Source organism: Tinamus guttatus, unplaced genomic scaffold (assembly GCF_059628265.1).
Source record: "Tinamus guttatus ecotype Peru unplaced genomic scaffold, ASM5962826v1 Tinamus_guttatus_pri_ptg000156l, whole genome shotgun sequence".
Taxonomy (NCBI): Eukaryota; Metazoa; Chordata; class Aves; order Tinamiformes; family Tinamidae; genus Tinamus; species Tinamus guttatus.
The window spans coordinates 3,447-75,535 of record NW_028288690.1 but is presented as its reverse complement, the minus strand read 5'-3'; positions in this window follow the sequence as shown (position 1 = coordinate 75,535).

Sequence of the window (72,089 nt, the reverse complement as noted above, 5' to 3'; positions counted from 1 at the left end):
TTTCACTGGCCATCAATTGCAACAGATGAGAACTGGTAAATTATTTCAAAATATATTTGTTGAGTGAAATACTTTTTACTGGAATTTCAGGGCCATCAGTATAATGATAATATTGGCAAGTTTGTTGTATGGAAGCTAAATACATTTTCCAGTGCGTGGCCTGGGTAGCTCTATGAATTGAAGGAGGGAGCAAAAACATGATGTGTTTCTTCATACAGCTCCAATAGCTATAACAGACCATGTATTCTATATTTTTGATACTTAATAAAGAGAATCTTTATTTTTGGATGCTAGCTACAGAGATTTACATTTTACATTTACTTGATTGCTTAACCACATAAGAATATATATCCTTTGAGTTCTTATTTATAATCTCTATTGGAAGACCAACCTCTGTAAGATTTTGCGCTGTCAGAGGGTTATCCTTTTGGATCCCTTAAAGATCTATAATTTTACAGATATTTTCCATTGAAGAAGTCTTTTCTGCTTGCTTCATTTCCTTGGGGGTATTGAGACTCAATAGCTGCATCACCAGTAAGGATGAGGAATCCAATATCTAAAATAAATTTAAAATGAAATTTCTTCTATAGCTTCCCTTCTTTGGTACCTGCTGATTTATGAACTTTACTGATAATTGTACTTCATGCAGTTTGCATGATGTGTTGCTTGCTGTGTATCTAGGCATATTATGGTTCTGGATATTGTTGAAGACTATCAGTTTTCTCTGAGGATAGCATTCAAATTCAAATAGGAATGGATTGTTTGTTAGTATTATCATTAATATTTATAGAAATCCTAATTACTCTGCTTATCAAAATGTAGCAGTAGCTATTGTGTCAGGTAACCTAAAGTATTAATAACTTTCCGACACTGAGCATGGAGAAGATGTTAGTTGTCGAAGCATATACATGCCATAAAGCACAGAATAATGCTCTTTATTTTTTCCACAGTATGCCATGGACTTGCAGCAGTACCAAACATAATAGGTGAAAGTAGAATTATGATTGAAAAGGAACACTGCAGCTTAGATCATCGTGGCTCAAAAAAACGGAAAGGACAATCATGTTTCTCAGTGCAAAGCCATCTTCCTTTTTATTATAGCGATGGAAAGCTATAGAATGGGTTGGAAAATCACTATGGAGAATTAACCCTGGTGTAACCACTTTGTTCCTGTCTGAACTCTCTCTGTCACTGTGTAACACTAAATGCGTATGCCTACTTCTGGAGTTTTGGATACTGAATGGCTGAATTTCTGCATTTTATTCACTTCATGGTCTAAAAACAGTTGCTTAAAACATGTTAACTATTGGTGAAATCTAGGTAGACTGTATTGATAGGTACCAACTAGATCAATTGGTTAATAGTCAGGAAGGAGACCCAGGAGGTGTTATGGCCCATCAAAACATATATAATCAGCTGAGCAACTCAGATTCCCTCTGTAAAGTAATGTGTCCACAACATGAATGTGTTTCACACTCTGTCCAGGCCTCTTATTTTAAACAATTTGTGGGTAAGGACAACTCAGATTTTTTAAATTAGGTGCTGAAAAAAATTTAATAACTTATGTCTAACCTCTGGGCACAGTGATATATTCTAATTTCATATATGTGGATGTATACAAATTCAGCATCTTGTGCTTGTGCACACTGAGATCTGTATGCACGTTTTTCAAAACACAGTTCTCTGATTTTTTTCTTTAAACTTCAGTTTCCAAGAAGTGAGTGTATGTTCTTTGACAGAAAATCACCAAGCTGTCAGATGGAGTTCATTTTATGAGAGTAATATGCATTCATTTTGGAGGAATAGTCCAGAGAATTTAAAAGACTTGTCAAATTTAATTCAATTCATTACTGATTAATATTAGATTGAGAAGTAACAGCAAATAAAATCATTTATGGAAATAAAATTAAAAAATACTTCTGCCTGTCTTTTGGGGCAACGATGTCATAACAAGCTATATATATTTGCTGTGAGAGTTTAGACTCTTATAGGAAATTCTTTGCAAATTCATGGGTACACTGACTGAAATGTTAGGGATTTAACATATTCAGTAGGATAAATGTAAGTAGGATAACATCACTGATTATCAAAAATTCATCGTCATATAGATTAATCCTGTCTGATACTTAAGGCATATGCAATAAGCCAAATAATATCTGAATGAACTATAACTTCATTCAGCTTAGTCACAATGTTGATGTTAAAATTATGCATCTAAAGTAAATAAACAAAAAAGTAAATTATTGCATTTTCTAGTTATATGAGCATACCAAGATTTATGGAGAAGATAAACAAGATAAAAGTTAATATTGTATTAATACATACAGGTCCCTGTAGACAAACCTATTATTTCAAGAGGTGGTAGATGTGAAACTGTAGGAGATAATTGACTTCAAAATGATACACAGACTCATGTAGTTCTAGGGTCTACCACTAACAAGAATGATGTTTACCACAGCATTTACAGACTCACAGAATGGTTGAGAAGGGACCTTTGGAGATCATCTAGTCTCAGAGTCTGTCTATCATGGTGGTACCTCAATCTGATTATTCCCAAATAATGAGTACCGTTTTTTGTGCTTTGTGTTTGTGTGTGTTATGTACATGAAATGTAGGTGATATTAAAAGAGAAGCTTTATACTACATGACAGCAAAGGCAATAAAAACATTAATTTACTACAAGATGTTACCCATGATTTCTTCTTTCTCTCTTAAACAGAGAAATTTGTGAAGCCAAGAAATACCTACAGAATTCAGTGCTTTGTATCTTCATTTAAAGTATTTGCATATGTAGAACAAAAATAAAAATAGGGAAATAATAATATGCACAATCTATTGAAGCATTATATGAAGAAAGATATTTTTCAATTTGAAATTCACCTACATAAATATAATAATAGTAATAATAAAGACTCTAAAAAGAAAAAAAAAGCCCACATATAAAATGAAGTGAAAAATCCTATTTGCAGGAAAGCATGCCAGTATTTCAGCATGCAAAATACTCTCATTTTAAGAAAAAACTGCACAGATTTATACATTATTCATGTCTGACTTTCAGCAGTCTACACATAAACCATACTTTCAGTGTTGTTTCACACACGAAGATAGGCTCACAATTTCTCATCTCCTATCCAGCCAGAAATGTCTCAGGCCGTACAGAGACTTGTTTTTTAGCACCACGGATAGTTCCACATATTCCTTCTGGGCTAAACATCACTTTCTTATCTTACTGAACAGGAAACATATGTTGCAGTCACACATCAGAGACTGTAAAACAGGATACCTTTTTTGTTGTTGTTAGCATATCTACCTCTTTGTTTCCAGCAGGTGGAGTGACTTCAAACGTCAAAAAACACAACAGGCTATTTTTTTTCATACTTGCTGAGAAAACACAGCAATTTTTTCCCCTCTAGGCTATATGTAAAACCAGAAAGCAACTCTTTTTTTTTTTTTTTTTTTTTTTAGCAATTTTCTTTGAGTAATAATGAGTTTTGGCTTGGTCAGCTTCTGGTGGCAAATGATCAGGTGGGTTAAGACCTTAAGGCAATTCCTGAACCTTTGCATTCAGCCCTGACTTCTCATTTAAAAATGAAAAATGTAGCTAGACATAAACCTTTAAGCCTGTGGAACTCTGGCCTCAGGCTGAGGATGAATCTGATAATTTATCTTAATCCACTCATATGCTAGCTTATTAACAGAAAGACAGATTTTCTGCATTGTTTATTACTGTGAAAGATGATTGCTGACAGACATTTCTCTAAAATGGTACTTTATTAAATGATTTAAAGTGTACCAATAGAAGCTGTTTTAACACTGTGTTACTATTTTCATAGCCATCAAAATATATAACCCTATAAGGCAGCGATCTAGAATTAAATAATATGAAAGCAATTATATTTATGTTAGAAATACCCACTTAAATGCACTGAGGAATAATAAACTGTTTAGATAATTAGAAAAAATAATAGACTATAAGAAACTATAGGAAGCAGACAATGAAAGACCATTCTCTCATAGATTCTATAGAAAAAGACAATCCTGTGAAGCTCTATTTGGTACTGCTGTATTCTGCACAGCTTGCTGATATGGGTATTCCAAAACACATTTTTGATCTGACTATCATATTGATCCACAGGATAGGTAAATTATTAGATATGAACAATCATGTACTGGGGATATGGGATCTCAAGCACCAAAGCTATGTAAACAGACGGTAGCATATGTTTTGATACAGAAAAAAAATCACTTGTCCCAGATGAAGTTTAATCCACTGTGTTTTGAAAGATGCTTTTCTGGGCTAGCACGGCAGTGCAGCCTTTAGGCCTAAGGCAGCTCATGTACAGCTCTGATGTTGTGTTCATATTTGCATCAGCCAGCCCCAGAGATAAAGCAGAGATAAGGTCTGACAACCCACTGGACATGAGCATATTTGACCATGGTTAATTATAAATAGCTGAATATACAGAATCTATTCTGATAAGGTAGCGTAGAAGAGCTTAACCATTTTGAAAAACAAATTAAGAAAAAAAAAAAAGGATATTCATAGCCAAATAGATTTATATTCCTTGTGCAAAATAGTACAATGATTGAACAATGTTTAGTTGTATGCTGTGCATGAGCAAAAATGTCACTAAATGTATAGTGCAATGTATCAAGTGATATTTAAGTGAACAGTAATCCTGTCCAAACTTTCAAGATTTTGGATTTTTCAGTTCTGGATAGTTGTATCAGGAGGTGGTCAGCAGTACATGGCTATCATAATGCCTGCACTGCTATCTGCATCACAGCATTAATACTGCCTTGGATTATTGGTTAGGAAGGACAGAATCCCTGATTAACGGGAGATGCAGAGAGTAGAGAAAGAGTAACAAACTTACAAGGAATTCTTTCTCAACACTCTTTTTTTAAATTTTATTTTATTTTATTTTATGACACTTTTTAAAAGGTATAACTTGGTCATATGTTTCTGCTTTTTAATATGCAATTCTTGATTTAGATTAATCAAGTAAATGATCCCAACCAACATTCTAGATTACAGTATGGGTCTTGGCCCTTTGACTTTGCTGGGAGTATTTATATGCTTTAAATTGCAAATATGGTCAAAGACCTTCCTATCCAAAAGTCCACTTATAAATGCAAATCAAATTAGTTCATTTATAGTTAAATATTTTTAGATTAAAAGGAAAAAAAAAGACATAAATATCTACTTGTTAATGAAGAAAACATGTCTAAAACTCTAGCAAGTTTGCCTTTTATATAATCCATTATGTGTCTGAAGAGCTTCTCATTTGTGTCTAAATTAGGAGAGATGCATTTAATAATATTTTGGGATTGTTTTCTAAGATCTAATATTAATTCCATGACATTTTAATGTTGCTGCATATTAATTCCAGAGTATACTACTCAGAAATTAATAAAAACATGGAAAATACAGTGGAGAAGGCCTTGATAGTCACTAGCCTATTCAAATACCCAATAGCAAAATCACTTATGTGTAAATATATTTATATGTATATCAAAAATACCAATTTGTTTAAAAATGTTTTTAAAAAGTAATCTGGGTATATTTAAAGAGACCATACACAGGGAATTCTAGGTGTGAATAACACCTAAAGAAATACATCACAAGGAGATAATTCTTGTTATGCATGCATGATGCCTCAGTATGCTACAATTGCTGTGTTGATTTGTAAATGTCATGAGGTAAAACCAAAATCTTTATTACTTTCTACAAGTGATATTAATTATTTAAAGTTTATGAAGAGCTTTTGAATGTAACTCATTTGTAAATACACTGCCTAAATGTTAGTAGTGTTACTATAAATTTACAGTGATAAAAGAAATCTAATTTTATTTCATTGATTTTCTAAAATGACAGCAACAAGCTGGATTTGTTCAACTATGTAAATGTTATTAGGTCACTTTTTTTTTTTTTTTTTTTTTTAAACCATCGTGCTCAGCTCTGGAAAAAAATACCTCTACACCCATGTTCGTATCCATGAGCAGGTAAGAAATGTAGGGCTTCTACAACAAATAAGGAAATATGGATATAGCTGAGGAATTCCCTGGAATATGAATTTTTCTGGAAACAACTGCAACCAAATTTCTGGAATAGTCCCTGAGCAGGGACTATTATAAACATCAATCAATCAATCAATCAATCAATCATAATTTGTCATTAAAGGTAAAGGGTTTTTCAGTACTAGAAATCAACAAGTTTTATTCTGAATAAGATAAAAGTATGACTCAGAAATATACATGTGGAATGAGTGCTACATATAAGTTATATTTTCTATAGTGCATAAGAGAAAACCTATATACTTATCATCGGACTAGGAAACACACTTTATCTTATAAATGTACCTGGAATCTACTGTAGAAGGAATATTTAATGGCAAATAGAGAAAGAATGGATTTTTGTAACTGTCAGTGAAATTCGCCCTGCTGACATAGAAAAATACCCCATCAATGTAAATGAAATAAAAAAGATACCATTTTGCAGTAGTGCCCATTCTGTTTGAACTTTTGTTGCTCTACTAATGGGGTTTTGTGTTCAAAATTTGCCTTTTGTAATCCATTTAGCAGAAGACAAGTACTCTCAACGCCCCACCTTTATGGCACTCTGAGCTTCACCAAGAAACTCATCAATATTGTATGGACTACATTGGTGAAACATGCATACATGTGAGGGAACAACAAAACAGAAAAAAAAATTCTTTTAAAAAATGAAAAAATAAGATCATGCTTCAACTTATGCTAATTAGCCATGCACATAAATTCTGGTTGTGGAAATAGGGAATGAGAAAATATGTTGTGATGTTCAGTCAGTTTTAGGAGGAAAAAACACTTTTTTTGTGTGTGAAGTATAGCTTTATTAAAATATTGTAAAATCTAAAAGCATTTTTTTTCTGAAATCAATCATGTAACATTGATATAATGACATATATTATTGAATTGCTCTTAAAATGAATTTCACGTGACTAGTATATGACTGGGGAGTTTTCTTACAACTAGGACATTAAAGGTGCAATTTTGATGCCAAGAAAATGGTGTGTAGTGCCATTTCAGTTGTCTAAAGTGTCTGTTGCTCCAGAAAAGCAAAGATTTGCTTTTCATCTGCTAGCCCCATGAACAAGATCAGACACTTTTAGAGTACTGACATGATGCATGGCAGCTGAATTTCATCCTAGGCTAACCAGCATTTACCTATCTAATCAAATACAGCTGTATAAATTCCATTAGTCAATGAAAAGAGAAGGTCACCTGTAGAGACTGGTTTCTTAAACAGATGGATGAATTGTCCCCCAGAAACACTTCTTTCTCTCTGCTGTGCATAGTGGAAGATGACATGACTATTTTGGACTAGAAGTCTCTTCTCTTGGTGTCTGGGGAGGTGAATCTCACTGTAAGATATCTTATGTGACCCTTACTGGGACATACTTACTCAAAATTCAGTTCACTGTTCTAAGTATAAGCTTCATAGTTTCTTAAAAAAAAAAAAAAGAAAAAGAAAAAAAAGGCCTTTTATATATAACTGCATTAAAATTTGATAGAATACAGTGTGCTTTGTATTGGAGGGGCAGTAATCAAACAAATATTCCTTCCTGTATGCCCACTTCAAGATTCCCTTCCAGATGTACCAGTATTTTACTGAACCACAATTATAATTATGGTACAAAAATACCACTGAAAAAACACTCTTTAGTGCAGTTACTAAATTTGGCGAAGCTACTTTTTAGACAAAGTATTTGTTTCTTCAGCATCTTTCTGTGCTTGCCAAACTGAACTTACTAATTTCTGGTTTTCTGTAAGAACCGATATCAAGAATGCATTTAATATTTATTTTCAAGCTTCCTTTATATTTTTATGCTTACATAATGTATAGCTGATTCCACCCTTGACTTTGTTTTGATACAGAGCTTACTAGCTAACACAACTCTCTACTCACAGGATACAAGTACGTCACAGATTTTCAATAATTTGTGTAAATTTTCAAGGTTTAGAGTATTCTCACACTGTGAGCGAGTATACAAAATTTGCTAGTGAGAGAACAACTACTTTTGCTCAGTTAACAAAATAATATGTGTTGACAAACCACAGTGATAGAGAGACAGAGATTAACTAAAAGGGCAATTAAAATGAATGAAAACAGTTGATGTATGAAATGTTTATTCATGTCGTCCTGAGCCTGAAAAGTGATAAAGTTATAGAGTTAGAATGCATAATTTTAACTGAGGTTTTAAAAATAAGTTAACAGAAAAAGACATGGTCTCTTAGATGAGTGCTGCATAAGGTGAAGTGCGCTGTGATATGATCTGGAGTGAAATGACCTTCACTTTTCAGTCAGACATATGGTAATTATTTTAACAGTATGGTCACAGCCTTTCCTAGCTGGGATATTTTTTTTTAATGATGTTCTGCCCTTTTTCCTCCTCTTATAGTTTTTAGTGAACTTCACATGTATTTCTGGATGAAACAGATGCTCAGGCAATGTTGAAATTTCCTAAATGACAGAATGAACATATACACAGACTTAGAGCTGAAGAATTAACAGTTTATTATCTGACTTTAGCCATTTATCTGAATGTATGCAGTTATCTTAAAACAGACAAAGAAAGAAACAAAAAAACACAGAGTTGTTGTTCTTCCTCTAAACTTTTGAAACATGCATTTTCATTTTGAAAATGAATAAGTTGTGGTAGCTTGTCCAAAAAAAATGAGGGTAGCTGGAGGGACAGGAACAATAAGCACTGGAATCCATAGGATAAATGTCCTGACAAAAAGTAAAAAAAGTGATTTGCGTCACCTGAAAAGGGCAGAGGGGTAGAGGGAGCGAAAGGAAAGGACAGGCAGAAATCACATGTTTAGGACAGGTTAATAATTCTGAGGCATAACCTCATATGGCACGGGAGTGAGGGCTAGGTCTTGGATTTCAAAGGAGAGTGGATTCATGTTAGTATAACAGCAAAAAGAAAAAGAGAAACTAATTTCACATAAGATTACATAGCACCTCATGTGACTGACTTCATACAAGTAGTGTGAGAAATCACCAAAGGAAACTCATGTTTGATGAACCTGATAGCCTTCTACGATGAGGTGACTAGCTGGATGGATAATGGGAGAGCCGTGGATGTTGTCTACCTTGATTTCAGCAAGACTTTCAACACAGTCTCCCATAGCATCTTCATATGAAAGCTCCGGAAGTGTGGACTGGACAAGCAGACAGTGAGGTGGATCAAGGACTGGCTGAATGGCAGAGCCCAGAGGGTGGTGATAAATTGGGCCGAGTCTGATTGGAGGCCTGTGGCCAGTGGTGTCCTGCAGGGGTCAGTACTGGGCTGGTGTTTTTCAACTTGTTCATCAATGACTTGGACGAGGACACAGAGAGCACCCTCAGCAAGTTCGCAGATGCCACCAAACTGGGAGGAGTGTCTGAGACTCCAAAGGGCTGTGCTGCCATTCAGAGAGCCCTAGATGGGATGGAGAGTTGGGCAGAAAGGAATCTTATGAGGTTCAACAAGGACAAGTGCAGGGTCCTGCATCTGGGGAGGAATAACCCCAGGCACCAGTACAGACTAGGGGTTGACCTGCTGAAAAGCAGCTCCTCGGAGAGCGATTTAGGAGTCCTGGTTGACAACAGGTTAACCATGAGTCAGCAATGTGCCCTCATGACCAAGAAGGCCAGTGGAATCCTGGCCTGCATCAGAAGGAATGTTGTCAGTAGGTCAAGGGAGGTGACCCTGCCCCGCTACTCAGCTCTGGTGCAACCACACCTGGACTATTGTGTGCACTTCTGGGCTCCCCAGTACAAGAAGGACATTGAGCTTATAGAGAGGGTCCAGCGTAGGACAATGAAGATGATTAAGGGACTGAAGCATTTGTCATATGAGGACAGATTAAACGATCTGGGCCTGTTTAGTCTGGAGAAGAGAAGGCTGAGAGGAGATTTGGTCAACACGTACCTGAGGGGTAAATGTAGGAAGGATGAGGCCAGGCTCTTCTCTGTGGTGGTCAGTGACAGGACAAGGAATAATGAGTGTAAGTTGAAACATAGGAAGTTTAATTTCCATATGAGGAGGAACTTCTTTCCTGTGAGGGTGACAGAGCACTGGAACAGGCTGCCCAGAGAGGTTGTGGAGTCTCCTTCTCTGGAGATTTTCAAAACCCGCCTGAATGCCACCCTGTGCCACATGCTCTAGGTTTCCCTGCTTGAGCAGGGGAGTGGGACTAGATGATCTCTAGAGGTCCCTTCCAACCTTAACCATTCTGTGATTCTGTGAAATCACAGGATGACAAGAAGTATAACCAAAATCTCTTCAGAAATATTTTAGTAGATTAGCATAGTATACAAATACAGTGACGTAAGAATATGCAAAATGGGAGAAAATTACCCATGCCCAAGCTTCTAGTGATAAGATATTTGACTTTCATATGCACTGCCTTTAATGCTTGAAAGAGCTTGTCACAAAATTATATCAATTTTTCACATGGTTGCATATCTACTACTCATTACATTAAAACTCATGCAATTACTAGTGCCCATGAACAGCTGTTATGTATAAAAAGGTGTGCTTTTTTCTTTTAGTCTGTGGAATGATAAATTGATTATGAATTTTTAAATGGGTATATCTTCAAAAAATGTAATTACAGAACTACTCTGAGAAACAAGATTGTACATCTTTGCTCAGATAGACTCTGTTAGCTGAAAATTTTGAAAGTAGTTGAAACTGCAAAGCTGAATACTGCCACCCAAGAAACACTCTGAAACGTGCTTATTCATCTAAGTTTTTGCAGTGAAAGGGAGATCTGGTTTTTCTAGATGAAAGTGGTAGCAGGAGGGATATAGATGAGTTGCTGCTAGAGATAGAAAAAGCAATGGAGGTAAACGTATCCCAAATAGCCTTCCTCCAATTTTTAAACAGTCTTTAGCTTCTCCATTAATTAATATACCAGTAGTCTTCATGGCATAGGCAACTTGGCCTAAAGCAAATATATGAAATATTTTCCTTAAGCAAGCATTAATGGGCATCACTGTGTGCACTCCTTTTTGTATGTATACGATTAGATTGGGGATCATTTCTTTTGCAGGAAGGAAAACTCAACTGGTCTATGAAGACAGGCACACATTTATGTTTCTTAATATTACTCCCTTAATCTGTTTAGATATTCAGGTAAACATTATTGAACTGGCTGCATATAAGTAACGTATATGACAAGTGGATATTGAGGTAGATTGAGGACTGGCTGAATGGCAGAGCCCAGAGGGTGGTAATAAATGGGGCCAAGTCCAGTAGGAGATCTGTGGCCAGTGGTGTCCCACAAGGGTCAGCACTGGGCCCAGTGCTGTTCAACCTGTTCATCAATGACTTGGACAAGGACGCAGAGTGCACCCTCAGCAAGTTTGCAGATGATACCAAGCAGGGAGGAGTGGCCGACACCCCCGAGGGCTGTGCTGCCATTCAGAGGGACCTAGACAGGATGGAGAGTTGGGCAGAAAGGAACCTCATGAGGTTCAACAAGGACAAGTGCAGGGTCCTGCATCTGGGGAGGAATAACCCCAGGCACCAGTACAGACTAGGGGTTGACCTGCTGAAAAGCAGCTCCACAGAGAGAGATTTGGGAGTCCTGGTTGACAACAAGTTAACCATGAGTCAGCAATGTGCCCTCATGACCAAGAAGGCCAATGGGATCCTGGCCTGCATCAGGAGGAGCATTGCCAGCAGGTCAAGGGAGGTGACCCTGCCCCTCTACTCAGCTCTGGTGCGACCGCACCTGGACTATTGTGTGCAGTTCTGGGCTCCCCAGTACAAGAAGGACATTGAGCTTATAGACAGGGTCCAGTATAGGGCAACAAAGGGACTGGATCTTATGAGGAAAGACTAAGCGAGCTGGGCCTGTTTAGTCTGGAGAAGAGAAGGCTGAGAGGAGATTTGATCAACATGCTCAAGCACCTGAGGGGTGAATGTAGGGAGGATGGGGCCAGGCTCTTCTCTGTAGTGGCCAGTGACACGACGCGGGGTAACAGGTGTAAGTTGAAACATAGGAAGTTCCACCTCCATATGAGGAGGAACTTCTTTTCTGTGAGGGTGACAGAGCCCTGGAACAGACTGCCCAGAGACGTTGTGGAGTCTCCTTTTCTGGAGATCTTCAAAACCCGCCTGCATGCCCCCCTGTGCCACATGCTCCCATGCTTATGCAGGGGAGTGGGACTAGATGATCTCTAGAGGTTCCTTCCAACCTTAACCTTTCTGTGATTTTCTATACAAGTGTTTTGTCACAACCAAATAGGCTAATTTTTATAAGCCAGATATTTCTAAGAGTCTGATAAAATCTCATTGCTTTAGGAGCAGGAGCAGTAATTACAAGATTATATTACACATGCCTAATTCAGTGCATTGTAGCACTGTACAAGAATGGTCTTGTTCTTACTTTAGAAAATTATTTTTCAAAAGGATATTTATACTTAGGAAGACAAAAAACTGAAGTCAGAAAGGCAATTTATAAGCTGACCAAAACCAGAAAATGTCGAAACAGAATGAGTTTGCTAAACAATCAGAAAAGAGAGGAGGAAGTAATCAGAGAGAAGATGGGCATTTCAGGGAAGTTAATTTTGTTCTTTGTACCTTTACTCTGCACAGAAGTGAACCCTGAATCTATTCTCATTCTTATCCTTTCTTTCTTAATTCTGTTAAGTACATTGACATAGTTGCTGTTTTTAATTGAGCTAAAGTCACTGAAAGAAAGGAAAAAAGAATATGCAGGAAAAAATAGGTGTCATTGTGGAGTACTCGGAAGGATCTTGTAATCTATTATATTATATAGATCTATACAAGGATCTACAGAATCTTGTAAATTCAGCTTCTTCTAGCAAAGTATGCAAGTTTCCAATGCAGCACCTAAAAGAGTTAGACACCCTTGAGGAATGAAGTGTGCAGTAGAGGTTCACAAGGTATCTTGTTCAGTAACAAAGAGTAAACTAGTAGACTATGGAAACTGCATGGTTTATTTTGCTCTGAAGACTAGGCAACAGTATTGTTTTCCCTTTTTCTCTCAAAACATGGGAGATCTTTGGACCATATGTTAACATGTTTTAACATGTTTGCCATTGGTTTGAGGAAGAAGGGAAGCATTTTTTCTTGAAACTGCATTTCAAGGTCCTCTGACCTTAGGAATAATTAGTGGTGGGTGGGGGATGAGAATAACATGTGGATGGATATAGAATTGTTATTGGGATGAAGTTGTACAGAGGTATAATGACTGCTCTCTCTTATGATAAAAATATGGGATGTATTAGGCAGTGCTAAAGGTAAAAAGGAAAGAAGGGCTGAAGTACTTTTCAGTTTCCTAGTGATCTGTCCATGACAGCATAGATATTGAGTTTGTGAAACCCATAAGTTTTTTAAGGTGTAAATGGGTTCTAAAGTTCTAATTTCTGCATTATCTAAAGAGGCAAGTAGGTACTACAGTGTGATAGATCATACAAGCTGCGTATTAAGGAACTTATTAAAACAGTGTGGAATAGAAAGAGTAGAAACGAAGCAAATGAAAAAAAAATGACCTGTATAAAGACCAGACAAGGTTGTCTTAAAGTGAGACCATGACATTATGTTATTGATTTTACTTTATTTTTTTTTTAACTGGGAGATTTCACTGTTGACTTCCTATCCTGAAAGCCCCCTTAAGCCCAAGAAATTCCTAATTCTATTGTGATTCTGGCAGAAGCAGTTGTATCCTCTTAAAGACTGACTACTTTTATTTGGAATAACATCAAGAGTATCGTTACTGCCATTCTGTTGCAGATAGTTAGGGAACGGCGGCCGGAAGATATCGTGCTGTACGGAAAGATAGGGCCCCTAATAGCCAATAGTGTTTAGTCTATGGTGTAAGCAGACGGATGTGACGTTGTAAACCTAGCTATATAACACCTTGTTACCCATCAATAAAGGCCATTTGCCGTCCACCACATTGGTGTCAACTAGCTGATAGCCCGAGTGGTTTGGGGGTGATCGCCGTGCCGTCCCTGCACCAGGTCGCTGCAGCCATTTGAACTGCAACAAGTGGTGCCGAAACCCGGGAACGTCATCGCCTGGATGAGCGAGCAGCGTGAGCAGCAGCCAGAGCAAGTGGACCACCCCGGCGAAGGGGACACTACCGAATCAACAAGGAGGATGGAAGCCCTCATAAAGGTCGTATCGCAATTACATAAGTACTGGGGGATTGATTGTAAGCCAAAAGATTTTACTCTTGCAGTTACAAGGCTTTTGAAAATTAAGGCTATAGACCAGCCGGTGGATATTCTCCACCCTGAACTGTGGGACAAATGTACTAAGTAGACATTAGCTGAGGAGACAATGTTCTCAGGTTGTGGGAAAAACCTTAAGGCTTGGGGAAAAGTTGTACAAGCCTTACAGAAAGCTATGAAAGAGCAGGAGACTTGGGTAGCAGTAAAAGACTGTTTATTGGCCACGTCCAAAGTGGGAATCAGGACAACTGCGCAGACTTTGGACCCCTCAGATGATGGCAATTCTGCTGAGCCTAAAGGTCAGCAAGAGGGTGAAACATCCCCTCCATCCCCGCACCCCGCCCCGCTTACAGAGGAGCAGAAACAGCCGAAATCTGTTTGGAGCGAGCTAGCCGAGGAAGCTAGGAACATTGAAAAGAAGTCAGAGCATGATGACGTCTGGGCCAGGCCACCACCCTATGCCCCTCAAAATGGCGCCGAGCCGCAGAGGGTAGGGTGGGGCGAGGGTGCCCCCGGCGCGAGTGAGGAGCCGGAAACCAATGGGAGTGACCGGACAGCTGAGGGAGGCCCGAGGGAGGGGCCGAGAGGAAGTCCGAGTGAGGGGCGAAGAGAAGACCCGAGGGAGGGGTCGAGAGCAAGCCCGAGGGAGGGGCGAAGAGAAGACCCGCGGGAGGGGTCGAGAGCAAGTCCGAGGGAGGGGTTGAGAAGAAGTCCGAGTGAGGGGCGAAGAGAAGATCCGAGGGAGGGGCGAAGAGAAGACCCGAGGGAGGGGTCGAGAAGAAGTCCGAGTGAGGGGCCGGGAGCAAGCCCGAGTCAGGGGCGGAGAGGAGGTCCGAGTGAGGGGCCTGGAGCGAGCCCGAGGGAGGGGCTGAGAGAAGGCCCGAGGGAGGGGCCGAGAACCGATCAGAGCGGACATTTCAAAAAACGCCGAAGCCCAACGAAAAAGTACCGGAGCCCGGAAGTGACCAGTCAGTCGAGTTCCGACTCTGGATCAGACACTAGTCAGGACGAGTGGCTCACAACCGATTCAAACTTAAGGAAGGAGAAAAAGAAGGTAAACATCCGAATTAAAGAAAAACCGGCGGGAGCATTCATGATTAAGCATGTTGCAAAGGAAGAGCATCTGACCCCAATTCAGGTGGCTGTTACCTTCAAAATAAAACTAATGAAAATTGTGAGTTTCTGTTCACAGGACCGGATCATCGGACACCCCTGTAACCCATACACCCCGGTGACAGGCATCCCGCCCGAGCCTGCGAGTTCCACGCTGACCGAAACCAGAAAACAACAAAACAGCCTCCGCAAGAGGGGGCCGCGATGCCTTTGCGTTATCTTAATTTTGCAGCTTGTCACTATAGGACAGGTAGAGTCACACCAGCCCTTTAAATGGGGTACTTGAACAGATCGAACAATCTCGAGCAATTAGTACAAAAATAACTACAGGGCCACCAGTTTTCAGTGCCATGCCTTGCCAACTAGCATCCATTGAACCCTGTTCCAAACACAGCTGGTACAAAAATTTGTTCACCGGTTCGCCGTGGTTAACCACCCTGATATCCACCTTGATAGGGCCGATCACAATGATCATGATGACGCTAATCTTTGGACCCTGTATATTGAATAAGCTCATGCCGTTTGTCAAGAATCGGCTAGAGAAGGTTAACATCATGTTAGCAGAACACCGACAACTGCTTTAAGAATATATCCACTCAGTGTTACCCCCAAGTTATCCCAAGGTACACCCTATTCCTACACCCTGGTATTACCTGTCATCCCCTACCTTCTATGCGCCTTCTTCTTTGTGCCTTATGTTTTATGTCAAGTTTATGATATGTAATTTTAAGATTGGTATAACTATAAGAATAGAATAAGATAGTAATAAGAATAAGATAGTTGTATTTTAGCTAGTTTTGTTATGCATAGGGAGGGGGGAAGTTGTTGCAGATAGTTAGAGAACGGCGGCCGGAAGATATCGTGCTGTACGGAAAGATAGGGCCCCTAATAGCCAATAGTGTTTAGTCTATGGTGTAAGCAGACGGATGTGACGTTGTAAACCTAGCTATATAACACCTTGTTACCCATCAATAAAGGCCATTTGCCGTCCACCACATTGGTGTCAACTAGCTGATAGCCCAAGTGGTTTGGGGGTGGTCGCCGTGCCGTCCCTGAACCAGGTCGCTGCAGCCATTTGAACTGCAACACCATTCTGCACTAAAGTTGCTTCTCAGTGTGACAGAGGAGCTTCATATATGTTTATGTGATTTGGCGTTTCTAAAATTCTGGATTTTGTTTCTGAGATTTTGTTCCTAGGATTGCTTCAGGCTGCTTAAAATAAACTCCTGCTTTTGCAACAGGTGACACTGAGGTCTCCTTCAGAAGCTGGCTTAGCAGCCTGATTTTAATGATGTGGCACTGTTGAGAGGGTGCAACATTTTAGTTGGACTAGTGGCAAATAGACATCTGAGCACGCAGCTTTGTGAAACCCCTCCAAACAGCAAGTTCACAATATCTTGGAGTGTCCTCTGAAGTGCCGGCACTTGCAAGATTTCCTCTCTTTAGTGCTAGAAGTGTTGCTGCAGGCCTGGCCATGCAGCACTACCGCTTGTAAATTTGGATGTATGGCATATCTGAGCCTTCCTTTGCCTTAGTACTGTTCAGCACAGCCATGTAGATGCAACCAATTATACCTGGTTTTACAGCTGCACAATTCCCAGATTCTGGGGATTCAATTATATTCTGAATATCAGAAGATATGGATCTTCTCCCTGTAATGAGTCTTTAAGAGTCACACTGGTACTGAGGAGGGAGTACATCAGCTGAGGGAAATACAAATGAGATTGAAGTGCATTCTGTAAAGTTCACGTTGTCTACAATGGTATTTGCAAGGTTTGATTGAAAGCTAGTATGAAGTGTCGGGGAAAACAGTGTAATCATTTAGACTGGATTTAGAAATTTAGATTTTTGGGTCTGTTACTGATTATCAGTTTCACATGCTAGTGGACAAGCCACAGTTATTGCTTTGTGCCTCAGTTTCCCCTTTTATAGAATTAAACAGTTATGCTGCTCTAGATCTGATGAATGGTGTTAAGTAAGAGTGATTTTCTCTTTTTAAGAGATTCACTATATCAGTTTACACAAGATGAGAATTGACCTTGAATGACTAAAAATACTCTAGGGAAAAATGAAAGGAATAAAAGTGAAGGTAATTTTCAAATTAATTCTTACTCTTTCTCAGATAATTGTCTGTGAGAAATAATAGAAAAAAGCTACAGTTTGCCATCCAGCTAGGATTAATATGATGATATTCATTTTCTGAAAAAAAATAATAGTTTGAAAGGACTATCATTTTGAGTAATTTTCCAGTATAAATGAAAGAAAGAGGTCATGGTTCATACATACATATTAATTTTGTTAACAGAAGGCAATTTACTTTTCCTTAATTAAACTTAACCACTGTGGTCTTTGTTTTAAATTGATAAAGGGATTACAAAATTATCTTTTCAGGTTTGTACGGCAGTTAGTGTTTGAATAAAAATGGCTCTTGCCTGAACTGAAGTTACAGTTAAGAATTATAAAGAGAAATGCATTTCAAAAAATTAAAGTCATCTTTATGTTTCTTCAATAAATGGTAGAGTTTGCTTCGCAGTCCTACATTATAAGATTTATGTGATTATCGGGAAACTCAAAGTTGGAATATGTAGGTAGAGTCTGTCAATCAAATACAAGCTCTATTAATTAAATGCATAGCTACTTCTTGTGGCTATGTATTCCCAAATATTCAAAAAAATAAAGTTCCTATCCTGAGGGCCAGACACTCTGACTTAGTGATGAGACTAAAACCCCACTTCAATGGAAGCATCATTAATAAGAGCTGAAATGCACACTGGGAGATACCCATCTCTCTCAACTGGCTCCTGAATAATATGAGTAAGGTATAATGAGCTGTAATCTTCATCTAACCCTACATCAAGGATGTGTCCTTGAGAACAGGGCACTCCTATTCAATGACTTGAAAACCAAAACCTACTCTATATCCCAAACAAAGCACTGAACACATGACACACATAGAGCACATAAGTGGGAAGCTGAAGTTTATCATAGCTGACTTTCGCTATGATTTTTCTGTTTGGAACATCATAGCTGCGCACACGGGTTGCATGATAATGAGCATGAGTGCTTCGCTTGAAAGCATAAGGCAAATGAGTAGGGAATGGTTTGAAATTGAGATGGATGAATAACCACCTAAAAATAGAATTAAGAGGATGCTGAGAGATAAAATGTACCAAAAAAGAAAGGGTTGATCAGAAAGGGAAACACATTCTGAAGACAGGAAAATGAGAACAGGATTAAAGTCAGAACTGACAAAAGCTGAGCTCAACCGCATAAAAGTATTTAAAGCAAGCACTAAGAATGTCTTCTGGCTATAAAGTGGTATAGTTATAAGGAAAGAACATAGAAAAGGAGTAGTGGGACCTCAGTTCAATGAGGGTGAATGGAATATAAATGTAATGTATATTGGGTTTCCAGAAAGGAGTGTTTCCCTTAAGTTTTCAACAAGGACCTTTATGTAGAATGAAGCAACTAAGCCAGTTTAGCTTGAGGAGGCAATAGTGTGCTGATAATACCAGCAGAACATGAAGATCAAGCAAAAACTGAAACTTGAAGGGTTAGACAAGCCACCTTAGCTTTGGAACAAAATAGTAAAGAAACTAAATTTCCAGCACCCGGATTTTTTTTGCAATCAAATCTCAAATATTACACGACAAGAATACTTAAACCTGGGAAATGAGGAAAAAAAATGATTGATCTTATTACTTGTCCATTAATCTTTGCTTAACAGGAAAAAAAAAAGAAAAAAGAAAACAAGGAAGAAGATATGTAAACAGGAAGAAAATGAAACAAGATTTCATTATGCGATTTGTTTAATAACTTTTTTTTTTTTTTTTCAGGACAAAAGCAGTTGTTTTAATTACTGTCTTCTTCTTTAAAAGATTTGATAAGTCCTCACAAATGAAATCATTAGATCATTACTTATACTTTCAAAGGAAAGTTTAAAAATCAACAGATTCTAGAGCAGCTGCTCAATCTTCTACCAGTAGAAATATCAAGAGAAGAAAGACAACAGATGTCAACAATAAGATTGTGAGACATATTTGAAACCTCAGAAGGATAGTAAAAAGGTTGAAGAGGACTGTCTCATGCTCTGAATATATTAAATACTTAAATTTAGAAAATGCTAATAAACAGAAAGGTACTAAACAAAGAGTTTTAAATGTTGTGGCTTTAGCACATAACTCTTAAGTAGGAAGTAGGCAGTGGGCCTGACCCTAGGTGTCCTAAGGTGCTTTAAGTGTAGATCAAAACTCGAAAGTTTCTGGTGTTAGACTTACAACATGATGCTAAGATCTGGGATACTTCTGTCAGTCAATGGGAAATACAAGAAAGAAGAATATGTCTGAAATTATTGGCCTCTATGGATTTAGGCACTGCATTTAGAGTTACTTGGCATGTACCTACTTCTTTCTCCTCAGTAGATCAACAAATACCTTGCTGGAAATGGGATGACACCTTCTCAGCATTTCTCAATGTGAGAGTTTGAATCTGCAATTTCAGTGTGTCATCATATATTTTGTGAAATATAGTTGTCCACCACTGCTGCTCCCTCCAGTTAAGATTGATGTAATGTGAGTTAGTTACAGTTTGAATGTTCTTAGGAAATTTAGGTCTTCTTACATGTCATGTTTGTCTTTTATATTTGTATCACCAGCAAAGTGATTGATCATACATAATACCATCACTCAAACGATCTAAGGAGGCCGAATAAGATTTCATTAAAATCAAACCCCTGATTCTATCTCAGATGAGGTGTACGTATCTGAAAGTTTTGCTGACTTCCTGCTGGAGCATTTGACAGCCCTGCCCAGTTTTGCTGATTTACCTAGGAAACATACTTAGTTCTTTGGTTTAATGTTAAATTATTTTTACTTAAATATTCTAAACTGAGAAAGAGCAAATACAAGTTTTTATTAAATAAAAATCCATCTTTAAGAACTGAATTCATGCTTGTACAACTTCATGTTTATTCATACAAATTGCTCATGGGATTAGCTCACCAATAGTGGTACAATTTGCAGTTTTGCTCTAATATTGTAATTTAGTGCATGTGGCAGTTCCTTATTCCTTGGCTAGCACAATGTGACAGCCTCCATATGAAAAAGTTGATTCTGTTTCAGTAAATGGGTCCTTGTTATGAAACTACAGAGAGAGATGGTTTTGTGATTTTGACCCGTGCAGGAGAGGACTCATTGCACATCCTTCCTGTAAATTGCAGTAGCTTGTCTTATTTTCCCCTCGTTTATGTTCAATTCATTTTTTTTAATGTTACTAAGAATAAAATTAAACCCCATTTTCTAAATTATTTTGTAGTAAATATAGACTGCCTTTCATTTAATGATCAAAGTGAAAAAGAGAATTTTGACTTGTTAGATGAAAGAAATTTTTTTTTTTTCCTGCTTGACCAAATTTTTGAAGCAGTTTCTGGAGGCTGTCTGTGTAGTTTTATTGTCTATATCACTGTGCAGAAAAAAAAATCACATAATCACATTGCATTTAGAGCTCAGATATTTTGCTTGTATATTCTTACTTATGTAGGCTTCACAGATTTTACTTTTACTGTCAGCCATTTTATATGCTGTCAGCATATTTATATGCTACTCACTTATACATCTTTCTTTAGGAAAATTATGTATCTTTATCTCTTTTTAAAGGAAAGTTCAAAAACACTTATCTGGTAGATCCTTTACAGTAACTCATTCTAAAGAACCATCTATGATATGTGAGATTAGGAATACTGTTGTTCGATTTTATATAGCTTTTCTCTGTTTTTAAAGGTCAACCTCATATTACATCCTGTTACACTACCTGTAACATTCAGGAATCCATGATAATACACTTTACTATGTGTAAAATGGATTTGCTCTAGTGGGATTCTGCACTGACAAAGATGAGATGTTACTCACTGGAGGATCTTGCATATGTACTTTGCTTTATTATTGTTTGCAACAGTTGGAGCTTCTGTAGTATATTAGAATCTGTACTGGAAAAATACTATCACATTTTACAGATGAAGAGCTGAGATTAAATGGCTTGCTGAAGCTCACATGGAAAGGTTTTGGCTAACCCATAAATGAAATAGAAATCTTTTGATTCTCGGCTTATTCTCATAATTAAAAAAAAGAATGTTTATTCCTTTCTTGCAGGAAACTAAATGATTTAATGAGAATTCAGAGTAAAGAAGATTTCAGATACCCAAAAATGTGTAATAATCATGTTCCTTATATATATATAAAGTACAGCTAAATTGCTCCACATCATTTTTTACAAATTTTTTATATATATTTCACAAATATTTCACATTTTTTTGTAAACCTTTAACAACATTGCTTTTTATTAGAGCTGAAAAGTATATGAAAGAAAATGAAAAAGAGAAAGACAGAAAGGGTTTTTTTTTTTTTACACTTCCATTATCATGAAAAATAGTTTAAAGAGTGCATGTAGCTTAGTACTATATCTCATAGCCATAAACATGCCTTAAAGATAGGGCATGCAGTTAAATACAAAACGAAAACATTACGATGGTATGTTTCACTGAATAAATATTTTTAAATATTTTTATTATATCTGCCTGAGTTTCAATAGAGGAAAAAAAGGTACCCTGAAGTTTGTGAGGACCAACTACCATTGTGAGATTAAAAAGACTAAAATTTTCTAGAATTGTTTCAGCATTTATGAGCAGTCTTTGTACTCAAACTCTGCAAAAGAGCAAGTGAATTAACATCACCATTTGTTATCCAGAAGATGGAGAAACTAGCATGCTAATAATATTTATGGGAGATACTGAAGTAGGGGAGTGGTGACTACCAATTATGATAGAGTATATTACACTGAGTTCTGAAATTAGAAATATAGGGAGGGAACTCAGGGAAAAATGATAAATGTGACCAGTTGCAGAGGGAGTTAAGAAAATTGAATAGAAAACTAATATTTTAGTCACAGTTTTAAATCCTTAAATATTGTAAATTGTCATAGATACTGAAATTGATTTACTGAGCTGCTGTAACTCACAGTGTTTTAGTGCCTACTGAAATGTGATACTGATGCAGTTTCTTATATTAATATCTATTGCCAGTAGTCATTATATACTGTATATCCATATTTTGGACCTCATAGATAGAAATTTAGAAGGACTATACTGAAAGCAAGTAACAGTAAAAGATAGAGATAAGAAAAAGTTATTTTGATTGCTAGGAAAAGGTGAATACATAGCATCTTTGGACAAAGTTGAGACAAGATGTAATGGATAAACTTCTAATTCAAGATCCTCACGACAAAAAAAAAAAAAAAAAAAAAAAAACTCATAAAAATTGCCAGGAATTTTTTGCCTATGCTTCAAGAAGAAAGTTTAGCATTTCCTTAGACTTCCAGTGTTTCCAGTGTTATTGCAGCTTAGCCAGACAAGTTTCTGCAGTCTTCTCCTCTCAGCTGCTTGTTAAATTTCCATGTCTTTCTATTACAGCTCTCTTCTAGGACTGTTGCTACCTCTTCCAGCACTGCTATTTCCTTGCAGAAACAACCTGCAGAGCTCTAAAATTTCTGCCACTGTCCTATTCTAACCTTCATCTTCTGTTAAGATAAATCTTAATTCTTCCACTAGTTATAAATGCTTTTTGGGAGAAGTATTCTGTAATCAGTAGTTTGCAAAGTTAGATTTTTTCTATCAATTTTCAAATATAAGAATATATAGAATATAAGATTTATTTTCACAAACAAACAAATTCTCATAGCACTAAGAACAGAAGAGTAATTCTATTTTCTACTACTATAAATGGATTATTTATGAGACAGAGTTTTGCAAGACTGAATATGTACAAAACACAAAGCCTGCCAGTCTGCACAAGCAGACCTTTAAGCTGAAATACTTGTCATTCATGCCACTCTAAAGAGACAGGCAAATGAGGCACAAATATGCCATGTCCCACTTCATAAGAGGAACTCAAATAAACAGGATGTTTTTCACTCCTGTAAACAAGTCTGTTCACTGGATAATTGATACAACAAAAAGACATATGCCATAAGCTTGTAGGAATTGGTCACATAAGATGGACAGGCAGGAACACATATACCAAGGAAAAATAGCTGCATATTGGCTGGAAATGAGAAGAAAAGGCTAATATTTGAAAAACAAAAAGAATATAAATTTAAAGTAGTCTCTGTAGAAACAAGAATGACCTGCTGAGGAAAAAATAGAGAGGAATGACTTATATCCATGAGGGCTAGGAATTAAAAATATCCTGAAATTACGATAGGAGCAGATTAAAGAGAAAGATATTGTTTTGGAACTGACCCATATAAAGTATATTCCTTGTTGATATGAGGATTTACAAAAGATTTAAGGATACCTGTTTCAAGATGGAAACATCTTCTAAGGTCAAATGGCGGTAATGTAGTGATAATGATAGTGCCAGTAACCAGTGAATAGTAACTGTATCCAGTGCATCTCAAAGGGCAGTGAGATTTCACTTCGCTGCCAAGATGAAAAACTGCATTTTAACATAACAGCGCACGTAAAATGAGGTTCTCTGAAATTCTAAATTAATGAAAGTAGGATAGATCCTATAGATCCTGCATCACTATACGAACCATTCAGATTTATACAACAGTTTATTCTGAATGGTTTGATTTGCCATCAGCTTATTCATAGTTATTGATAAATAAAATTCTGCATTCTTTTCATGGAAAAAGAAAACAAAATACAAAAGATGTGTTTTTGTACAAAATATGTATACAAACATAAGAAAGAAGCTAATTTTAAAATAAAATCACTTATTTATGTTTTTTCAAGAGATGACACCAAAAAGAAAAAGGTAGATTTATAACAATTTAATATCAATATAACTTTTATGATTCTAGAATTTTTATCTGTTCTTCTATCAAAAATTCCCATTTAGAAGTAAACTATTTTTTTAAACTTTTCTATAAAGATTTTCAACCCAGCTTTAGCCACCCTTTACAAAAAATATTTTTATTGACATGAAAAAGTTATTTCGAAATATATTTATCTGAGATAAAATAGTCCTCAGGGACTTCCAAGATATTCTTATTAAGGTCAAAGCTCACAAAATAGAAACCAAGTTGATAATATGATGTCTTATAGCAACTGATGCATTTAACAGCTGCTCTGTGAATAGTACATTCAATAGATTATAAGAAGTCCAAACTTACGAACTCCAAAAAGCTCTATATCTTACATGTTTTTAGAAAATGCGGTCAATGGAGGTATTTTAAAATGACCAAAAAGTAATAGAGCAGGATACAAAAATTAGAATATTTTAGATAAATCAGTGGTTTGTTCCAAAGCTACCAATTACACAACAGGTTATACAATATCACAATAAATAGGAGTTAAAATTACCAGTGTCAATGTATCTAACTTACATGTCTTTAGAAATGATTGCAAATTTAAGCATAAGACATAGAATTTCATAAAGGCTCATACCTTGGTCAGATTTGCTTGTATGGGTGCATAAAGACATAATTGAGTCCATAGTTCCAAACACTGAGGAGCTACAGCTTCTTAGAAGAAGAAGAAAGAACAAAAATACCATATCCCCTCTATAGCCACACCAAAGATAGCTTTGAAAGATGTCTTCAACCTGATCAGGGGCTGCCAAGCTTAGCAAATGAACAGCAAACCATTCTTAATGGTTCCCTCTACTGAACTGTTCCAATAGTTTCCCTGTTTCAGTTAGCTATTACCCCAGGTCCCAGGCCCTAGGGAGCTTGTATCGTGGTTTAATTATAGTTGATAAAATGAACACATTCTCTCTCCAAGTAAACAAATGCTCATAGGATATATATATACATATATACATATATACATATATACATATATATATATATATATATATATATATATATATTTCAGGAAGATTATCCAGTTACTTTACCTACCACTGCCTAACGATAATAATTTCACACTTTTTGAGATTCTTCAGAGGAAAGTTAACGATAGAGCTTGCATTTAAGGTCTGATAACTTCCGAAACTCAGTGTATCTCAAAACACTGTTGCTCTGAGTTTTTGTAGAGTGCATGAGTATCCCACAAGTATCCCCTTTTCTTCATTCATCCAAAAAGTATCGCCATATACATACAGCACAGTGGATTGAATCAAGTGGGGCATTAAAATATAAATCATTTCATTGCATATTCACAGCATATTTCATTGCTGCGAGAAAACCCCCTGACTTCAGCAGAACCAGGAAAGGCTCCTTTTTTTTCCAAAAGGAAAAGGCCCCAAAGGTCTCATTTTTTCTCGTCCAAAAGAGGAGTGGCCACTCCTTCTGCACTGGTATTAGACAATATGAAGAAACATTTGCTGAACCAAACCTTCCTTGGAAAGCTGAGGGAAAGAGCTCTGGATGGAAAGGTTGGAAAAACGTCTGCTTTTCCAGGAATCACTAGTCACAAGAAGACTGACCTTCCTTGTTAGCTTCAGAGAAGAACAGTATGAAAAAGCAGAAAAAAAAAAAAAAAAAAAAAAAAGGAAGAGCACACCAGATAGCGTTGTCCTGATAGGTTTAATGGGGCAGACTGTGAACCCACTGTTATTCAGGACAAAACATCTATTAAAATGGGTTTTTGTGAGTGGATACAAATATGCTGGGTTTTCTTCCCCTTCCCACTCCTCCCCCCCCCCCTTTTTTTTTCCAGTAGTAAAGAGGGGAAAAAAAGAATACTTTTTTTGTGGGTTACTGCTGGTTTCCAATCATAACAAATATAAACGAAGTTGACAATCTGGCAAATAGATATAAGTGTTTGAAAACACTAATTTATAATATTTAATGTATGTTTATATGTACCAATAGAAATGTGGCATATAAAAATGTCAGATCTTGTATCATTATAAGAAGATTTTACAGATATTATTATATTAAGATTTATGGTAAGCAAGATTTAACATGGGCTTCCTGAGGGAAATGGAAAGGGGCAAACAAAACATTGTTTTGAGCAATATTATCTGTAAGTACAATAAGGAGACTGAGAAAATTATACAAAAAATAGTTCTTATTTTTAATATGACAGTTATAGGTGAGAGCAACCTATTGTGAGGAATATTAACTGCCTCCCTTGGCACACATTCTGCATCAGAACACAGCGGGTGTATTTACTGTCTTCTGAAAAGTCTGAAGGCATGGTGGGGAGAAGAGGGTTATTACCTAAAGTTAAAAAAAAAAGGTTTATACGATATAAAGTATATGAAAGAAAAATATTTCAGTGAAAAAAGAGCACATCATTAAAAAATGTAAGAAAATAGATTCTGCTCACTTAGGCAGAATATTTCCATATATTATCATTAATTAGTGTGACACACATGTTTGGAAATGATGGAAGGATACTACCAGGTAACAAAAACAAACAAAAAAAGAACATCCTAAGTTCTCATGATTTAGCTTAGTAACTGAAACACCTTTTACTTACGGAAAAGAAGTCTGGGATATTCTGGAATATTTCTGGAATAAAAACTAAGTATGGACATTAATGATAGAAATATCCTTCAACTTAACAGAAGACTTGAAATGAAAGACATATTGTATCCTAGTACTGCAGTATTGGTACCAGAACTCTGGTCTCTATCACACAAAAGAACTCTGTCACACAAAACACTTAATCAAAGATTAATCAAAGTAATCAAAGATGAGAAGTAATCAAAGATGGTAAGATAGTAATCAAAGATGAGAAAAGATAGTAATCAAAGATGAGAAAGTGACCAAGAAATGTGAAAATGCGACGACATGAACTTTGGCTTGTGAAGGAATTTAACCCTTCCATTGAAAGAAAAAAAAAAAAAGTCCCTATGTTAGTGACATGTTAAGGATGCACATTTGAATGAATCAGAATGCTAGAAAATCTGAGTCTGCATGTCCCAACAGTTATTATAAATCCATCACATACACATCTGCTATTTTACAACATAAGTAAAGACCAAACTATCCAACTCTGCATCTTACACCTTTTTTTTTTTTTTTTTTTTTTTTAAGTTAGGTTAATGTTCTACCAGGCATGAGTAGTATGGCACCTTTGAGATACTGTGAGAGTTCTCATTTTGGAAGTAAAAGTCGTATTTTGTTGCTAGTTTAGAAAAAATTGAAGTCTTTCAATTGCTAGTAAATGTAAGATTTGAGCTCAGAGTTTTCAGACTGGTTTCAGATTTGATGGCTTCACGGTCTCCAATATTTTTATGAGGTCTGGTCAGGGATGCATAAGTTCTTACCGCTGCTAAGCTGACCTGGAACCATGACAGCAAAATTGCATCCAAGTTTTAGCATTGTTATGTGGCTGTCAGCATTTCTTAACCTACATCGAACTCTTGGCCATCTCATACTGTGAGATAAGCAACAGCAAATATAAGAATTAACAAAAATCCTAAATTCAGGAGGCATGCAGATAATAAAGACTTAATAAAGAGTAGCAAATTGATATTAAGGAATCCTGTCACATTTTAAATGATGTGCTTACATAATGAACTATGACTATATGTAGAGAAAAATTGATACCAAAGCAAACATTTTGACAGCGACCTGTCTGCTTCAGATTCACTGCTTTTGGGAAGTAAAAAAAAAAGTGCTTAAAAAAATTCTGGCACCTGTTAAAATAGAGAACCTTATTCTGTCCATTTCCCAAACAGCTGATATCAACATTCAGTCTAATAGAGTAGTAAAATTAGAAGTTCCTTGCTTCTTCTCCAAATCGGTGTTATCAATTACTATATTGATTTTGTAAATGCACAGAAACTCATCCACATACCCATCATTTAAAATGCTCAACAGAAATAATTCATTCAGGAATACTCAGGATTTAAAATCAAAGCAGAATATGCAGGGTAAATTAAATGTTACAATTCAAATTCCAATTTTGAAGTATATAAAAATATCTTTCAAAATGAAATAAGCCTATAGATGCCTACAATGAAGCCTGAGTCCTTTTTCTGCAGGTACTCAAAGCAGCCTCATCAGCCATTAAACTACAAGTACTCTGTGTACCAACAATGTTCAGAACACCCAGTATAAAAAATCTCAATAAGCAAATAAAGTTTTTTTCCCTGTTACTTGCATTTCACTCTTTGAGGTCATCACAGCATAAAAATTCACAATAGAATTGCAGTGAAAGTGCCGTTCTGCTTTTTTCCTCCTTAATACTTTTTAAACTGTTTGTTTTTTATGCCTCACTGCTATTTATTGGCATTGAGTGACATTATGTTATATTTCATCTTTCCCACAAGTAGTTTGACCTTGGAGACCAAGCTATATTTTCATTTAGATTTTTCTGCTTTTCACTTTTTCAGGGCTGAGCCAAGCTCTGCATCTTTATCTTTGTCTTATCAGATCATGGAATCTGGCTACATTAATGCTCTAGTTACTTATCAAATTTTGGTAGTTTAGCAATTTACCATCAGGCAATTGATATATGATCATAAACTTGTGATATATGATCATAAATGATGGTCATATGTATTTGCTGAATTTGAATATTTGTAAAAGCAACAGAATATATTCCAACCTCTCTATTTTTTCAAGAGTCTGGACATAACAGAGTGAACACAGACAGTTATCATAGTCATTTATGGGCAGTTACTTAAGTCAAAGTGTAAAAATTTATTAAACTATTCTAATTCTAAACTTGAGCTCTTAATCTAAATCCAGGAGAGTTTTAATATCTACTCTTTGTCTGAGTCTGACTATAGAAGAAAACATTACAACAAGAAATATAACACCAATGATTCAGACAATATAACAGGCTTCTTTTTTTTCTATCTCTACAGTTTGTAAACTAGACTAGCATAGATGATGTTCCCTGTAGACAGGCAGATTTATTGGAGTCAATCTGCTCTGGGTCCTTTTGTTAAAAAAATATCATCTTGCATTGTAAAGGAGCTCTTGGGTTAACCCACCATTTCTGTAGTATTCATTTGAACCTAATAAAGCAGAATAGATCTTGATTTCTTTTTTGTCAGAAAGATTCAATAGTTAAGAACTTCATTTAAAAAGTCAGCCTTTACTCCCCAAAGGACGTACATTTATTTCTGTAGAGCAACAAATAAAAAATAAGGCAGAAAAGTAGGCAATAATGTATTTATACATTAGTATGGAGGCTGAAAACCTAGCATTCATTTATTGTCTGGCCCTAAAAATGACCAAGTATTTATCTGTCCTTCTAACTGGTAAACTGGTAGAATGGTGATGCCAATATTATTTTTGTTGACTAGCGAAGTTAAGAAAAGTGTAGTGAAAACAGTAAGCACATTCCAGTGAGCCAGGAACTCTATTCAGTAATGACTATAGATACACATCCATGTCAACTTTCTTTCATGTCAAAATGAATTCAGGAGAGGAACGGTCAGTCAGCTCTTAAAGCGAAAGTCAGAGTCTTACTCATTCTTAAGGAATCTTCTGACACAAACCCAATAATTTCTCCAAAGTAAGGGATCTTTACATTTCCAGAATATCTGGTATTTATAGTGTAACTTAAATCAATACATCTGGATCTTTTAGAATTATGCAGCTGCTGAACTCTGCAAAAAAAAAAAAAAAAAAAAGGGCAAAAAATGTTATAAAAGCATAAAACACACTGAATTCACATGTAAGCCTGACACTAGAATTTTTCATTTCTAAAAGTAGTTCTGAGTAGTGTGTTCATAAAGCGACTATGTTTTGGGAAAGACATCGTAATGAAGTTGGGATTGTCTATTTCTACATAATCTGATTGGAAGAGTGGATGAGCATTAGATGTGAAGCATGAGGGCTCCTGGTTGCAGGTTTTTAGTATTATTACTTTAGATCCTTTGAGGTCACCTGAACTCACATCTTGTTTCCTAGGCAGAGAGAATAACCTCATCTCAAACCACAAGGAAAAGAATTATCTCTCCTTAGTGGGAAGATTAGATATAACTTCATTAAGTTAATCAAAGGAAATGCAAAGTTCTGCACCTGGGGAACAATATCCCTATGCATCAATACATGCTGTGTGCCTACACCTAGAGAGGAACTTTGGAGAGAAGGACCTGGAGGTCCTGGTGAACAACAAGCTGAACATGGATCAGCCATGTATCCCTGCAGCAGAGAAAGGCTGAGGATTGTGAGTAGGTTGAGAAAGGTGTCCTTCCCCTCCACTCAGCACTGATGAGGCCACACCTGGAGTACTGTGTCCTGGAGTACTGTGTGCAGGTTCTCTGGGACCAGAAAGACACAGACCTGCTGAGCATGTCCTGCAAAGCACCTCTAACTTGATTGAGGCACTGGAACATCTATCATACCTAGAGAGGCTGAGATTGCTGGGACTCTTCAGCTTGGAGAAGAAAAGGCTCAGGAGGATCTCATCAATGTGTATAAAAACCTGATTGCATTGAGGGGAGCTTAACATGTGGAGCCAGACTTGGTGATGTCCAGTGACAAGGCAAGAGGCAATTGGCGCAAACTTAAACACAGTAAATTTGGTTTTAATATAAGAAAGTTTATTTCACCATGAGGCTGGTTTAAAAGAGAAACAAGTTTCTCAGAGAGGTTGCAGAGTTTACATCCATATTCAAGACCTGACTAGACTTGGACCTCAGCAATCTGCTCTAACTGAACTTATATATGAGGCTATATATTTTTTTTTGTTTTTAATTAAGGAGTTCATTTAAAGGGAATATTTTACAAGATGGCTTTGATCTTGCCTCTTTTGTCTCTATTTCCTTTCTGTTCACAACGTCAGACTAAACCTAGTGCAGTGTCAGTTAACTGCTCACTGTGACACTGTAATCAATTAGTGCCCTTAGCCTTCCTGCCTGCCTTCCCATTGGTTAATATATAAACATGTTGTAGGTCAAGAAGAATTGACTTCCAGCTTGTTTGGTCATCCATTCACTATTTTAGACACAACATTTTTAAAAGGACTACCATCCTGCTCCATACCTAATACCTTTACTAAAAACAGAGATTTGAGCATAGAGGTGTGAGGGTCCAGCTACCAGAAGGCTTACACAGTAAACTACAGGAGCAGACTGTGCATGGGAAAATAAACAGTTGTATAATATCCCTTTCATAAATATTTGATCAGAGAAGTTAAACTAACAGTTTTTACAGTCCTATATAGCTGAAGTTTAATTTAAGCATGCATCCAGGGTTATATTTAAAAAGCAGGAAGTTTATAGAAATGCTGCTATCTCTAAAGGTTTGACTTGAAACTCCACTGTTAAGAAGTGGAAACCGATTCCTATGACATAACCTGGATGGCTGTTCTAAATATTCCTGTATGCATGTTTATGTACACAAGCACATAGGTTAGCTTGTGTTCAAAGGGAATTTCTCCTGAACTATTTCCTGGTAAACGTGAAAGCAATTGGCAATCACAGAAGCATTGACTTTGATTGAACGTTCATAACATAAGAGATCTACATCTCTGTCATCCATGTGCATCTTAGTACTTGTCTCTTTTTATAATTGCTAATGTTTCAACATTTTATACTCTTTTTGATGGCACCTGACCAGCAAAGAAAACAAAATAGAACAAAACAAAACAAAACAAACTTTACTCTAGGCTTATGTGAAAGTCCAACGACACTCACATTAAAAACCCTGGAGAACTGTGGTGAGCAGAACCACATTAAAGACTTGAAAAAGAAGATCATAGGACAGATTGTGTCACCTGTGATCAGCAGAACTTTTCTGAAAAAAAATGTTTTCCTCTCCTAGCATAAGTCATGCACTCCTTGCTACTGGGAAAAATCCTGCTAGTGCTTCCCTGATAGTCTTCCATTTTGAATTAAGCTTTCTTTAACATTAGCAACAAAGGTAGATCTTCTTATGTCCAGTGTGGAGCTCCAGACTTTTCATATACAACCTTTTTGACCCTTATAGAGACACAGCCTTTATATTCTGCTATTGTGTCACCACATTCCTTTTAATCTGTTTTTAACATCATTTAGTGCTTACTGATAGTCTGATCTACATATATGTAGATAGTAATTCCAAATTTGAGACACTAACAAATTTTGTTAACTGGCACTTTTTATGCCAGAATCACTAATGGAAAAGATCTTAAAGACAAACACTACAATGTGAAAATATTCTCACTCCAATTATGTTTCTTTAGTTCATGCCTCACAATCTTGGCTCGAGCTTGAAATATGAAAGTAACAAATATAGCCATCATGGCAAGCCATGAAAAGCAAAATGGCAATGTTTTGAGTGGCAGTGTTCAAATGTTCAGTGAATGGCTACTTAGTCTAAATGGCTGGATAATCTCTTATCTGAACATTTCTTTAGAAAAAAAATAAATAAAATAGTGCTGGAACTGCCACACAATATTTCAGTAAAGATTTTCTTAACAGTGTGTTGATAACCAATCTAGCAAAGCAAAGGAAGATACATAAACTCTGAGAATTTTTAGGAAACTTTATCTACATATACAAAAACATGCGGGATAGATGAACAAATCTTCAGATCAGTCTGACTCCAAATTTAGCAATTTGTTCTTAACTTATATGAGAAGTTTGCATCTCTTTCGTAACTCTTTTTTTTTTTTTCCTTTTATTTTAAGCTTGTTTGGGTTCAGTGTATGAAGCCATTTTATGCAAGCAGAGGTGAAATTCTGCTTTCATTTTATAGTTCTTTTTTATAACTGCAAACTCTAGGGAAAAAGAGGTAAAAAAGAATAGCCGTCTAAAATGGAAAGCTGTTATTAAAGTGAATCATTGTATTGTGTAAACAAAATTGTTTTGTGAGTGCAGTAATTTTTTTCTGTGCAAAATGGTGTGTAATTCTCCATTTCTTTTAAGTGTCCATGGAGACAACTTCACATCAAGCTGTTAGAAAAATTATTTCAATGAAACTAGCTATGAGATATTACTATGTCAAATAATAGTAAAAGGATGTCAGTGAAAATCAATGGAAATCCAATAATATGTCAACATAATGGTTTTCAATACAGGGAGATTATGTCACATTGCCAAGATAATAGTATGCTATCCATGCAAATTTTGCTATTATTTGAAAATAGAAAATTAAAGCCAAACATCACATTAAGAAACATCATATAATAAAACCTCAATAAAATTGAAGTTGTATTCGTCACCACATAAACAATCTTCTGACTACTGAAGACCCAACATTGATTTCAGGTGCCACAGATTCCCCCATGTATCCAAGCTGAAGATCCCATCCTATGTTCTTATCCTCTATTAGACAACCTCTGAACACTGAGGAGGAGGAGAAAGGTTCATTTGTATGAACTAAATAGATAATCAAGCACAAGTATTTCATTAGATCTAGACCAAGAAAAGCATTTGGGTCCTGCTGAGGGTTAAGGTAGTATTTGTATTTCAGGTCAAATTAGAATTATTGTTCAGTTGCTGTAGCATTATCCACTCATGAGCTGAGCTGGCTTTGTCTAAATAGAATCTGTAAAGAAGCCGATTGTTTTGAACACTATCCATAGAGAGGCTACTATGAATGACCATGTTACAAACTAGTACCATAAATAATATGACTGTCTATGCTGTTTGGAATTTCATTTTAATGTACAACTAGAATTATAGCTCTGCTTTTGAGGGGGGGAAAAAAAAAGAAAAATATCAGATTGTTTGGAATTTCTCACTCCTTTCTGTACTCTGCTTTGAGTTCCCCACCCATCATATAAACTTTTATATAGACTTGTGTTTTTTTAAAACTTCCACTTTAAACTTCTTTAATGTCTGAATTAAAGTACAACAAATATATCCAGGTAATACAAATTGTTGTCTTCACAAATATCTATAAACCTTTTAATTAAAGGAGCAGGAGGAAGCTATGAGGCACTTATGAAGTAGCATCTGTATGAATGAAAAATAAGGTATCTGAGAGAGAGAATGAAAAGAAATCCTCATGATAAAAATCTCATACTTTAAGGCTTTCAAATCCAAGGCAGAACAATATAGTTCGAACTTTGTTTCAGACTATTTCTAATATTAATTTATCTGCAAGAAGAAAGAGTGTCTATATCAATCTGGAGTTTAAAAATCAGCGCTCTACTGCTTGCATTAGTTCTTTTTTAAGATAGTGAAGCAAAGAAAAAGAGTAATACAATGTGTCTGATGTCCTTTAGTGGAAAATAAAATCTGATTATAAAATTAGTAGAGCATCATCTTCAGAAGCAATATATCTATGATAACACATGAAAGCTGAAAATAAAACCTTTTCTGAGCTTTCTTGGAATTGGATCAATTATTTCAAAGGCTAACATTCAATTGTTTGCATAGCAACAAAAGCTAAAAACATTGGCAACCTTTCAAAATCAATATGAGCATTGGAAAACATCTGAAACACATACCCACAAGACATACAACTGGGGAAATCACATAGAACCAATTATTCCTACCAGGTTAAACTGTACAACGTGAGGAAAATACAAGCACAGAAGCTCCCACACAGCTGCTTGGGAAAAATATTTCAGTTTAATAATTTTCCTTCTATTACTAGCCTTGTTTATATTTAATTATTCTACCAAAAGTCATGAAAACATATGAGAGAAATGTGGCATTTTTAGGGTATTGGAAATTTCTAAGCTGCCACAAAGAGAGTTGCTAAACATGTCTGTCATTTTAACAATGGATGTCCAGAGGTTCATTATAATTTGTATGTAGTCAGACATTTTATTTTGCTGTTTGGAAGTTTAAGATCAATATTATCCTTAGTACCAGAGTGTCTGTTAGCACAAGACAGAGTGTGGAAATTTTAGAAAAACTCTTTTTCTGAAACAGTTACTCCTTATTCTGAATCACACTCCAGTTCCAGCCTAACATGAACTCTATTTCTTCTGTGCTAATAAGAACACAAGATGAGCAGGAATGTGATGGGCGTGTGAAGGGCATGGCAATTTGGGATTTCTGCTTCATGGGAATCTGAATTTACTTCAGCCATTTGGGAACCTAGAGTCAGACAAGGACATCTGAAAGTAATATTTTGCATTAGTGCTTGATATGGAATGGGTTGTGGTTTCATCTTCTAGCTGCTGACATTGGTTTCGTTATATTTATACATCAGGGTATTGCTATCATCACATTTAATAATTAACCTTGCTAGCTAATGTCTCTTATAAAGTTTTCAGCTTATCACTGAAAAAAAAATCATTAGATTAATTTGTAAGTTTTAGCAAGCCCATTCTGAATATCTGTGACAAACTGCCGATAGACACATAATGCAGCCATGCTGAAATCAGCTGGGCAGTATTTGCCTATATCTCTTTTTGGAGTTCCAGCTCCTTCTTGTCAAAGGAAACTGCCTTTATCCAAACCTGCAATTGCCAATTTACTGTCCACTTCTGCTTTGCCCTACTGCCACCTCTATAAGCCTAGAGAGTTTCAGGAAGACAATGAGACATCTGCACAGAAGATTACTGAGCAATTTCTAAATATACGTGCTGGATTTGATCATAACTATTTTGGGAAATGATTGGTAGCTCAGTCTGGAGGCTAAGCTGATCAGTAAGTCCAGGCACTGCTACTAAATTCTTTTTTTGATGACAATTTTCATGCAAGCAATCATTTCAGAATGTACCTTATCTTATAGCTAAATTAGAGTTTTCATGAAATCATGAAGAAAACCAAGATTTTTATGGTCTTAGGTTCACAGAATAAGTATATCAAGATAATATATCTAAATATAAGCTGGATGCTTACACGGAGTTTTGTAGAAAAATATTTTAAAAAATGTTAAAAGTATTAGTTCTAGTTCATAAAGAAGAAAGATTTAAAATAATTATTCTATACTATGTTCATGTTTTTTCTTTCTGCTCAATTGTCAATTAAGCTATGACACCTCTAAGCAAAAGTGAGCTTTAACACCAGATTCAGATAATGTCGGTACAATGATGTCAGCTGACTCAGATTTCAGGTTATGTAGTGAATGAAGGATGTTCATGTTTTATTTAAACTTTAGTACATAATAAAGCCATTAAGTTCTGGGAGCAATAGCAATAAAGTGCAGGGTTTGCAGATCCATCCTTAGATGATGAAACTACAAGGCAGAAGGTGAAGAGGAACTTTGAGGTGTTTGAAGGGTCAAGGTAGCCTGTCACTCCCCTGACTGGCATGCCCAGGGTTGCTGTTTGAGATACAAACATGAGCTCACCCAAATTAAAGCACTTACAATTTAAATAGTCTAAGACCACTGTGAAATCTCACACAACCAATTTCCAACTCTGTAAGAAATGTTTCATTGAACAGCTCATTCTTAGTGGTTTTCATTCACCTGAGACACTCTTCCTGTTGTGATCAACTTGAATCATGGATAAGAGATATGAGCTCTCCCCAACATCTTCCACTTGGGGAGGATATTAGAAAAAAACAAAGCAAATCCTCTGAAGAATTTGTGCGTGGGTATGTTATTTAACATTTCACTAGTGTTATATAACATAAACCACTTAGGGATTAGGCGCATGAATCTAAAGGGAGCTTCTAGGAAGTGGTAGGGGCTCAGGTGAGTCTGGTTAGGATGATTAAAACTGATTTGTGCCCTAGTAAAGGACGCTATTCTTTATATTTCTAAGGAATATTTCATGGTTCAGGATATATTCCCACTGAGAGAATACTCAATTTATTTTTAACCTGTGTAGCAAGAGGAAAGGGGTAATGTGGATCTGAGAAAACAACAGAACTGTTGTAGGGTGGTTGTTTTCATGTATAGTCAGTGATGCAGGCTGCATCCTGTTCTTTTTTCATCTTCACTGTAAGAAAAAATAAAACTGTACTGTTGTACAGTGTTATCTTATTTTGCTTTCATTTACTTATGATAACTGCTGTTATAATTGGTAACTGCCTTTTGTAACTTCTGTTCCAAATTTGATGAAATATTTTTATCATTTGATCATGACCAAGAAATAGAAGACCTTTCCATGCAATCTATGTTTATATACTCAAAGCATTTACTTGTAATTAAAAATCATAATTGAAACATAGCTTAATATAGAAAATGTTTAAAAATGCTCAGGTGAACTTATTTTCATATTTTAATTGCTGTTTCTTCTGATCTCTGTGTGTTTCTGTTACAAGTGTTTATTTGTTTTGCTAAATCTATTTTTTATCAGTGGAAATGATCCTTTCCAAATATATGTCATTCCAAACTCATTTTCAAGTGTAAGGTAATAAAATTGATTTATTTTTCCTGTTTGGCCTTTCTTTTTCTCTCTCTTCTTTTGAACTTATTTTGTGCTATTAAACATTTGAAAGAGCTATGAGTACAATTTGTTTTACTTTCAATAGTGTACATTGACCCTGGAGGTATTTTAATGTCATATAAATTGTACACAGTATAAGAGAATGGGAGTAGGTCAGTATCCTCTCAAAAGAAACTCCAGAGAAAGTAAAATGACCCTGACATCAAACAGATAATCAGTAAATCTTAGTGATGTTACTAAAATTCATCCTAAAATGATATAATAGAGGATTGTCTACCCTAGAGGAGACAAGAGGTTAGAACCATTGGGTAACATGCTTTGAAGTAATTGTAAATTATTTCATCATCACATACAAATGTACCTTTAGAGCTTAGCTTGTTTTTGGTCAAACTGTATTAGCTCACTCTGAAAACCTTCATCTAATATTTGTTTTCTTCACTGGAAAAGAGAGTGATTTAAAAACTGCTGGTAATGTGGATTTTGAAGATTCCATACTAAAAAAGATCACTTAAAAAAAGGAGGACTTAGGTAAACACCTAATTCAACCTATTTGTAAGAAAACTTGCAGTTATAGCTATTTTTGTTAATTATCTGCTTTAATTAAATTTAAATTTTAAAAAAATTAATTAAAAAAATCAATGAAGTTCTAGGCTGTTATGAAATGTTTGAAATCTGTAAATAGTTTGCTTCAGATCCAAAATATTTTTTGATTTTTTTTTCAATGTTGAGATGAAATTGTGATTTGATCTTTCTTTGTTTTGAATAAGATCTTATGGTTACTATTCTGAAGCTTTGGACTCCTCAAGAAACTTTACTCACTAGAAAGACTGGATCTCAAGTCATTTAACATCAAGTCAAAGGAGGAAGAACTGAACAGAAATTTTCAGAAGATGATCTCATTGGTGAATAACGCCATTAAGTTTATGACGCACACACAGCAGAAAATTTGTCTCTTCTAAAAATAAAGTCCAAAAGGGAGTAAATGGTCTTATCATTCTCAGACTTTAGCATAATTAAAGAATGATCAAAATCAGTATGCTTAAAAAAAAAAGTACTGAATGAATGTGTAAGAACATCTCATTTATCTACAGAGAGAGATATTATCAGAAATATGGGTCATCATAAAACTATTTTTCATTATTTTGGATCTTTTTTTGCTTTTTATTTTTTAATAGGTTTCTGGCAAGGGTTCTTGGAAAGTCAAAGTCCATGTCTGCCCTGTTTTATGAGACGCTGTATTCAGGAAATCTTGTGGATCATATTTAACAACTGCCATTATTTATTTATTTATTTATTTATTTATTTATTTATTTATTTATTTTCTGGGGGATATCGTAAAGTCTGTACAGCTAATGTCTGACCTGGAAGGCCATAACACAAAATTTGGAGGAGCTGCGTGGGTGTAGATAAATAGCAATGCTGAAGACATTTATGGAGATGAGATAACTGGGAAAAGGTTTAACAAGTGAGGGGTGTCACAGCTGACAAAAAGAGCGAACAGCAAACACCAGGTGTAAGCTTTATATTGATCAGCTCTGGAGAGGTTCTTGACATCTCTGCAATTCACAAAAGCACCATCTATTAACTACAAAACTTTCCTAACCTTGTGTATTTCTGTCTTCTACCAAAACCATCCTAAAGCTGTACAGTGATTCATCACTGTCCTCACCACATATGTTAAAACACATGTAAGATTACATGTTTAAGCACATATTAAGTGTCATAAATTAAAAAAAAAAAAAAGTAGAAAGTAGGATATAATGATATTCATAATTTGACTCAAATATATGGGAAATAGGGTATGGAAAAGACCAGTTATTATTAACAAAGAAGAGCTTGTCATTAACAAACTCAGAATTGGATACCTTGAAAAAGCAGGGGAAAAGATGGGTAAATATGTCATCTTCATTTGGAGTCATCACCATAGTGTTCAAATTAATAGAAAACATTTCTAGCCAAAAAAAGAGTATCATTTTTTTATCATAGAATGCTTAGGGTTGGAAGGGACCTCTAGAGATCATCTAGTCCAACCCCCCTGCATACGCAGGGACACCTAAAGCACGTGGCACAGGACTGCATCCAAGCGGGTTTTGAAGATCTCCAGAGAAGGAGACTCCACAACCTCTCTGGGCAGCCTGTTCCAGTGCTCTGTCACCCTCACTGTTAAGAAATTTTTCCTTAAGTTCCTATGGAATTTTTGATGTTTCAGTTTCCGGCCATTTCCTCTAGTCCTATCAGTGGCCACCACTGAAAAGAGACCATCCCCGTCCTCTGCACTCCCTCCCTTGAGGTATTTATATACACTGATTAGATCCCCTCTCAGCCTTCTCTTCTCCAGGCTGAACAGGCCCAGCTCCCTCAGCCTCTCCTCATAGGGCAGATGTTCCAGGCCCCTGATCATCCTTGTAGCCCTGCGCTGGACTCTCTCCAGCAGCTCCACATCCCTCTTGTACTGTGGAGCCCAGAACTGGACACAGTACTCCAGATGCGGCCTCACCAGGGCTGAGTAGAGGGGCAGGATCACCTCCCTCGACCTGCTGGAGACGCTCTTCTTAATGCAGCCCAGGATCCCATTGGCCTTCTTGGCCACGAGGGCACACTGCTGCCTCATGGTCAACTTGTCGTCCACCATGACACCCAGGTCTTTCTCTGCAGAGCTGCTCTCCACAAGCTCGGTCCCCAGCCTGTACTGGTGTCTGGGGTTATTCCTCCCCAGGTGCAGAACCTTGCACTTGGCCTTGTTGAATTGCATGAGGTTTTTCACCGCCCAGTTGTCCAGTCTGTCCAGGTCCCTCTGGATGGCAGCGCAGCCCTCTGGGGTATCAGCTACTCCTCCCAGTTTGGTATCATCAGCAAACTTGCTGAGGGAGCACTCTGTGCCTTCATCCAGGTCATTGATGAATAAATTGAACAGGACTGGACCAAGGACTGACCCCTGGGGGACCCCACTAGCCACAGGCCTCCAACTAGACTCTGCACCGCTGATCACCACTCTCTGGGCCCTGCCATCCAGCCAGTTCCTAATCCATCTCACTGTCCACTCATCTATCCCACACTTCCGGAGCTTGCCCAGGAGGATGTTGTGAGGGACGGTGTCAAAAGCCTTGGTGAAGTCGAGATAGACGACATCCACCGCTCTCCCCTCGTCTATCCAGCCGGTCATTTCATCATAGAAGGCTATCAGGTTAGTCAGGCAAGATTTCCCCTTGGTGAATCCATGCTGACTACTCTTGAGCACCTTCTTGTCCTCCATGTGCCTGGAGACAACAGCCAGCATGAGCCGTTCCATCACTTTTCCGGGGACGGAGCTGAGGCTGACTGGCCTGTAGTTGCCTGGGTCCTCCTTCTTGCCTTTTTTGAAGACTGGCGTGACATTGGCCTTCTTCCAGTCTTCCGGCACCTCCCCCGTTCTCCAGGATCTTTCAAAGATGATGGAGAGCGGCTTAGCTATGGCATCTGCCAGCTCCCGCAGCACTCTGGGGTGCATCCCATCAGGGCCCATGGATTTGTGGGTATCGAGGTTCCTTAGGTGCTCTCTGACCCAATCTTCCTCTACCCAGGGCAAGTCTTCCTCTCCACCAGCTTCTTCTCTTGCCTCTAGGGCCTGGGGCTCTAAAGGGCTGCCCTTGGTAAACACCGAAGCAAAGAAGGCATTGAGCAACTCTGCTTTTTCTGTGTTATTTGTAACCAAGGTGCCCATCCCGTCCTCCAGCGGACCCACGTTTTCCCTGATCTTCCTTTTGCTGTTAATGTATTTGAAGAATTTTTTTTGTTATTTTTAACGTCCCTTGCCAGCTTGCCTTCCAGACGTGCCTTAGCTTTCCTTGTCGCATCTCTGCACTCCCTGACTACGTTCCTGTATTTCTCCCAGGGGGCCTGTCCTTTTTTCCACATTCTGTATACCGCTGCCTTCTGCTTGAGCATTGCCACAAGCTCCCGGCTCATCCACGCAGGTCGCCTGCCCCCTCTGCCTCCCTTCCTACACACAGGGATGCACTGTTGCTGGACGTGGAGGAAGTGCCGCTTGAAAACTAACCAGCTCTCTTGGGCCCCCCTGCCTTCTAGAGCACTAGTCCACGGGATTCTACCGAGGAGGTCTCTGAAGAGGCTAAAGTTGGCCCTCCTGAAGTCCATCGTCGCAAGGCTACTTACAGCCCTGCCCCCTCCTCGTTGAATCCTGAACTCCACCAACTCATGGTCACTGCAGCCGAGGCTACCCCCCACCTTAACATCTCCTACTAGGCCCTCCCTGTTTGATAGCACGAGGTCCAGTAGCCCACCTCTCCTCGTCGGCTCCTCCACAACCTGCGTCAAAAAGTTATCGTCGACGCTCTGCAGGAACCTCCAGGACTGCTTATGCCTGGCTGTGTTGTCCTCCCAGTTGATGTCGGGGTAGTTGAAGTCCCCCATGAGAACCAGGGCCTGTGACTGTGAGGCAACATCCAGCTGCCTATAGAAGGCCTCATCAACCTCCTCGTCTTGGTCAGGTGGCCGGTAGCAGACACCCACCACAGTGTCTCCCACATTAGCCTGCCCTCTAATCCTTACCCACAAGCTCTCAACTCGCTCATCCTCGACTCCCAGGTTGAGCTCCATGCATTCCAGTTGCTCTTTCACATAAAGAGCAACTCCACCACCTCGCCTTCCCAGCCTGTCCTTCCTAAAGAGCACGTAGCCTTCCATGGCAGCGCTCCAGTCGTGCGAGCTATCCCACCACGTCTCTGTGATTCCGATGAGATCGTGACGCTGGGACCGCACACAGATCTCCAGTTCATCCTGCTTATTCCCCATGCTTCGCGCATTGGTATACAGGCATTTATATTTATGTTATATAATGTATCAGTTCTTTTTGCTATTGATTTAACGATGTAATGATTTATTATATATGGGCCCTTCTTTGTAATGCACTTGCTTGTCTATTTCCTTTTTGATGTGATTTGATCATGTTATGTAAAAGATATTACAGCCATTATATCAAAGCAGAATAACGTTATGTGCAGAATAACGTCAGTTTTTGTTAAAATATTATAAATACACACCTATTTAATGTCTTTACAGAAAGACATGGAATGTTGGAATGTAGAGCTGGAATGTTAACTGCTCTACAATATCTTTCATATTATCACATTTCTACCTTATCACTTTAGATACTGTGTACTGTGGAGTATTACAGATATGAATCTGAAGTTGCTCGTCTTGATTTTCTTCAAAAGTATCTTGTAACTCAAAAACTTCCAAGTTTGTTCTATATTAATTATCAGCAATAGTTCATGGAAGTTGAAGTGATATTTCAAATTTGTTTGTTGACAAAAACAGTGACTTTTCCATTTCTGGCCAGGAAAACACCTAGTTCTTTGTACAGGTAAGTCAGTCGCTTTCATTATCCTTGGTGTTTTGTGTCATTTTTATGACATTTACTGAAGGACTATGCATAATATACAAGATGGACAAGGTTTGTATGTGTCCCGATCCAGCGTTGCGGGAGGTTTCAATGTGATCCCAAGAGCAAGATTAAGATGCAAACAGGGTCAAATGCCATGCAACCTTGTTAGCTTTATTCTCATAACTGCGATAGGACAGAGAGAAGAAGAAGGGAAAAAGAAAGATAAGAAAGCCAGTGGGAGAGATGCAACAAGATTATAATTACCACCACCATCAGTCCAGCTAGATTTCATTGGCTCCGCCTCAGTGCAGGTGCAGGTGCCTCGATGCCTCAGTGCAGGTGATGTTCAGGGAAGGAAGCCCCACACACCTCAGTGCAGGTGATGTTCAGGGAAGGAAGCCACGCATGCCTCAGGGGAGGAATACACAGTCCTTTTATTGTCCCAGTTCTTGAAGAGTCTGCCCACTTTCTTGAAGCTTTGTGGTACGTGTTGTTCGTGCTCTGGTGCTCCTCTTCATCCAACTCGAGTGCAAGCGCCGCTCTGTAGGCACTGCCAAGAATTATTTGGGTCTTGTGCTGATCTCACAATCTTCCCAGAGACAGGATGCCCAGGCCGGTAAGTGTAAAAGGTGAGTCAACAATGCTGAGATAATGTCATTGTTCAGGTCTCAAGTTGATATCATGGTCTTCGCAGGGAAAGAATGCTGAGGTAGATGGTGCGGCAACAACATTGAGACAATGTTCCGGATGGGCTCGGATTTTGCAATAATCACGCCAGAACGAGGTGACTACATCAAGCATTTATTCAGGTGAGAGCACATAAAAGAAGCAAAGTATGGATAACTACTCACGAGGTGATACCTGCTCATCTGGGCCCGAACATCCTCTCAAGCTGGCAGATCAGAGAGAGTTGCTGACCGGCTCCCATGGAGACAGCGTAGGCCTCAGAGTGAAGAGTTTCCCCTCTCCCCTGCTGGTTCTCTCCACGCTGTCCTCTCTATGCCTGGTGCATCCTGCCACGTAGGGTCAGCACGAACCAGGAGGCACCCCGGGGAGCAGACGAACTCTGCCTCGAGTTGCACAACTCTCCTCCCTGGGTGCACAGGCGTGCATGCCAGCTGGGGGTTCCAGCCCTCAATTCAAGGGTCCTGCCTTCCTCCTCTTCTTCCTCATTTCCAGGTGTTTGTTTGACCTCCAAAGCTAGTTTGTAGGACGTCTGTGGTTAAGTTGGCTACAAGCCCCGCTGAGCAGCCGGCTTCAACAGGTTTCCAGGGGGGGCTGCCTGTGAACCGGGCGGAGCAGCTGCATCTGTGCATCTTCATCGCTCAGCCTAGGCAGGCAAACATCTTCTTTCCCAAGGTCTGGCCTCTGCTTCTCACAGGAGATTTTTATGACTCTACAGATCACAGAAATTTCCATCTCCAATACAGACAAACACAATCCACAACAGTGTCTTAAGAGTATGTAACTAGCACTGAGTGAATAATTCATAAAAAAAATAATTTATTTAGCAGAATCGTATTCTTTTTCCTCCCATCTTCCAACTATGGACAACCTCTTCAGTGAATAGGGTTTAGTGTAGTTTAGTGGCTGATGAGCAAATAGCATCTAGTTCTAAGATAAGGCCAAAGAATGTGGTGGCAGGATTCCTGGGCCAGCACCAGGAATTGGCATTTCTATGTCCTGCTCCTTTCCCACTTCCAAACTAGAAGGCAGGGAAATAGTGCCCACCTTGAGTGGGAAGAGGAAGAGAGAAAGAGCCAACTTCTAAATTACCCTGGATGGTGTAGCTCCAAGGAGAGAACTAGAAGTGTCAAGAAATGAATTTTGTTGGAAATGACAAACAGTTTGTTCTGCCACACTGCTCAAAGCATGCTTTGCTTTAAGAATTGATTATTTACAAATACTTAGCATAGAAGAAAATTTAAAACTGGCCAACATAACCAATTGAAAGAGGTTTTAACTCATATAGTGAATAATAAGTAACCTGTGCATGTTTACTAACCTTTAAGCAACTATAGCTTTATAGTCTTGTTAAGGAGCTATTTTTAGAAATAAAGATCAGAAAGAGAGAAGCTATCCGAACATCTATATCCAAAGTCTGACTCCAGCTTAAGATAGTACTCCAAAGAGATGTATCCCTTTTTAAAGCAGTAGTGCTTATTGAAGGCCATATAATTCCTTAGCTTATGCTTATTGATGGTCTACTGTAAACTGTAGTCCAGGCTGAGAGCTGAATGTTTTTTTATGATTAGCACTAGTACCTCTTGGCACCCTCTTCCTAGGCATTTACTTCTTCAGAGTAATTTACTCTGCTAAGTCAAAGCAAGTGTTTGAGCACCGATGAAGTGGTCAGTAAAGAACAGAACAGCAGAAACAGAAGTCTGACAACACAGATATCATTCACGGGATAAAATAGCCCTGCTGCTGAAAGCTCAACCACAGTTTAGGAGTTGTTTCATAGCACCTCATGTTGTTGACATGATGCAGACAGCTGGTGAGCTATGACAAACCTCGGTAATGGGGAATATTAAAAAAAAAAAAAAAAAAACTTTGCTTTTTCCAGATGCTAATTTTAACGCTGAACTTTCAATACTAGCCACACTCTTCCACGCTATCTGCAGAAGTTTATTTAGCATAGATTATTGCATGCCAAATAGTTACTCTTTTAGCAGCTTGTGTTTAATTCTACTGATTATTTTATTAGTGACTCTGAATACATTCTACTATGCCTTCTGTTCAGCTGCTAATCTGTTGTTTGCCCAGTTTGTTGATGTACAAAAAGAAAATGATCTATTCAAAGGTTGTTTGTTTTGAAGTATAAGTTATTTATTATATTCAATTTTACATTTTCTCCTGGAGAAAACTGGAATTATTGTAAATGTTTAATGCTGCTGTACCTGCAACATGTGGAAAGATTAATGTCTTCACTTTTGCTTTTCTGTAGAATCTGCCATTAAATATATTTCAAAATGCTGTCTGAGTACTTTACAGTTCTGCAATGTTGTTGCTAGGCTGGCTGAGGTGTTAATTTATCCCTTTTGGGTTTTTTGCAACTTGGAAACTGAGAGTTAGATTTAAAGAATCTGCAGCTAGGCACCATGAGCAGAAACAAAAATTTGTCTGTTGTTTATTATCCTCTGACTTTGTGTCTTCTTTCAGCTTTCATATGAAGATGTTTTACTGTTCTAGCCAATATTGACTGGAAGCTCTATTTAGAAACAGGACAAAAGAGATATAAGCATGCATTAAGAGTTGATGAGTTTGTAGTCCAGATTAAATAGCTCTTCCTTATAATCTCTCATGAAAATTAGCAAGGTCAACGGTTTTCTGTCTTTCTTGTAATGTTCTGTGGTTTGCTTTTGGGCTGCCACTTTGAAGTACTACGCTTGGAAGAGAGACAGCTTTGCAGCATAATCAGGTTCTTGCAGGAAAAAATATTTTTACTTTTTTTTTTAAGTCAGTCTGAAAGGAGGCTTAAAACATAATGCTGTGGAAAAGGTAAAAATACAATTTCTGAATATATTTCATAAAGAGCTTTCTGAACGAGCATTCTGTCTACTAATGTCCAGCCTAACAAAAGGAAGTCTCCTAGGTTAAAAGGAAACAGCCCTCAAACTGGAAGCTGGTTTGACAGTACTCCTAGACCTTCTCCATGTGGCAAAAGATTGACTTCCACTGCTCTGGTCAATACCATAAGTACCTTAAGGTGAAGGGAGATGCCAGGCAACATAAGTGAGAATGAGATCTCTTTTGTCTAGGAGTGATAATTATTTCATAGATCTGGGAGGAATTCACTCCTGCAAGTTACCAGGCAATCAAAACAAGATAAATAAACTCCTGCAGAACAATGTTGAAAGATCATAAGAAAAAAATATGCTGGTCATTTGGAAAAGATTAAAAAGAAAAGAATGCTTCAGAGCTGGATTTTCATTAGTGGAAGCGTTCATGGTCTTAGAGAAATCCAAGAGGAAAGCTGCATAGCTCTGAGCAAAACACATATTTCAAGTGAAGATTCTTCCTCTTCCCCTCCCCTCCTGCCCTTCTTTAATGCAGTGTTGAAATGGGAAGGTCTTTTCAGACATTTACATCACCTTCCAAGTTTCCTAAAAGAGTCTGCAGAAGCAATAGTTGCATTTTTGTTATCATGCAGACTAATGCTCTGCTTTAACAAGAAAGATGGGAAGTGTTTCCACTCATTCAGTTCCATAGCACCTGGCTAGGGCATTTTACAGAAAAATGTGTGTTCAGTCTTCCAAAATTAATAGGGTTTCCTAATGAGATTTTTCAAAGAAAACTAACAATTGTTTTTCAGTAATTTCTGTGACTGTGTTCATCTACTTATATTTTCTGCTTTACATCTTTATAATATGGTTTACTCAAGTTCTTATTATAACCTGTTCTAGCCATACCGACAGGGTGAGCCCATCTAATCATGTACAAGAGGAGAAAAAGACAGCTTCCTTAAAAAAAGAGGAGGAGAGACCAGGAAGAGTAAAATGAAACGAGAAAGACCATGGGTTATCTGGGATGTGTGAACTGGTATACTGGATGTGTGAACTGTGTGAACTTTCTTATGTTACTTTTGAGCAAGAAGTTGTTAAGCATTCAGGTCCCTTATGTGTGTCCTAAGTTGTTGTGGATACAAATATTTGTGTTTTAACTAGAAACACAGCAACTACAACAGTCCTCACTTTCTAAAGTATATTTCTTCTGCAACAGTATATATATACATATGTGTGTGTGTATACATTTTTTTTTCTGAAAATTAAACTCTAGGATAGAGCTTACTCCTGCCTATATTTTCTGAGATTCAACATCTGCGTTTATTTCTGCTTGACTAACTAGGATGAAATCATTCCTATATATGATTTATTCAATCCTGAGTGAGCTCCAGTGAATACTTGGCTCAAGCAGTGCAATGACAGTAAGACCTCAGTTAATTCTCTCTTTATGCCTTGTTGGCAGGCACCATAAGTTACTGTAGGATTGATTTAATGAAAACCCATTGCTGCATCAAGTTTGCATTCTTCTCCAAACACAAGTGAAACTCCTTTGGTTCAATGGAACAGAATAAGAAATGACAACACTATTTGGGGAGAGAAAGGATGAATACTTGCTTTGCCTTATTTTGCACAGAATGCCATAGCGATTCTTTTGAAATTGCTTTCCTTTGGCGTAACCTTTCTCTCTCACCTTTTGAAAAAATTAAATTGCTCGTTTCCTGAGCCGTGGGGAATGGTTCACTAGAGATTTAGACATGATCACACAAACTTCTTTGATTTTTTCATGATCACTGTTGTTTGTCTATAAGACTTATGCTGAAGGAAAAGTCGTGTCTGAGGAGGAAAATGGAGTGGAAAACAGAGTTACACCAGTGGAGACATGCACTATGTTAAACCTTTCTGACTATCAAAGTCCCAAATGATCAAAAGAAATGTGTCCTGGCTAGTGTGAGTTGGCATTTAGTAAGTCTTTCTTGCTGTGAAAGTATAAAGCGAAGTAGTGACTTGGTGTAGTACATGGCTCTTAACATCTGACTGGAGCCCAAAGAATGAGCACATTAGATAAGTAGCATAAATAATAGTGGTACCATAGAAGATTAGTTAAAATCACCTTTTTTATTTTTATACGAACAGAAGCAGTAAGGTGACAGAAGGACACTTTATTTCACCAAGGTCATAATTCTTGCTGATAGATTAGCTACCTAGTATAGGTACCTAGCTATCCTTGTATAAAGAAATAAGTTATATACTTTTTAAAGTGTGTGGACATAATTCGTATAAATCTGATGCTATGCAGGGTTGGTCTTATGCTTGTTTAGTCTGCCTTGATTTCCCACAATTCCAAAGAAGTTCAATGCATATAATATTTGCCAGAGTAAGTCTAGGTAAATAATAGTAATTTTTCTCTACATCTTTACGTCCATACATAAGAAGTTATAAAAGACCTTTTCCTTTTTCATTTTTGTGACAGATATGAGTGAGACTATTGCAGGAAGAGTGATAGAGAAGAGAGAATGATACATGACAAGAGGGAAGAAGATGGAGCTGGATTTCTAGGAATCATATTTTTTTTCTCATTCTGACAAGGTGTTAATGGATCTGGGGCTGTAAAAAGAAAATATTGTTTCATTCATACATCTCCATCCTTTTTCTAGAAGCTTTCTTCACTTCAGTTGTCTTAAAGTAGATAAACAATTTTAAGGATCTTAATGGCAATCCCCAGCCAAAATTAAGCCTGACTAGTCTCCTTGGTCAAAGCACAATACTTGTTTAGACTCTATTATGTTTTGCAAATACTCTCTTTAACTGGCTTTTATTATGTATCTCTATTTCTTCGTTGGAGAGTATGAAGAAATTTTCATACTGAGAACAGAAAGCTTGCAAATATCCTCTATCTGAAAGTGTATCTTAAGAAACGTCAGAGAGGGAGATATCTCACCTAGTATTAGTTTTAATAAAATAATAATCTGATTTAAAGATGGGCTTTTAAAGAAACCACAGGACCATTTTGTGTATTTGCTTTTAAAGGAAGCTTATTTCCCATACTTAACTCAGAAATTGGTTTGCCAAATATCTGGGAGATTGAAGGGCTAAAAAATGCAAATCATAGAATCAGAGAATGCTTAAGGTTGGAAGGGACCTCTAGAGGTCATCTAGTCCAACCCCCCTGCACATGCAGAGTCACCTAGAGCATGTACTTATTCTATTCTGATTATATTATTTCATAACTTTACAAGCCCGAGCTATCTTGTGTTCTTTTCCTTAGCACTATAAGAAAAATGGAGAGTATGAAACTCAAAATTTAAAGGATTTTTCCTATGTAATAAATTGATCCAGGAAATTAAAACAAAGGTGTTAAATTAAAAAAATCTGAGAAGACAATCTTAATATACAAATGTTTGGTTAATTTACAGATTTATGCATTGCATAATGTTGGCAAAGGTCACTAGGAAAATCTAAAACACTGTGAAAGAATATAGGACAGTATTTCATTCTTCACAAGAAGTTGAAGCTATTATCCATACCTTGAGAATTTGGATAAGTTCCATCCAGTCATCCAAAACTAACACCACACTTCTGGGTTTGTCCTGGCAATAACCTCTATAGCTATTTTTTATATATTGAAAGCAAACAAACAAAAATAATGTCAATGTTTCCCCCTTGTCTTCTCCCCACTCCAAGGTATCTTTTGGCAGTTAAATAAAAATAGCCTGCAGTACACTTTCATAAAATCCAATTTGAAATTTTGAAGGAATAGAATTAGTAATACTCCATAAAATAGAACTAGGCAAGTTAAAAGATTTATAATTACGTGGTATTCAAGGAAACTTAGTTGTTATAAAAATGTAGATTGCTGAACTAATAAATGATAACAGCTCATTCTAAATAGTCACTATTCATCATAAAAATTCATATTTGTGGACTTCTTTGCTGTAATATATGGCTCTGCTATATCCTTTTGTAAGCAGTTTTTAGACAAAATAGACAGTTGCCCTGTATTTATAACCTTTGTAGTTCACTGATCATTGAGATGATAAGCTGTTATGGCTCTCAGATGTGTCTGCTATTGGAACTCATGGTCTATTAAAAGATTTAAAACAGTGTCTAACATTCACAGTGAAATCACCTGCTAAGTACGCTGTAAAAGTCCTCCTGAAACTTACTTTGTGTACACTAACTCTTCACCTTTCCAATGTGATTTTTAGCATTTATATACTGTAGTCTATATACTCATGACTGAAGTGCTCAGTCATAGTCAGTGTAGAAAAATAAATAAGCATTAAAATCAAGATCCACTAGAAAGGAACTGTTTACAGTGTCTTTTTGTCCTGATAGAATTTCAAATAAGGAATTAATGGTTTTCAAAGCAAAAGTAGGAAGATATATAAAAATGTATCCGCTGGATGGTGAATGCATTTACATTAGCTTTTTAATTTTCATGAGGAAATATCTCTAGAAATGAATCTTGCAATTTTATCCACTTCCCTTGCTTCACATGAACCGCGGATGGGTCTTGGGTTCTGGATTGCCTGTATATGAAACTGAGCAAAAGGAGTTCTGTCAAGATAGGCACCTATTGTGCTCTCACCTATTTGTGCTCACCTTTTGCTTCAAGAGATGATGAGAATGAGCCTAGCACCACGTCAATGCACACACATCAAACAATGTGCATCGTGTGGTCAGGTCTTTTCTCTGAGAAATCATACAAGACTATGTCAGTCAGAAACTTGTAATATCAGACTATAAATGCGTGAATATTAAAACAAAGTTACTTCAGTCAAAAATAGCTTGGACTAAAACCTAACCTTTGAAGTTTTGAAGTTTGTATTGCAGTATTGAAGTTTGTGTTACTTTTAAACTCACAATTCTAACTTTTTCTTCAGTATATGGCTCCAGTAAGATTATATTCTGAGGATTACCTTAACATCCCTCATCAAAGAGAGCAATTTGATTGATGCTAGAAGTGAGCCAATGTTTACTAAATAGGTTTAAAATTTAGTATGCCATAAAAATTATGTATTTATTTATTTATTTATTTATTGTATTTGGACAAATTCACCAGGAAGGGAAGAGAGATGGAAAGAAGAAAAGACACAGGCTGTTATTTCTCCTCTAACCCATTAGAGATTGCTTGTGTTTTAGTATCTTTATTAAAAACCTATGAGGAAGAGGTAGAGGGATTTTTTTTCTTGAAGTAGGAATGGGGAAAAAGAGTATTTTTTATCATCATAGGAATTTCTTGTGAAGCTCTTACAAGAAACTTCTATTTTTTAAGATCACCATATATATTAAAAAAATGCAAGCATGCCTTCCCTGTTGAGTTTTTCCTCTTCTTTTCCTCTTGAGCTTTAAAGCACATTTTTCCAGCAAAACTGTGTTTTTGCTTTAATTGCTGCAGGGAATCAGAGAGAAGTAGTTGCTCAACTGTACCCATCAGAATACATGAACATTTCTTTCACATCTCTGTCCATATAGATAGATTATGCAGTCACTATGCACAATAATTTAAAATTATTATTTAAAGTAAGACCAAGTCTGTTTGTGTCAGCAGGTGTTATTAACAGTGAGTTATAACATGATTAGTATGACAAGAGTCTGCTAATTAATAGACTAGCATGTACAGCATCATACAGAACTGTTCCTACCTATTGATCAAAACAGATCCCCAGCCAAAACGAAATGTTTCAGGATGACTCACACAATGTAATAGCTCTAAAATGGCAAGAAATATAAGAAGCAAAATTAGGCGTTTGTGTACAGGAGTGAACAAGAAAAGTATGCAAGGAACAAGTATCTCTCTGCTTTGTGATTGGTTCTTTCATCTTCCACATGGAACGGTTACTTTCGTGTGCTTGTTTTAAGTAATTTTTAACTATACTAAGAGTCTTTGACTTACAGAAAATAAAATAGGCAGGTTGAGGTATCCTAGGTAAATTTTCAGCTGAAATGGGGATTGGAGAGGTAGCTCAATTCTCTGCTTCTTCAGAAGCTGGGCACTTTACAAGTTCTAAACTAGAATGGTGAATGCAGCCAAAATATACCGTAACAGAAATGCTACTCTAAACTACATTTGAAAAAAAGAAAAACTTTTTTTTGGCTTTCAGAGCTACTTTTGAATCTCCTAGATTCATTAACTTTTGTAGTAGCATGTCAGAACAACATATGGGATATACAAAACAGTTTGGTAAGATTTTTTTTTGTTTTTCGGAGATTGGGTGAGTAGTGAAGTTGTAGAAAAATTTGAGACAGAAAGGTGAACTTGAGAATACTGAAAATTTTTAGACGGAAGGTGAATCAGCATTTCAGCAGTTTAAATAGAGATTTTAGATTCAATAATTGCATTCCACAGCTGCCCTACTACTACTCTACTCACCCAAAACTTTGTTGTGTGTATAATATATGTCAGTTGCCACAAAGTGGAAATGATATATGAAAATGTGCAACTGGATCATCCATTAGAACCCTTTAATGTGTCACTCAGACCATCAGTGATCTGTCAGGCAAACTTGAGAGGTTCCTTTGTGCTGCAGAAGAAGTGCTCAAAATAGAGTAGACACCTGGGTAAATAATTTGTGACTAATGGAGCTTTGACATAAAGAAATACCTAGGCTTCATTTCAGTAAACATAAGAAAGAAGGTAACATTTCAAGAACTGCAAAACAGAACAAATTTTTTTTTTCTCTCTTTTTTTTTTTTTTAACCAGGTTGATTTTTGAAAGACAAACTGTTCAAACAATTGAAAAGTGGAACAAGATAACCTTTGCTTGATATCTTAAAAAGTGTCTTTTCTAGGCGAAAGACTGTCTAAGCAGCCAAGAGCTAAGAAAAAGTAAGATAAAGAAAATGCAACGAGGAAGCACAATGATGCAAATTGCTTAATGAACTCACAATTTTTGCAGAGTGTCCTGTATTCATTCTTACCATTTATTTGTTCCCTAATTCTAGATTTCAGCATGTGTGGGGCACAGTCATAGATAGCTCCAGCCATGTCGGTCTAGTGACTAACTAACAGTCATAGAGTTATAGAGTCAAAACACTAAGGCGTAGCTTTAAACCCACCATCTAAACATGCTCTGGATCACACAAAGGATAATACTGTGAAAATCAATAAGTGATTAAAATCAATAAGTGATCAATAAGTGAGGAGATTTGATTAACAGGCTCAAGTATCTGAGGGGAGAATGTAGGGAGGATGGGGCCAGGCTCTTCTCCGTGGTGGCCAGTGACAGGATGCAGGGTAATGGGTGTTAAGTTGAAACACAAGAAGTTCCACCTCCATATGAGGAAGAGCTTCTTTACTGTGAGGGTGAGAGCCCTGGAACAGGCTCCCCACAGAGATTGTGGAGTCTCCTTCTCTGGAGACTCCTGGATGCCACCCTGTGCCACATGCTCTAGGCGTCCCTGCTTATGCAGGGGTGTTGGACTAGATGATCTCTAGAGGTCCCTTCCAACCTTAACCATTCTGTGATTCTGTGACTCTGTGTGATTCTGTGATTAGGTTTTCTTCAAGTGAGAGAGGATTACTGTTGGGTTCCCCTGTAGTTCTCAATACTCGACTAAAATAGAGTTTTTAATGAAATCAAATGTGAAAATGCAGATGCTAAAAAATCCACAGAATTCTACAGTATATTTTAGCTCTACAGAAAATATTAGATTCATAATTCATTTATAATAATAGTAAAGAGAGCTGGAAGGCATCTCTAGAAATCCTCAGGCTGATCATTGTGGCTCCAGGCTACATCAAATACAATCACACTTTTCTTGGTGTGTAATATAACATTTATTCTTAGATATGTTCTTAATGGTGAAAATTCTACTGCTTTCTTATGTCATACATTTAAATATTTAACTGTGATTAGACCGCTGTTTCCAATGCCAAAGATAAATCTCCCCTGCTGCTCCTTTTTATCTAATTGCTCCTTGTACTTTTCCCAAAAGCCACAGGGAAGTAGTTTACTTACTTCTTTCCTCTTTGAAGCAGCTTTTTGCTTTGTGAATTGAAAATTGTTAATAAATGTCCTTTCATTTTTTTATTCTCTAGAGTATAGGAATCCAATCATTTCAATATCATTTATAGGTCATATTTTATAGACCTTCCAATGAGCCATATTTTATGAAATAATATAGCAAGCCTATTTTTTTTTTAATTGGAAACTCAGAAGACAGTGGAATTAGTTCAGTCATCCACTCAAAGGTAATTACCTTTTATTAGATGTACATTTTGTAGTATTTGAAGATATATGCAGGAATATTCTCTGGTAGATTCCATCAATGACATTTTCTCCATTTTACAAGAAGCAACTAGTCATAGCATTAGCTCATCCTGTATTTATTTTGTTACAAATACATTCTTGTCCAAAGAGTAGGAAAATGAGAGCTTGGAAGGCTACCATTACTATGAGGAGTTATGCCAATAAAAAGAAAAAAAAAAAGGGGGGGGGGAAAGGAAGAAAAGAAAATAGAAAATACTGTTACTGCAGCAGGTTTATTTCACTTTATTAAAAATCGATATGTCTCTTTCCATCCAAGAACTAATTACCAGTCATAGATGTCACTTAACTATCTGGAAAGTATAAAACAATTACCTTCTATTCATTTCTTATTTTATCTGTTTTATTAAAGGTGATTAGGGTGTGATAATGATGTATTTTACAACACATACATGCCAAAGGTTACTGCTTTATCCCTACTCATGCACTGAACCATGAAAATTGAATTTTGATACTTCTGTTCTAGATTAAATCAAAATTTATTCAAATTTACAGCAGCCCTCCCCAAGCTGAGAAGGGCAAGTCTTGGGAGCTGTGTTTTTTTGTAGGTCTGGCAGAAGGAGAAGCCTTGGAACAGATTCATGTTCACCCTTTCAGGATGGCAGCAGCTAATGGGACTGTCATGGTGCTAGTTAATGCTCCCATGCTAGCCCAGGAGCTGAACTTGCAGTATATTCTGCTGAACTACAGTTCCTGAACTCTGCTTCCAGAGAGCTGAGGCAGCAGAAATGAGGACAATTGCTATCATTAGTTTTGCTGCTGCCCTGGCCAGCAGAGCGTTAGTAGTGGGATCTGCAGGTGTTCCATTGCCTTTACGTCCCAAGACTATGAACAAACCTGGATTAATCCGTCTATAGGGTCTTTTTTTCCTCCCTCTTCTCCATTCTTGCATCTCAAGGTGAAGAATGTATGATAAAAACTCTCTGAAATCCTTTCTTTCCTTGGATGGAAAGATGAAAGAATGGCAGCAAGAGCCCTACTTTCATTAGTACCTAAATTCCTGCAAGAAATACAGATATTATTTGTTTCCTAGGCAGGATAAGAATGTCTGGAGTCCTTCCATTTGTTCATTTATGTCTTTTTCTTTTATTCTTGAGGTAAAGGACTGGGAATATCAAGGTCTCTTTCCCTCTATTCCTTCTCTCTCAGTTTCCTGCTTTCTTTTTCATTGACTGTTGTCTCTGAGCATAAAGATGGTATATATATATAAATTAGAGGTCTGGATTACAGTAGAGAAGTGTTCTTGAGAGCACAGGAAGAACAAGCAAATAAAAATCCTTTATAGAGGATTACACAGCTCATTATCAATCCCCCAAAGCTTTTTTGTTATAACTTCACCAGCTTGAAAAAGCTAAAGCTAAAAAGCTGGTTGAATAAACTGTGATGTATCTACACTGATTCCAGTGATCTTGCTGCAGGTCTGTGTGATAAGTCAATCACCACTGAAATCAGAAGTATGCACATGAGATATATCTTATTTGCTGTTTCATTTCATGTTCTGTAATTTAAAAATGCAAGGTAAGTTTGTAGCTTTCATTCAAATCCAGATTCAGTGCTTTACATTTATTTGGAAGTTGGCAACGAGTTCGGGATATCAAAACCCAGAAATATCAACCAAGGTGCCAAGACAGAATACAATCAACATATCAACATATGCAGAAACTTTTTTTCGAAACAAATATCAGGTATCTTTGTATTAGATATTTGAGAATCTTCCTTTTTTTCTTTTTTAGTGTATCTGAAATAAAAAAAAAAAAGAAATTTCCCAAAACACATTACACTTTGAGGAAGACAATTCTTCACAACATATTCTGCCTTTCCATTATTGGTTATTCCATTATCATTTAAGGTGACATAGTTTTTAATATTTTAATTGTGTTCATTCCTATAACTACTTATGCATTTAGATAAGCATTTGAGAATACTTCTATATCTTTTGCTTGGCACATATTCTTTGTTGTTTTTGAAGAACATCAGTTGCTTTGTAAAAAAAAGTAACTTTGTTTCATAAGTTTTCTGTGAATGTTCTGTAGGTCAGAGAAATATGACCACAGAAACCTCATCTTTGTTCTTAGAAACATTTTGTTCTTAACTAAAAAGAAGAAAAGTTGAGCTATCAGTGCCTTCAGTAAAAATGTAGTGACTAAAAAGTCTTGTACTATTAGGAACAGATGGTATACTTTTATCTTCCAAAGTTATGTTGGTGAGGATGGATAATGTCAAATGATCTTTTATTATTTTTATTTCAGGCAGTGGCAGACACTAGTCATTACAATTATCAGAAGCTGATTAATTTTCTGTTGAAGAGAAAGCAAATGACAGAATGAAGAGAAATAATGGCCAAAAACTATTCATTTTACAAGAAAACAATAAGTTTCATGCTTTTCTTCTATCACTGTCTTACCATGCCTGATGAGACTGAATACAAATTACGATGGACAATGATTACAGAGCTTTCATCTATATTACCCAACTCACTTATGACTAGCATAAAGGAGTTTTGTGTGAAAAGGTAGTGGAAGAAAACAAAAATGATGCTTTATCAGGATATAGTCCCAAGGATGGGCAAAGCTTCTTTTCTTAGAAAAAGTGTAGCTGAAATAACCCATTTCTAATATTTTTGTGAAAAAACAAGGGAAAGGGGACAGTTCTGATGAGAGAGAAAAAGAAATGTTCTGACCACAGTCAGAAAATGAGTCATGCAAAGAGGTGAGCTTCCCTCAGGAGAAGACCGCCTACTTCTCCTGAGGGAAGCCAGTCAGGAAAGAAAGCCAGAACATACTGCTGAGAAACAAAAACAGGTGAAAAGCCAAGAGAAACTACAACATATGCAGCTGTGCTTGTTTGGTAATGAAATACCAAACATTTCACACACTGAAGATTGCAAATAATTTTAATGTGACTGGACCTGCAAATTCCTAAAGGTTCAACGTACTTAGATGTCTGACAATATTTGACCAATATTGCTTTGACAATAGATTTAAACCATGTATTCAGAAAATAGGAGGGTTTTAACGCAACACTTTTCAAGTTAGATAAAGGATATTAAAAGTCCATAATGGGATTACATTGTAATCCACAGGTAAAACCAGGATTCATGTCAAAGCATTCTAGCTATAGTTTTATTAAGCTTTCTTCTTACTTTCAGAGATTAACTAGCAGGACAATATCTGACATGCCTGATATAACAACAGAAAGGATTTCTGTGGTTTTCTTTTTTGTATATCTCACAGTAACACCAATAGAAGAGCTGTGAACTGAGCAGTTTTGAAAGGTTTACTCTCTACAGTTTATGAGTTTGTTTATAATGTGCTTTCAGAGGAAAGTACATTGTAAGAGCACATTTTTAAACTTCCTTACTTTAGTAGATTCATGAAGCACCAGCACTTTACAACTCTTAATGGCCTTAAGGTAAAAGAAAATTAGCTATAGCTGTTATGAAAAGCAATACTGTAGATATGTCTGAAATAAAATTTATGTTAAGTATTTCTCCTGCAACTTTTGTCTTGCCAGCTTGGGAGAATAAAGGAAAATTCAGCATCCTCCTCTGCCTTAGAGCATCCAGAACAACAATATATATGAACATGTACATGTAAAATTGAAGTAATCAAAAGACTAAAATTCATTAAGCTAAACTAAGTTTTGCTTATAACTAGCTAATGCATAATCTCTACATAACTTGTTTGAAACAGTAGGGAATCGTAGTTCAATCTTTAGTACCTAATTTTCATTTCACATAGATGTAATGAAAATAAAATTACCTCCTAATATGAAAGCTCCTGCTTCACCTCTTTTCTATTTGCGTATGTGTCTGTGTGTGTGTGTATGATTCTGTTCTTGATATAAAAAAGTGAATTGTAGTGTTGCTGATTAAATTCATCATATGCGTGGGCGTCATTTTCCAGTTAGCAGATAGAGTTAATAGTTGCAGCTTCTTGCATTGTCAAGTCTTGCATGCATCTAAAATAGATGGCACACAAAAACAATCATATTCTGTTTTCACTAGGTGTTTTATACTAATATATTCTACTGGAAGGAGCTCAGGTGAAACTTCAAATGGGGAACCATGTATGCCTACAGTAATCCTATCCCAAAGGTCCATGCTGTTTGTACGATGTTATTTTTAAAAGTTCATTTATGTTTTGGAACAGACATGAATAACTTCCAGATGAAACCAGATAAATCTTTTTTATCTTTCTTTCTGAAATCTTGGTGAACTGCCATTGAAAACAAAATAATGTAACCTTTTGCACTCATCTGGGGAAAAGCAGACTGAACAGTTGGAGGCTGTTCAGAGACTTCTCTCAAGAAAAAGAGCTTTTCAACTATAGGACACTCCTAAAGTATCATAAAGTAACTGCAGTAGGAATAATTTGGTAAATATTTAAATAAGCAGACAGAAGAATTCACAGGGATACCTTTTTTTTTAATTTGAAGGATATTCTAAAGAAAAGAGAAACATTAATATTGTTGTGAGTAGAGCAGCAAATAGTATGAATAATGAAAATAAAGTTTGCACTTAATTAAAAATACAATCCTTCACTTTTAAGCTTAAAATAAAACATGATAGATTAAATTCTGCAAGATAGATAATGACTTTTTTCATACATTCAAGCCTTTTGGTCACTTCAGATAGAAGAGGACAGACAGCAACTAAATTCACGTTTATTTTTCAAAAGAACTTAATAGATTTCTTCCACCCTTAATGGCAAAAGAAACTATTGTAACTATTTTGACTGACCTCTCACTTGTACAAAATATGTACATCCTATGTCCTTTTTTACTTAAAGTTCTATTATATCTTCTTAAATTTTGCTCTGCTAAACAACTTTGGTGTTTCCCTATAGAATCTCAAACGTAAAACTGATCTTAAGTTTATTTTGATCTTCCACCCCCCATTAACTTGATTTATTCTCCTCTCTATCCTAATACTTTTTAACAGATCATCAAGTTTTGCATTTTCAAGGAGCATTCCAAAACAAGGATAACTAACGTAAACTGAGCTTCAGCAAGCACCCAAAGTTCAATGTTGACTGCACAGAATACAGGAAGCTAATCTAATAAACCAACATCCATTACAGGGTTATACTTCTTTTGTAAGGAATCACTTTCAAACAAATGCTGGTCCTGAAATCTTTGCATTCAACAGTGATAAGAATATCTAGGCAGAAAAAAAGGTTGCAGACTGTGGCATACATTACAGAACAAGTTCCTAGGTTTATCAAGATATTTATTTAGTTCTTTTGGACTGGGCCCACACTTTGTAATTTAAAGGCACCCAGTCCAACGATGTCCAGGTATGACAAGCATAGTTCTCTGATTTCAACAGAAATAACTATGTTTTTGTAATTTTAGATAAACAGTCCATGTCTTGGATCCCTAAATATGGAATTAGGAGTCTTATATAAGAACCTACAGTATTGGCAGTCTTAGACATGCTTTATGTTAGTTTGGGTTTGATTAAACACTTTGTACTTTTCATATGTTAGATTAAACAAATTGATTTACTGTCCTGTTCATGTTTCACATTAAGCATTTGAGTAGTCTCATTGAAATCAGGGGATTACAGTTAAGCATGTGCAACAGATTTGCATGACTCAAGCTTTTACTATGAGATTATAATTCATAATGCCTTTAATTGTTATAACTCTATCAGTTTATTTTTTCTATTAATAAATTAGCATTCCAAAGGCTTGAATTTAATTTATACTCCTTGAAATCAAGACACAAATGTTTAACTGCCTTCAGACACAGCTCTTGATACTTGCTTCATGGGGCATTTGACTGCTCAGTAACTCTGAAATTAAAATGCTCCCTGATACAAAAATCATGGGTCCAGGTATAATTAACTTCTGCATAAATATACGTTTGTATATATACATATGGAGTTGCTGCTTAAAAGCTATTTTTTCTTATTTTTTTCTTATTTTTTTTTTTTTTAGTATTCATATTTCTATTAATTCTTCTATCCAAATACCTAATAGACAAAGCAATCTCTAGAACAATGTTGTCTAATTATCCCCTGAAATTTTCTCACAACTTCCCCTTTACATGCAAACATATGCTGTTTCTGTAGAGGAAATGAGATATTTGACAGCCTTCTTGATTTTTGTGAAAGATAAAGCAGGTGGTGTACAAGTTGTCATACTTCTCTTCTCTGTCACAGTTCTGTTCTGTTTTGAAAGGATCGCCACAAGGGGCAAGAAAGTAATTTTCTTTCCAGCTTCATTCAATTATTGGAAATGATGCTGAGACTGCATGCGAGAGAAGGCCTGTTGACATTTCCCTACCAAGAAATGACGGAAGATGGTGATAATTTCAAAAAGGTATCTAATAAAATGTTATTCTAGTATGTATCAGTGAAGGGTTGATTTGGACCTGTAACCTGGCATTAAATGTCACTGTGTGTTATTGCAGCTTTCCTCAGTCACAAAGTTATCCTTTAGAATTTGCTTAAATGAAGAATGCCACACAAAATGTTATTTACCTACCCTAGAGCAACTGTGTACCTTCCATGCTAGCTCAAACAAAATGTGGTAAGCCAATCATTAAAGTTTTTATTTTGTGTGTTCTTTACTTGTCCATCTCATCAAGGCTCACCCAGTGATCTGTGAGGCAAGCAATTCTGCCTGTCAGCTTTCCTTACACATCTAGAAAAAATGAGCACAACAGAAACTGACTTCAAGCAATATTCACTTCTGATTTGTTACTTTTCATCCTAGACTAGGGCTATGCCCCATTACTTCCTATACACTGTTTCAGTGCTTGAATCTGTCAGACGAAAAATGGAGAGAAGGAAAAATTTTATAGTAAAGCACTGCAGATAAAGAGCATTTATTAACATATAATATATAACATGCATTTATTTAACTTCTTTGCTCAAGCAATTATTAGTTTCAAAAGTATCTGAAGAAGATTACAGGTACCCATAGTGATAGCACGCATTTCCCTGTGAAATATAACACCATCTAGGAGTTAAATATGATATTGTAAATAGCTAAAGTTTAGAAATCTCAGTAAGTTGCAAGAATTTTAATGCCAGTATTTTTTAAAGTTTCATACTGAATGAAACATTAGGAAAATGATAGTGAGCTATCACTGAATCATGATGCTTCAGTAAGATAGACCATATAATGATCATTATAAATATAGTATCTTACTGGAATATTTTATCCTTCCTCAGAAAGTTATATGAACCTGCCTGAAAAATTATAATAGTTGTTCAGTCCTTTTGAAAGAAATAAGCTTTTTATCATGGACATCCTCTCAAGACTGAGTTCAAGGTGGCAGCCTTTACTTGCACTGAAAAACTCTCAAGGGTAGGTAACAGTCATACCTTCTTTAACTTGTGATTGTAACCATCAACTTATTAATGGCATACATTCATGTAGGCTTACTCACAATTTTCTGTAGCTGTAGAAATAGGACCTTCACTTTCTCATATTTTTCTACCTTGATGCAAGTACACTCTGTGTTCACTTGGAAGAAATAAAAGTTCCAGATAGTTTGATTGAATCACACAGTGCTTTTGGTCTTCCTCCTTTTATTTATTCTTTTTGCCATTCCACTGGAGCTGCCCATAGAGCCCTAACAGCAATCAGAAGACCGGAGTGATTTACCCCCTGACCTCTGCTGCACTTTCACCACATTCAGAGCATCGCCTTCCAGCCCCATAGCTGTAGGTCTCTGCAAAACATCTTCAGGGAGGAAAAAGCAGGCTAAATATCTTCTTTGCTCCAAAGACCCTCCTTAAGGCCCGGCTGATGGAAGCAGGATGCGAGAAAAAGACAAGACCAGATGTTTCCTGAGAAAATAAAATAAAATAAAATAAATGATACTAATGAGAAAAGGAAGAAGAATAGAAAATGTAAGGATAAGGATTACCTTGTAAAAACTGCAGGAAGAAGTACAGGTAAGAATACATGTGTCAGTGAAGGAAAAAAGGTGACTGGGCAGCGGAAAAAAAAAAAAAGGAGGAATTAGGAATTAGGAAAAATTAAAACCTTGGCTGACTTGTCAGCAAAAAGCACATTTTTCTCATGGTAGAACCTCTGTGGAAAAATTCTTTAAAAGCGGGAACTGAGAAAAGACCAGGGCTTAGCAGAACTTTTGGCATTACAGAAGCTTGCTTGGGGTGATACACAGTTGCCACTTCCAGGATGTCTGGTACACCCGGACTCTGCTCCTCCACGGTTCCCAAGATAGCACAATCTGCCCTCCTTGCAGCTGCAAAGGGGAGTAATGGAGGATGGAGCAGAGTGAAGACACCATGGCCAAACTCTGTTGCACTCCCTGTTCTGTGCCCCTCATAAGCCGCACAGTGGCTGCCTAATGGGAGATGTATGATAACATGTCCAGTGCTGACCCAGCAAGGGTGGCAAATCACTCCTTTTGGATGAACTTTGCTTGAATTTTGTTTATTATAAGCTCATTATAATGTCAAAACACACCTCCATCCCAAAAGTTACCTGCCTCCGAGATATGACCACTCCTCACTGAGCATGCGCTCTAGATTTTTGGTTGACTGTACTTTTAAATGAAAGCGAGAAACTTTTTCACCAATCAATGACAATATTAAGTATGACTCTAGTCACTCAAGCTCCACCTGAATGTAAAGTATAAAAGGTGAACTAAAGATGTAAAGTTGGGGGAAAGAATCCATCGTAACTCTTGGGTCAGTTGATGCGCTTATCCCCCTTTCCTCCCCTTGGGCTGGGACACCGCCTGAGGAGCCTCGAGACTTGAGAGCCCTCTCCCATCTTCTGAGGTGAGTGATGATTGCACATTTGTACATCACAGCTAGCTAAAACCCCACTCTCTAGTAGAGAGTTTCCTGTACTGACATCCAAAACCTGCTCTGTAAATGTTGCATTTGAATAAATCATACTGTTTGTGAACTCGGGTACTTGTCTGGGGGGGCAATTGGACCTACAGCCCACAGACTGTTTGTGAATTCGATACTGCCAGAGTTGGGCATATAGCTAACGTAGTATTAGATATCTCCTTCACCTCACCACCACTGCAACTTTCAAACTGAAACATTTTACAACCTCTCCTTCAAATGGGGGTCATGGAGAACAACTTTACTTTACCAGGTGTAAATCCAAAAGGCATCTGCACTAATGTGCACAATGAATATTGTTACAGGGGCTCTTAACACACAGAAATTCAGTAGCACAGAAGCCTGCAGTTTTAAATTAAAAGGCAATGACTATGTGAAAAGATAAAGCAGTTCAAAACCTAACAAGGAATCTCGTTAAAATGACCCATACTGCACACATTTTGAGCTAAAGGGAGAAAAAAAGAAAATACCAAAAATAAAGATGTCTAAGACTTTTCATAAAAGCCCTCTCTGTGATTTGCTTTTATGACAAAGCCCAGATCAATCAGCCATTCCTATATTATCATCTAGTATGTTAAAGCATATTAAAACAATTTCAGTCTACCCTTACATGAAAGGAAGTTTCCCTCCACAAAATCTCCCCAGGTCTATTTATTCTTTAAATAAAGCACCAAAGAATCTGCTGGATTTTCAGTTAAGGTTTCAAGCAAGCTAATAAACTCTTAAAAAATAAAATCATAATACATCAATTACACAGCAGTGCCAGGAGATTTAAGATGGTAAAATTGAGCCTTTTCAGATAGTACAAATTTAATAATCCTATTATAGTCTTAATATTTCATCTCCTTATGCCTACAACAGCGGTACTGATCTTTCAGAACTTTTTTTTGCAGTCTGTGACCCACGTACTCTGAGCTCTGTGATCTTAAGGTATTCATGGTATCTAAGAAAAGTCAGGTCATTTTCAACAGCCTGCAATTCAGAGTTCAGACAGACAATTCTCTATCAGGATAAAATCTGAAAAATTAAAAACTTAAAAAGTTCAAAGACTATTGCTTAAGAATATTTGATAAACATAAGGAACAAGGTAGATAGGAACATGAAGACTGCCTACTAATATTTAAAACATTAAATTAAAATCAATAAAACTCTATATGGCAATGCATTAATTCAGACCTCTATTTTATATTTGTAACTTAGAATTTGCTGCAGTTAAAAAGTAGATCTCAAGCCACGGCTGGGAATTCAAGTTATTTGCCTATAAAGTCAGCAGAGACAGCTATTTACAAGCCTAATATATTCATAAAGAAAACCAAAATGTTGAGTGGTAAGTACCTAGAGTAGGAAAGGGCATGGAGGATTCCCAAAGTTTCCTTTCTGCATTTTCTAACTCAGGACTACACATACCTTCATCCCTCTCCAGACCCAGAGCTAGGTGTCTTCTCCCAAGGTCAGCCATTTTAAAGAATGCAGCATGTTCTTTAAATTGCTCAGATGATACTGTCTAATGTTTTGCAGAAGCTTTATTGGCAGAGTTCTCACCACAGGAAGTTTCGGGAAAACTTGGTTCCAGTCTACTGCAGCCTAAAAAAGAATAAGCCCAAGCTTTAACGGGCATCAGGGTTTTCTTGCTGAGGATGACCTATGTGTAACAAATGATGCTATTGCTATGTGTTCCAGTATTTATGGGGCTAAGAGTTAGAAAAATAGAAAATAATCTAAAATTCAGAAATCTAGCAACCGGAATACCCTGTTGAGAGTGTGCTTTACTCTCATGAATCCTTTGAATACATCTGTACGTTTCAGCAACTGAAAAATGTAAAATACGTAACAGGGAAAAGTCCAAGTATAGGGAATAACACTTTGAATTAGTTACTGGCAACCTAAGGACCATCTGGAACATATCTTTTGCCTCAAAGAGTGTCCCTGTCATTGCACAACAGGTTTGGGTCAAATTTGGAAAGCTCGGCAAGTTACTTGTTATCCGTAATATTTTGTTTGCTTATTGTTTTTACAGAAATGTCATGTGATGATCGTACAGAACTACAGAAAGTTGCAATGATTTTAAATGAATTATGCTCTTTAAGGATCAGTATTATCTCTGAGGCTTCCCTTACTTTGTTGAACAAATTTTCCATATTCTAATTCATTTTTTAATACTCAAATGTAATTTATTTCTATAGAAAGCTATTGTTCATTTAATAATTTGGAAGGAATTATGCAATTTATCTCTGACTGACACCTTTTGAAACAGATATCCATTCTTTTTTTTTTTCTGATTTTAATACAGATGTACTCATACACAGTTCAGAAGTATTCAGCTGAGACAGCTCTTTTGCTACCCCTGCTTTTATGTATGAAGAAACTAAGGCAAACTGAAACTCGGTAACTTTCCTGAGGCAACAGAAAGAACTGGGTGGTCAGTACTGAGAATTCTATCACATTTCCAGGAGGCCACAGCTACTAAAAACTACTAGAAACTAGCATGCAAGTTTATGGTAGATAAAATGTCCTGCATTATAAAAGCAGGTCATTCTGATTTAAAAGGAAAGCCTGGACTAGCAAAAGCAAGTGTGCATTTCTGTTTAGACTACAAACTTAGAAGAGAAGCTAGGCTACAGAGGGACATATTTGAGCTTATCTATTCTTTCAAGTCTGTATTTCTGATGGTGAATAATTTCTCCCTTCAGGAAGAACGAGGACTCAGTTTTCACAGAGACTTTGGAATAGTTCTAATAGAAGATTTTCTGGCACCTCTTATGGCTTTAATAGAGCTTGGCCTGCATTTAGTAACTGAAGATGATAGAGCCCAGAAGTAAGTATAATTTTTGACATCAGCCTAGCCTCTTTCTTCATTATTCACTGAGAGTAGTTAGTGTTGATTGATGTAAATACTCTCAACTGATTTAATTATGTGGTGAGGGAAATCTATATTCAGTACTTCCTTCGATATTTACAAATGACATCAAGTATCAGAAAAGTTTTCTAATGATCAATAAAGTTCATTTAAATTCACTGATTACATTTATACATGTTTCCATGAAAGAGATTTAAATTGAAGGAGTGGGGCAGTGAAAGCATTTTTTCTTCTTTTTAAGGGATGCAGTTGATGTAAGTCAGGTAAGAAAAGCATTGTTTTGTACACCAAAAGAAGATTATCAAATGGACTTTTTGCTGCAATATTTGGTGATAGAAATAAATGAAGATAAATTGCTTCAATTGTGAAATTTTTACAGGTAAATGCAAGGTATCTTTCACAGGTTGCTGAACTGGCAGCTGGTTTCAGCTGGTTTTCCAGGTCTTTGTCTGACAAATACCCACACCAAATATAATTAAAAAGTCATAACTCACATAAGTATCTTTGTTTTTTTATTGTGTGCCATTCTTCTCGGTACCATTTCTCCACTCAAGAAAAGGTAGCGTGGATTTATTCAGCAATACCTTTTTTACTTATCTAGAAATCAATGAGACACTTTTCTCTTTCTGTAAACCCTCCCTTGTGTGTTCAAGAGGCAATGCCACTAAGAGATGATGCAGCAACATTTTTACTATTAAGCAGGTACTACATCTCCCTAAAGAAGTGGTTACATTTCAGTACAAAAATATTATTTTAGAGTCTGCGTATATGAGCATCAGGGAGCAACAGGGAAAGTTTCAAGACAACACACTGGAAATATAAAAAGAACTTAGCTGATTTGAGTTGATGAGGCTAAACACAAATGAAGATGAGCTTTTAATTGCTCAAATAAATTCTTGTGCCCATGAGTTTTCAGAAGGGGATGGAATGCAGGAAGGGAGGTAATTCAGGAAAACGAATGTAAATTCCATGACAGTTGGTGATAATATTGTGTCAGAAAACAAGACACATTTTATCATTCGTCGTATAGGTTACCCAGCCCAGTAGATATCAGCTTTAATTGAGTTCTTCCCTACAGATCTTGAAATTCTTCACAATACTGAGTATATGTTACCATTTGATTTTAGATGGAGGGAAGCTGAGCATAAAGAAGTAATAAGCCTGACCCTGTGCCTGTTGGAATCATTAAAAACTCCCTCTGTTGACTTACTTGGACACTGAATTGAACCAAACTTCATTTACCCAAGGTCATTCGACTATATGGACAGTTCAATGACAGCTCAAAAATTAGCATTTTTTAACTTACAAAACTCATATTCTGTGTGTGGGATAAGGATGTCTCTTGGCTGTTGCAGAGGAGCTAAGGTAGGAAACACAGACCTTGTGTGAAAAATACTTAAAAAACAGTGAAGGCCACTATGTTCATTTGTGCACCATTGTTGTGGTTCTGGAGACTGTTCTGATTTTAATAAATATTCTGACAGCTCAAGGCTTTGGGTATCTGCTAAGTGTCTAAACCAACAGGGGTAGAGGCTCTTCTGTTTTAGCACTATTCATTCTACACTACATTTCCTCTATGGCACCTCTTATGTAGCTTTATTTTGGGAGTAGTTTAACTGTCAAAACTTTCCTACTTTTTTTTTTTCTTTTTTCTTCTTTTTTTTTAACTTGTAAGTAAGTTTTAGGAATGTTTCAGAAAAGCTTAGATTTTTGGACTTTCCACAGTTAATTTTAATGTATAAATATCTGTTGCTTAAAAAAAGGTTTTCTGCATTTACAGAATAGATCAAACTTTCCAGATAGCTTTGTAAAAACATAATTTACTGAAAATAAATTTTGAAAACAAAATGCATGAGGAGGATGGTGCTGGCCTCTTTTCCCTGGTGGCCACCGACAGAACTAAAGGTAATGGCCACAAACTGAAGCACCAAAAGTTCCACAGGAACTTAAGGAAAAATTTTTTAACAGTGAGGGTGACAGAGCCCTGGAACAGGCTGCCCAGAGAGATTGTGGAGTCTCCTTCTCTGGAGATCTTCCAAACCCGCTTGGATGCAGTCCTGTGCCACGTGCTCTAGGTGACCCTGTGTGTGCAGGGGGGTTGGACTAGATGACCTCTAGATGTCCCTTCCAACCTTAAGCATTCTGTGATTCTATAATTCTATGATCCATCTAGAAACTATAATTCATTTAAAAAGATATCAGAAATTCCATTGTTATGTGGACTAACCTGTACTATTCTGTTAAACATTACTTTTAAATCATTTCAGGTTACTTGAATTGTGGTAAAGTATTGGAAAATAAGCAGCTTTTCAGAATATCTGAAAATCCAGATGTTAGATATCCAATGTTAGATATCTATGTTATGTTTTCTACAATACTTGTCAATGGAAAACACCTGAAAAACTTCAGTGACTATTTTGACCTTGTTTTTGACATTGATTTAGATGTTGACTGACTACCTACTATTAAGGAGGAAGTACAGTATGGGAAGTGATTCACGTCCTGAAATAGGACTGAGTTTTGTCCTCTTGAATGAATTCTAAATTAATCTCTTGTCACATACCAGGAAATAATTTTAAAAAACAGGCGTTTCAGATATAGCTATTGAGTTCCTGTCAACATGCATTAAAACATCTACTCAAAGATCTTACTACAGAAATTTTAGGAAATTTATTCTTGGGCAAGAGAAGGAATTGAAAATTCCACTGAGAAAGTGTCTACGCTGGTTATAGATTTTACGTCTGAGCAAATTAATTCAATATGGAATTAAAATATATGGCTAAAATTTAACATGCTTTTATTTTTGGCCTTGAAAATCAGAAAATCAGTATGTCCCACACTATCTTAGCATGAGATACTGATGCAAGGGTAATATTTTTATTTATATTTAATATTGACATAAAGCAAATATTTTTTGAAAAAAAAATGCTCTTGTTGTATAGACAGTTATGGTTAGATATACATAGCCATAGACAGCTATGGAGGTTTAGAAATAAGATATCCCAGTTTTAAAATGGTAGTAATGAAAGTGAATTAATAATATGGTCGAGATTTTGTTTCAAAAATATAAACATATGTGTAGGAAGAGACACACAACTCTCATTGGTGGGTGCCTATGTATACACATCACACATAGGTACAGAATCACAAGAATGGCTGAGGTTGGAAGGGACTTTTGGAGATCAAATAGTCCAACTCTCCTGCTCAAGCAGGGGCACCTACAGCACATTGCACGGGACGGTGTCCTGGCAGGTTTTGAATGTCTGCAGAGAAGGAGACTCCTCTTCTCTAGGCTAAACAGGCCCAGCTCTCTCATTCTCTTCTCATAGGAGAGAGTCTGCAATTCTCTAGTGTTTTTTTAAGCCCTACACTGGAATCTCTCCACTAGTTTCATGTCTCTCTTGTGCTGTGGACCCCAGCACTGGACACAGCACTCCAGATGTGGCCTGAGTAGAGTGGGGGGGTCTCTTCCCTTGAATTGCTGTCAACAATGTTCCTAATGCACCCCAGCATACCACTGGCCTTAGACACAAGAGCACATTGCTGGCTCATGGTCAATTTGTTGTCCACCAGGTCGTCCAGGTCCTTCTCCACAGAGCTTCTCTCCAACAGGACAACCTCCAACCTGTACTGGTGCATGGGATTATTCCTCTCTGCGTGCTCTGGATGGTTCTAAGCCTGTTCCCAATGGCAAGTCTACAGGAGAAGAGCCTTTCTCCTCCTATGAGAAGAAACCATTTTCAATCCTTCTCCCGCCGTGTTATGATATACCATTTCACATGGCATAGAGCCCTTCGGCAACTCCACTGCTGTGGGGAGTTGAGATTCTTGGAGCTGGATGGTCTGTAAGTATATGTTATTGCTTACTCCTCTTGTATATCTCTCTTGCATATCTCTATGCTTCTTGTCTTGCTCATTTACTAATATATATATATATATATATATATATATATATATAAATTGAACAGTTAGCAAATTTTATATGATTTCTCTGCAAGTATTTGAAATTCAGGTCAGCTTAAGTCTATTACTTCAGAATTGGTGGGAGTAGGAGATGTGTTTTTCTTCCTTGTCTGTTAGTTCTCTAGTTTCCCATGCCTCATCTATACATTTATATATATATATATATACATATTTATATATATAAGAAAATATATATATTTCTTGCTCTTTCCTATTGTGTCTCACAGTTCTATTTATTTATTTATTTTGAAATAGTATTTTCCAGAACTGTTGTTGCATTATTCATCACATAATACTTTTTGTTTAAGTTTATGATGAACATATCATGGGTTTTCTTTCAGCAGAAACAGACCAGAGTAGTTGAAACCTTGCAGCAGGCTGAGCTGGTCTATGAGGAATTCAGCCAAGGGAAGGGAAATTTGGTTCTGCTCTGAACTCTGCCAACACATACCAGATGTCTTTCTCTAGGCAGTCTCCTCTGAAGTGTTTTGTAAAATGTTTTACTCTATTAATAAATGATGTTTTATTTTCCCAGGAATTTTCAAAGATTATCTATTAAAAAAAGTCTTGTGGAAATGCATAGCCCAGGACAGAGAAACCTAGTGGACTTACGAGAGGGTATTGCACTGAAAATCAATGAGATTTAGAGTACATCTGTTTTTTTCTGATAGCAAGGAGAGGGGGAAAAAAAAGATACTATAATGCATATTTGTGGCTTTACTGTAAAGTATTACTCAAGGTTAAGAGGTAACAAATAAGCCTAACCCCATCTCTCTCCCCATTGGACTTCTAGACTTGAAACTGAGCCAGCCTCATTTTATTCTACTGTTGAGACACAGCTCAGACCTGCACCATTAGAGCAATAGCTCCCTGTAGAGGAACACTGAAATCTATGAATACAAGGAGCGGTCTCTTCAATGTAGAATCTAGATTTGGAATCAGAGGAGGCTAATCTTTTCCAGGTGAAGATGCTTTTGTGGTCCCTTCCTCTTTAATGAGATTGTTCTGGGCTTTCTCTTATCCATAAGTTTCTATATACTGGCTTTGATTCTAGGAATGTAAGACTGAGTTAAAACAGTGGAATAGCGGCATAGTGAATTAAACTTCATCATCAGTAAACGATGCCTCTAGTCATTATTAATGTATTTGTCCCTTTTCTCTTACAAGAGTCAGACTTTTGAAATGATGAGAGGGAAAACAAAACGGACATGTTTGTCTCTCTTTGGAGCAGTTATTTTCAATGATGTTCAAAACAAACTGCCACTGTAATCAGTCAACAAGAGTTGATGGCTTTATTTAATTAATAATCTAACAACAAAAGGTCTTTGACACGTAGTATAAGAAGTTGCTTTTAGATATGCCATATTGCAAAGTGAAAAATAGAATACCAAAATAGACCAGCAGTTTAGTAAGATAAGGGAAATTATTTTATGTTAAACTAAACAGAAAAAAAAAAAAAAGGTAGACATGAAACAGGCATTCATCAACCTGGGAAGTTTAGTGCTAGCAGACTTATATGCCAAAACAAATTTCAAATAAGTAACAATTAGTTGAATATGCATCACTATTAAAACTTAAAAGTAAAAGCAGTCTCTTTTTTCCATCTATTATACATGTCAAGTGCATTTATGAACTATAATCTTCCTCCACAAAATGTAATTACCTTACCACAGAGGGATACAGATGTCAGATAAAAGGAAAAATAGTACTGTGAGAGATACACTGCATAAGATTTTTGAGATTGACGCAATATATTAGCTCATCTGCAACTTGAGCTA